The following is a 72089-nucleotide window of genomic DNA, read 5'->3' as shown; positions in this document are numbered from 1 at the left end:
GGCTAACTCAGTTTTTTATCCAGAAAAATATTATGCAAGCCTGAAAATTTTGCTCATAGAAGGAGCAAAGGTCTAGACATATAGTATCGAAATTTCGAGGCTTACTCAATATTAGTCAATATTTTTCTGGCGAAAATATTGAGTTAGCCGTTTTTAAAAATCGGCTCAAAACGAGCCGTTTAACAACATTAGCTAATATACTTGCTTATTAAATGATAATACTCGCCGAAAAATATGATATAATACGAAATAATACGAAATAATGAATTTTTTGTATATACCAGGTCAATATAATTTAAAAAAATTCTGAGCCGGGCCTAAAAAATTTTTTTTTTTTAATCCAGGCTGGGCCGGGCCCCCCCCAAATTTTTTTTTAAATATTCGGGCCGGGCCGGGCCTAAAATTTTTAAACCCGGGCCGGGCCGTAAAAAATTTTTGAATAAAAAATCCAGACTGGGCTGAAAATTTTTTAATCTGGGCCGGGCCATACAAATGGTACCTCCAGGTCTCTGATTTATATACAAAGATATGCTTTTATTTATCTCCACTCACACCTCGAAATTTTATTAATGTGGTAACCATTCTTGCTTTAATTTCTTTACTTAGATCATAACCTGATTAAAGAATGATTATAAGTTATTGTTAAAATCATTCATTCATATGTGACCCTCAATGCCTCTAACAATTCATAATTAAGATTACCATTAAATTGTCCTCATATAATATATTCTATTTTTATCATACTTACTTACTCACTCATAAGTCATAACTCTTTAGGCATTTCATCCATCCATTCCCAATTACTCCACTTTTCCTTATTAAAATGGTGTTATGCCAACCGCAAAGATCATTTATCGTTTATGCCAAATAATTGCATAGGCGTAACCAGAATAAGAGAAAAATTTTTTTTTAACAAAAAAAGGGTTCGAGTTAGAGTCCAGGTATAGAAATGAAAAATTTAAGAAAGGTTTCGGGTACAGGGTTTGGAGAGTATAAAATCTATAAAATGAAGGCAAAACACTGAAAATTTTGAAAAATACGAAGAAAATAGAAGAACGATTCGGCGAAAAATAATCTCTTTTGATATATTTCTTATAAACATCTCTCAACTTTTTAAAAAAGGGGTTAGGTCCGGGTTCAGCAAAACGAGGGGTTGGGTTCACGCCCCTACTATAAATAATGTTATTAGAGTTGTTAAACGTTCCGATTTGGGCCGATTTTTATAAACGACCCGATTAATTAGCCAAAATAATATTATGAAAACCTCGAGATTTGGCAAATAGATGCCCAAATCTTTTAGCCATCTATAAGAAAAATCTCCAGGCTTCCATGATATTATTTTTTTTTAAATTTCAATCGGGTCATTTTTTAAAATAATGAATAACTATAATTCAATTTTTTTTTTTTAGAAAAAAGGATTTTTATTAAAAAAATTGAAACGCTAAGATTAAAAAAATATTACATATCTTGGGCCTGCAATAAATAGATTTAAAAACTTGCAATAAAATGTACCAAAAAAACCCAACCTAATAGTCCCCCTCCCCCGGCATCTTAGCTATATCTATGCACGATTGTGCTAAACAGAAGTATAATCACAGAGCCTTTTAAGATCCACCTTTATGAGAAAACTATGCTACGTTTCGGAAGTCTTCAGTCAAAAATGTGACTATCATAAATATCTTTCGCGTTTAAAAGTGAATTGCATTTTATGAAAATATTATATATAAATTATGCATAATTTGACTTAATTCAGTCATTTCTCTAGATCATATTCTATGCTTCTTATTCGTGAATATTGTAAAAATGACTAATCTAGTTTGTTATTTTTTTAAATCTTAGCAAATTGGGGGTTTCCGCTTTTGATTTGGCCCTAGGTTGCCAAAGATTTTATCATGGCATTGCTTCGATAAGTAGGATGTAGGATGCTGTATTGTTATACTGCATGTACCAAATTTTTTCTTTAATCTTCTTACCGTATTCATATCATTAATAACTTTTATTTAAAATGAACAACCCTCTTTTTATTTGCTACTTTTAATTTAATTAATACCTCTTCATAGGACTAATGCCATTTTGGAACATTATAAATATTTGATATCAAATTCTCAAATATATCCTTTATCAATCCTGCTTCAACAATATCTCTCTTATATTTCCCGCTTCCGACATATCTAGCCCTATATGCCATATTATCACTTTTCAATCTCCATATTTAGGCTTGCTTGTTATCTCCAGGAAGGTTTTTTTTCAAAAATCGATTCTCTCATCATATTTGCAATCAAATATTAACTTTTTAAAGATTACTCATTAAAATCGACTCTCCTAACTAATGGTATCATGCCCCCTTTTTTAAAACAATTTTACCATTTATTTCGATTCTAGCCTAAAACAGAGGGACCTCCTTTTTCTACCCATAAAATATTTCTACAAATAATATATGACGGGCAGCGATATCTTCACCAGTTAATATTTTATAAATCTATATCATTTTTTTTTATTTCCTACCTAAAAACCATTATATTATTACCTACGTGTCTATTTTCAGCACGTATGAAAGATTTAATAAATCCTAATGGCGATTTCTATGACAATTATTCTGTCAATAACCTTTATGACTTATTCTCACTTATCACAATACCATCCCATGGATTTCTATTATAGTAAATTTATCAATCTTGCTTTTGAACCTTTACACTTCTTTTTTCTTCACACGCAGAGATGAAATAAGGAATATTTGTTTAAAGGATTGACACTAATTAAGAGGACTTTAAATTTTTTTTGCATATAATATTAATTTAATTATCATATCAATAATTGATATATATTCCGCAAATTATATATGGATAAATTGTTGTAAATAACTAATTTATTCGATATTCGCTCATTTTTTAATTATAATTTACTAATTTCATATATAATTCGATTTAGGCCAGCTGGAATTAATTTGAGACTGGTTTCCAAACTTCCCACTCCATAGATAAGGCTATGTACACTAGAAATATCAACCATGTTTATCAGATAATTCACTAATATTTCCTATTAAAATAACTGATATTTATTTTAAAGACCCAAATCTAAAATTGTGGACGATCAACTCATACATATCAAACACAATAATGATCCAATACTATACACATCCATTGATAAGAAGGCCCTCCTTCGTTTCTATCCCATGTTTTTATGGGCAGCGTTCATTTAGTGGTCATTGTTTTTTTAAAGTCCGATGCCATCTAACGACAACCTATTTGATTTCCTTTTAAAACTAGAAGAGTAAACGATGAGCCTATTTCATCCCAAAACAAAATGAACTGTAACTTTCCATTTTTTAACCGAAAGTCGCTATCATTAGAAATTAAAATTTCCAAAAATAGTTTCTCTACATCATGCACTCTTTATTTATTTTATTTTTCTTAAGATACCTTCTCAAGTCATGGAACCAAATTTAAAAAAAATCCTTTTTTTTGGCTTTATAATAAGAGATCTTTCAATACTATTATGAGTTTAAAACTCTCTAAAATGTAGTAAATTTATTAAGTCTAGGCGGAAATTTCTTAAAAATTAAAAAATTTATTTTTTTTAAATAAAAAATTTATAAAAGAAAAACAATTAAAGGAAAAATATTAAAAATGACAATAATAATAATATTAAGTTTAATAAATATTTAAAAAAATGGCAAATTAATCATTTTTAAATTAAGAAAAAAAAATCAGGTGATATGCTCGAAGATGAACACGTGGCGGAACCTTTCCTTCACGAATTTCCGGTAAGAAGCGTTGAAAGAATAATTGATTAAAGAAAGGCTACTGATATAAATGAATTCCAAAATGCTCAATATCGTTTGAATTTAAATGTTGTACTAAAGAATCCATAATCATATCAGATAGTGAAATGGGTATGAGTAAAATTAAGAATCCGACAGTCAACATTATTAGTATTCGATAGCTTTTCTAGTGAATCTAGGCGAATGATGAGGTGAGGATACATGAAAATTTCTCTCATTTTTGTTTTTCTATGTAGAAGGAGCCATATCTTGATCTTGAATTTAAGATCTTCTAAGTTTTACCGCGCGACCATAATTATTCGAAAAGCTTAGGAGATTATTTTTTTGAATCTTTTATTCCTTATGATGCGCAAAAGGGAAATATTTTTGTCCAGAGCTCTCTAAGGATTTGGTAAGTTATCCTCTTCCTCTTTTCGGCCCAACTTAAAGGAGAATATATATTATATGTATACACGGCAAACGATTTCGAAATATTTTGCGAGGTGTTTAATTTTGAAGGGTCATAAATAGCTGATCGATGCCTACATTCATCATAGTAAACGTTTGTTTTTCAACAATTAGCCATTTATATGTAGGAATATACCAGATAATCGAATATATGGCGCAGATTATTATCAAGGCTCTGATTCTAAATAAGTTCAATAGAAGCCTAAAATTTCACTGCTATAATCTGATTTATGAAATAGAAGAAGAGAGCCCAAAGTTATAAATGGTTTATACGTAGGATAATGGTTCCTCGCCAAATAATTAGTCAATTTAAAATTATTAAACCAGCTGCCTACTTTAGCAAGTGTCAATTTGCCTTTTATGCTTTTAGAAATACTTATTAGGTCATATACTATAAGTCTAATTCCCAACACGATACATTTAAGCTGAAAGATGTTGGAGTTAACAAATTTATCATTTTTCATTATAATCCCATACCTGTGTTTGTGTACATTAACGTGTGGATGCAAATATTATATTAAACAATTTTCCTTCGTGCTATTAAGATATTAATTGGGATTTATAGAGAATATTAATATAATTGTGAAGGATACGCAAAGAAAAAGCTTTTTTAAATGCAATTAATATTTTTTAAATTGTTTATATATCTTAATTGCAATTAATTAAGAAGTCTTTCCCTTTTTTTTTGAAGAGATAGATATATATTTTTTTAAATGAATTTAATTTCCCTATTTATCATTGTTTATATCTCAAACCCAAATAATATTTTGCGTATAATGGTAATTATTTATAATTTTTTCTAATCAAAAAAAATTATAATTTAATTTTACTTAATTAAAAGAGTTTAAAAAAAAATATAAGGAAAATTTTATCGATCATCAATATTTAAAATGCTCCTAGTTATGATAAAGGTATAATGAAATTGAGAATGTCGCGAACTCCAAATTTATGGAAAAAGACCATATCACTTGCTTAGGAAATTTTTTTACTTAGTGAAGATATGAAGTTAAACTGGAAAAATACTGCAGTTTTAAATTATTTTTATACTGTTATAAATTAAGTTTTGATTTCTTTTCTTATAACATTAAAATTAAATTTACTGGATATGTTAAATAATAAAAGCGATATAAGTTTTATAACTGTTATTTCTTATAAATCTAATTTAATAATGGATGGTTTTTGATCTTTAATATAATTAAATTATATTAAAAATAATTAGAATAAGAAAACTAAGAAATTAATAAATACTTTTTTCGCATAATAGATAAACAGACATTTTTTTTCCTCTAATAATTATGGTTTACTTGCTATAAATATTTTTATAAAGTAGCATAACTCTCAGTATTATTCTTTTTCGTAATCCCATACCATCTAGGATAAAAAAAGCTCAATTGCACACGAATTAAATATTTTTTAAAAAACGGCTTGCATCATTATAAGATTTTTAAAAAAAATATTTCTTTTTTGATATATATTTAAAAAAAAATTAATTATCAAATCTGGTGGCTGTATCATTTGGTAAATATTTACTGCCATCTATAATTTAAGTAAAATTTATTCAGGGACCCTGAACAAAGGCAATTTTATCTTCCTGCTCCGTTTTAGTCGTGCCCAACGTTCCGTGTTTGGGAACTTTCCGGAAAGCTTTCCCATAAATATCTAATTTTATTTCTACTTTATTGTATATATTTATTCTACACTATATACTTTAAGACATTTTCTAAAAGTTTGTCATTTATATTTTGTGCAATGATGACGTTAACATAAATTTGAGGGTCGAAAAATACTTTTCAATACTAGTTTTATAACATTTTTTTATTTTGCAAATATTAATTTTGAAATAAGATAGTTTATTTCAAATATGGATAAATATTATAGTCTTAGCTCTTAAAATTACATAATGATACTAAATAATGGATAATATTATTATTATGTGAAGCGAAAATTGGAATTAAAAAGAAAAAAAATCGAATATTTATGAATGAACCATTATATAAAATTATGTAATAAATTAAATTTTTAATATCGTTGTATGCTCATAATATTCCCCAAGTTATGTTCTCGGAAAGTAATGAGAACGTTCTGTTCCAAGCTCCTCCTTATAATTAATAAATAAACATGAAAGGTATTAGCTATATCTGTTAGACTATCCTAAAAAAGATATTTTTGCGGAAAATTATAACAAAAAAATATATATCACTTGGTAAATAAATAAAGACTTTAACTCGAAATTATATTACTGCCTCAAGATTCGCCAAAGTAGGCGGGAAATATCAATATCTAATTTTATATTGGTATTGTTGCCAGCCCTATATTCTCATAAATTATGAATTAAAAAGAAAAGGGAATTCCCTGACAAGGATTTGAACTCAAGGACCTTATTTTGGATAGCATTGAAAATAATATTTTAATTATATTTTAACCCTACCCCATATCTCACTAAACCTTTTTAACCTAAACTAACACATTTATTTAATCTTTCAATCTTATCTTTTTTTCCTTAGCCTTCAGGAAGCTAAAATTCACCATTTCGTTTTCGTTTTTTAAAGCCCCTCAGTCAATCTGAGCACGACACTTCATAGGAAATAGGAAATTTTTTCAATAAAAATCTTAACTATTTTTTTTAGGAAAATAAACAATAAATTCTTCTGATTCCTTTAAAATATAAATGCAATAATAAAAATGAAATTAAAAATCATTAGGCTTATATTTATATTATTTAAATAGATCCTCAATATGTTTTAATTATTTTTTTACCATAAAATACTATCAACTAACACTGATAAAAAATATTTAAAAAATCGACTTATTTTTCGCGATCAATCAAATCATGACTGTATTACTGCTAAACTGCACTGTCCTATTTGATTTATTCAATTTCGATCCTAGGTATATTGCCATTTACAAATATTGCGGTTCGATTCTCTTTATTTTGGGTGTCCTAGGAAACACTCTGGGGTTTATAGTCGCAACTCGCGTAAACAAGTATCATGTCAAGATGCTATTTAAAAAGCTTATTCCAAATTCCGTTATGACTTTTAATGGAGTTTCTGCCCAAGGACAAGTGCCAGTCATTGCATTGTCCGAAAGCTCGCTTTATCACTCCCCGAATTCTAAGGATGAAATTGGGATCAGAAAACGTTTACAGGCTCAAAATTTATCCATTCAAGGATATAAAATAAGGCGGCTTACTAATATAAATCAGTACTTGTTAAAATGGTTTTTTGTGGTGAATCTATTCAATGTATTTAGGGCGTTAGGAGTGAGGCTATTGGAAATCTTTGAGATCGGTCGAGTAATAAAAATTTATATAGACCCTAGAAAAAATCGATCTATATCTTCCTCGTGGATAGATGATTTCGGGTGGACATTTTATACTTCAAAAATTCATTTCCCTTCCACGAATCCTTTTATAATTCTTGGCTTTATGATATACGTGTTATTTTTCCTGAGTCAAATGATAGCTATTAATTTTCCATTTTCTTATAAAAGAATTTTCACCCTAAGGAACGTAAGAATAATGATTGTGATTTGTTTTGTTTACGGTTTTATATGGTACATTCCAACTTTTAATTGGTCAGAAATGATAACCATCCCTATTTGCCCCTACAAATCGAACGATTACTTATTTCATAGTTTAGATGGTAACCACACATATTTTCACAAGTCACAATTTTCGGCAAACTTGTCGAATCCCATCATCTTTCACACTCAAGTCATTAAACGTGTACGTAAACCCATTTTAAAAGAACTCTGGGTTGCGTACCAAGTTTGTAGAGAATTATTCACAAAAATATTTCCGTTCATCGCCATAATTATACTCAAGACTATGATACTTAGGAAGGCCCATACGGTAAGGCCTAGGAATGTAAATAGGACTTCTCGCAGCGAAGGAAGCGGGTTTCGCGATTCATCACGTTACCAGCGAAGGATTTTGAAAGAGAGAAAACAACATTTAAAAACAATATTTATACTTAGCATAGAATTTGTGGTACTCCTGCTGCCCATCTCGATATCTCAAGCCATGATGGATTTGTTGATCAGGAGATTAACATCGAGGGATATTTTAATATGGCACACTATTTTGAATATGCTGGAATTCTTTTATATAAGTTGTACCTTCTTTATTAATTTCGCGTTCAACGATATTTATCGCCATTATGCAATTCAGAGATGTCGTTCTATATTTCTCTAGTTAGGCATGTGGGTGTAATTCACTAATTTTTCCTGGCCTTCCCACTCTTATCATGGTGGTATTATATAATCATTGATTTATGCTACCCATTACCAACTAATTTTTTAAATAATATGATGAACACGCTATATTAATATACAAATGAGTTTTAGATAAAAATAATTTAAATATTTTCTTAGCCTTCTTTTAGAATGTTTTATAGTTTAATCGAAGTAAATTATATTATATAAATTAATAGAATTATTAAAATAAATCATATAGAATTTCCTTTAGAACTATTTTAAAAAAAATATTTATCATAATTTTATGTAAGGAATATTCTGTACATAATATAAGGTTGTTAAAATAGCATATAAAGATTTAATCTTTACTTGTATGTATATGAAAGTATCGTAATTTTTTTCTATTTATATCTTGCATCGCTGATAAAAATTTTCAAGAGTATCTTGTATTTACTGGTATCTAAAAAATTATAAAAAAGTATTCATAGCCAAAAATTTCAAATAATCAACAAATTAAAATTTTTTTTTTGTAATCACAAGAATTAAATTAAGAATTTATTGGAAAATAAACGAAACACATCAGATGGAAGTAATAATAATATCAAAAACAATATAAAGGGAAACATTGAGGAATCAACACTACAGCTAAAAATGATACGTTGGCATTATTGAGAAATTGCTCTTATTATATTTATTAATATACTGGAAAATTCTCGAAATTAATCATTTAAAAATCAAAAATTATTAATTACAAACGCTTGAATTTTTTTAAAATAATTAAACTTATTCATTGAATGATTTAAGCGCATGTTAAACGAACCACACTAGGAAATCGAAAAGTCAATCTGTTATATGCATCTCCAAGCCATCACCACTCTACATCATGGATGGACTCTTGAGGAATGCAAAATTGTGAAGGCACTATTGCTTTTCATGTAATTAGCCGGTATCTTTTCAACCCTTGACCCCATTGAACTATACAGTTCAGATGTCGCGCCTAGATGAATAACAAGCCCCTTGGAGGGAAGGACTATCTTAATACATTATCAGTATCCCTTTAAAATTAAATCATTTTCTATTTTTACCAGAGGGTACAGTGTTAAGGCATAGAAAGCATGGTATCTGTAAAAAACTGGGCTAGCCTCCCTGCGGGGATGTTAGGCACTCCTATATTAAACATTTTTAGATCCCCATCAATCCACAAAGTAAATAGATAAAAGTAATTACACCGGCTAAAGTGTTAGTAAGACCGGCGAAATATTTACCGAGTAAAAAAAACAAGGAAAGACTTAACCCATTAACCCAAGAACAACGATATAAGGGTCGATTTCAAAAGTAGGTTATTACACAAAAATAATATAACCGTTTATAGATTTTCACCAAAATTAATACATGTAAACGTTTAAACATTATATAGTGTATTAATTTTTATAATTAATATATACATACTATTTGTATATTATATTATATATCGTTAGTTTATATCCCTCGAATGTGAAATTGTAAGCATACAATTATAAGTTTTTAGAAATTTTTTTCTTAAAAGTGAGTCACGAGATTCTTAATAGTATAAAAAGGAAATAAATAGAACCAAATTAATTTTATTACAGGTTAAAGGTAGAAACGGAATTAAAAGCAGGGAAACCCTGTCCATTTAATAATTATTTATCAAAATATTAATTATTGCTTAAAAGCAACCGTTTAAATTATATTCATAGTTATGGTGAATTAATACATTGTTGCAGCACATAATTTGAATCTTGTCATAAATGAGTTTACTAGGAACATTATCCAAAAATCCTTTATTTTTATGTCATTGTTAAAAAGAAAATCACATCTTCATACTTAATGGAATAAATTAAAGATTTTGAACCTTCTAAAATCTTAAAACACTAAAAAATTTATGCCAACCAGGTTGGTAACCCATATATTATTCACTACCGTCCATATGTTTTACATTATTCATGAAGAATATAATGAAAAAGTTTTAATTTTATATTAATCTGTGAGCGATTAGAAAATAGCGTTCTTTCAAAATATTTGCAAACTATTAATCTAAACTTAGAAATGCTACTATAAAGTGCACACAAATTGAACGTTGCGTTTTGTCGTACTTTTTTTTAAATAAAAAAAAACATAACGTATCCTTTGTTTAAATTGAGGTCGCATTTTTTATTAGTATCGTCGATTCCAGGTTCGGGTTCGTGGTCCAGAAAAATAAAAACTTATAAAATGAAATAATAACAGAAACAGACGTTTTAAAAGTTTTTTCTTAGGAATATAAACGGAGCTCCGAAAGTAATCAAAAATAAAGATCGGAAATTGATAATAAAGGAAAAAGAAATAATGAATAGATGGAAAGAATATTTTCAGGAGCTTCTCAACTTTAATCCACACATACTACATCTAGACGAACACTCCCCATGTCAAAACCTTGCACAACCTATAACAGAACAAGAAAAAATCACATGCCTCAAGCATATGAAAAACAACAAAGCTAGGGGTCCAGACGATATTCCAAAAGAAAGCCTTAAAGCACTAGGAGATGATAGAATACATCTCCTCAGAAATCTGAGCAATAAAATACTTGGAAATCAAGAGGTTCCCCAAAAATGGAGGCAGTATCTAGTTCCTATCTTCAAAAATAAAGGGCATCAACACAATTGTCAAAATTACAGGGGCATAAAACTAATGTCACACTGTCTAAAACTATACGAAAAAATAATAGAAAAAAGATTAAGACATAATCGAAATAGGAGAGACTCAGTTTGGTTTTATGCCTGGAAGATCAACAACTGATGCTATCCACGCAATTAGGCAAATGAGTGAAAAATACAGGGAAAAGAACAAAAAGCTACACATGGTCTTTCTCGATCTAGAAAAGGCCTTCGATAGAATCCCAAGAAAACTTATCTGGTGGGCGCTACGCCACAAAAAGGTTTCCGAAAAATATATAAGAATAATACAGGATATGTATATGGGCCATACAACAATGGTCCGTAGCACAACAGGTACTTCAGCAAGCTTCACAATAGCCGAAGGAGTTCATCAAGGGTCGGCTCTCAACCCACTTCTCTTCATTGCAGTAATAGATGTATAAGCAACCTCAAACAGTCCCGTGGAATATTATATTTGCAGATGATATTGTGATACTTGCCGAATCCAAAGATGAAATGAAAGAAAGATTAGTGAGTTGGATAAATATCCTAGAAAAGCGCGGACTAAAAGTAAATAGAGAAAAGACGGAGTATATGGTGATAGAAGATGGAGTATTGATATAAATGAATTGCAGATATCGGCAATTGAAAGCTGCAAATATTTGGGCTCCACTATACAAACAAACGGCACAAAAGAAAAAGAGATAAAGAGTAAAATTAATCAAGGATGGTTAAAAATTAGATCTTTATCTGGAGTGCTATTTGAAAAAGAATCCCATACAAATTAAAGAGAAAAATTTACAGTTCCATAGTACAACCAACTATTCTATATAGTTCGGAAACATGGCCAACCAAAGAATCAGACGAGAGAAGTCTACAAATTATGGAGATGAGAATGTTGAGGATGATTGCTGGGGTTACAAAAAAGGATAAAGTGCCCAGTGCAAGAATACTAAGTAGTTTAAAGGTAGTGCCCATTAAGACTAAGTTAATGATAAACAGACTTAGGTGGTATGGGCACACAATGAGAAGGCCTATGAACTACATAGGAAATAAGGTTGAGTTTGGAAGTGATGGACAAACGTAAAAAAGGAGGGCCATAACTTCAATGGAGCCATAAAGTTAGAGCCAATATAAAGAAATATAAATTAGATAAAAGAGATTGTATGAATAACATAAGGTGGAGAGAGATGTTGAAGGAACTTATCACCAGAAAAGGTGAAAGCTAAAGAGAAAAAAAATAAAATAAGATTAATTTATTAGTATAATCATAAGGGAATATATCTTCCAAAAATCGAGATTTTAAAATTTAAATATCGATTTTTTATACCTAATTTTGACAGTACATTGCAACTTGCATTTAATAAAACTATATTACCTTATGATTTTATTCTTTTCTTTGGTCTTACATTTAATTTATTTATCCAACATATAATAATAAATATTCCTAAAATATATATTATACATTTCTATTATAAAAAAAATTACAAAATATGCTTGGTAAAGTTTTAAAATTTTTACAAACAATCTAAATATAATGAAAAGGATTCCAAGAAAAATAATTTTCACAAAAAAATATTTTAAAAAATCATGCTTTATGCTAAATAATTTATACGTTTTTAAAAATTTAGTTTAATATTTTTAAAAAAAGTTATTGATGAACCTTACATTTTAATAAAGGGTTCGGGTTTAATAGGGTCACAGCCCTGATCCCCAATCTCATAAAAATATTTTTCCAAAAAGGATTCTGGATCTCAAATCTTTATTTTGGGAATTGGGATTCAAAATTTCAATATGCTCTATATTATATATTACTATTTTCTTATAACATTATAATAATCATACATAATCTTAAAACTCCATTATTCAATAAACCATATTTTAGGTAATTTTAATAAGTTAGAATTTTGAGAGATCTGCAAATCATGGCCCAGTCTATACCAGGCATAAATGGTGGCCAAGTCAGGTCTATTTTAAAAAATAATAACCCCCCCCCCCTTCTCTCCATTTTTTCAAAATTATAATTTTAAGTTAAAGATAAGAATTTAGAACAATTAAACTGCTATGACGGAAAAAAATTATTTTTTTTGAACAATATAATATAATTTGCATTTATATTGTTTTTATTCATAAAGTGTCCTTTTTATATCAAGTTAGAATTATAAAAAAAGTGGGTTATGTTTTCTAAGAAAAAGCCAAATGACTGAAGAAAGAACACTATATGACCAAAAAAGCTAAATATAAATATTATTTTAACTACTATTAAATCCAAAGACAAAGACCTATCAAAATTTTATGCCTGGCAGGATTACAATTTTTTTTAGTTTCTTTTTTAAATAATTTTGACCAAATTTAGTAAATCTTCTTAAAGGGAAATTTAAAAATTTTCTTTTCTCTTTAGCTTTCACCTTTTCTGGTGGTAAGCTCCTTCAACATCTCTCTCCACTTTATGTTATTCATACAATATCTTTTATCTAATTTATACTTCTTTATATTGGCTCTAACTTTATGGCCCCATTGAAATTTTGGCCTTCCTCTTTTACGTTTGCCCATCACTTCCAAACTCTCAACCTTATTTCCTATGTAGTTCATAGGCCTTCTCATTGGGTGCCCATACCACCTAAGTCTGTTTACCATTAACTTAGTCTTAATGGGCACTACCATTAAACTACTTAAAATATATGCAGTCAAAATTGAGAACAATTTTAAATAAAGTTAACAATTGTGCTCTTTACAAAATGAAATTAAAATACTTTTTTGTTTAAACAGTTTTGTTCAATTATATGAATACTTTTGATTACTTGACAAATAAAATTAAATTTTGAAGTTATTTAAAAATCAATAAAAACCTTTGATCTTTCCTTGATAGCTTTTAACATATCTTTATTATTTTTTAAATATTTGCATCAAATATAATTCTATTTAATAAATATTTCATTTTTAACATTAGCAGATTTTGTGTAAATAATAATAAAATAAAATGATGAGCAATTTTTTGTTATATTGTATGCCAATTAGTAATTGGAAAATTATGTCAAAGATTTAATAAATAATTGTTATAGATTTGAGAACATTTAAATGTGTTGAAATGAGAAAGGATATATCTAAATTGATATAAATATATATATATACTTAAATTAGATAAACTTTCATAATAACTCTGCTACAGAGCAAGCCATAAGGCAATTGGCCATAAACTCGTGAATCCAATGAGTTAGTTTTGTTATCTCCTTCAAGCCAAACATAACCTTTTGAAATCTAGTATATTGTGAAAAAATAATTAAATTAAAAAGATAAATTGATTACATGATTATTATTGTAAAGTAAATCGCCTTCAAGGCCTATAACCCTCTTACACACATAATTGTTAGGATTTTGAGGTGATTTTGATATAACTATATCATTTCTTTTAAAAATTATAAAAACAAAAAATCATCATTACTTTTCTATATTATTTAACAATATAGATATATGTTCGACTAGTACAATATCTCCAGTGTTTATAGTAGGCTGCATTGAAGACCCACTACACTATAAATAAATTTAATAAGGTGCATTATAAATATATAATTTATATATAAAAACGTATTTTCAAATAATAAAATTTTTAACTTGAACAATATTCCCTACATATTTTACTAAAATATGAATAAGTGAAGTTATTTGGACAGTAGTTATTACAGCTTTAAATAGATTCTTCATATATGAAAGATTATCTCTTTAAAAAAAATTCTGCATTCAAATGAAAATTGCAAATTGCACAATATACATAAACTATTCGAATCAGCAATATCAATCAAATTTAAATTCGTTTTTATTGGTCAGAAAAAGGCAAGAAAATAATTGGTGTTTTAATGTTATAAACAGTACCAATTATAGGAGGAGGGAGGTGCAGAGGCTCGACCTTCGTAGGAAGGTAATCTTAAAAATTAAAATTTTCTTGACGCCCCTGAGATTGTAAAGAGTGACGCCCCTGTCTAACCGCCATTGATATATTTCTATGGGGGGGGGGGGTGCCCTTCATAAAAAAATTAATAAATTATATATCTTATTCAAAAATAAAATAAAATAAAGAGAAAAATCATATAAATTATTATTATTTTATGCTATCTTCTAGAGTCTGCAACGAGCGGGGTTTTAACCAGTTCGCCCAAGCCCGTAAGTATATGGGCAGATTATGGTCAAATATTTTTAAAGAGTATGCAGGCGGGCATAATATAAAATAAATTTAAGCTATGGGTAGGCCAACGAATTAAAAAATTTTTACAATTGGCAAGCGGGGTAAAAATTGTTCAACTTTTATTTGTTATTTAAAATCATTTAAATAAACATTAAAAAAAATATGCTCTGCATTTTTAATAACAAAATACCGATAACTGAGTATATTGTCGTTGGAAGACATTAATGATGTAAAAAAAATACAAAGGAAAGATGATGGATTTAATTTGCATAGAATAAAACAAATGAATTACCCATTTTCCTAAAAGCAAAGAGAATTCAATTAAAGGGTATTAAATTATAGTGTAGTTTGAAAAACATAGCAACCCCGTCAATTGTAAGCCACATAGATGGGAGGATGAAGTTAGTACAGAGAAGAGCACCGCACCTAAAGACATAACTATTGTGTGTCCTTTCTAAGAATAAAAATAATTAAGAATAATTTTTTATTAAAATAAAATGGAAGAGAAAAATAATAATGAATTCCGTAGTTATAATATCTACTCTTTTATTTATATATTAAGATAAATAATAAATAATTCTTCAAAATAAAATAATATAGGACTCATCCTGAATCTTACTAATTTCAAAGTCAAATACTTACTCTGTTGTTACACAATCATATAGTGTTGTTAAACGGCTCGTTTTGAGCCAATTTTTAAAAACGGCTACTCAATATTTTATCTAGAATAATATTACGCAAGCCTGAAGATTTTTATAGAAGGAACAAAGGTTTGGACATATATTAGGGAAATCTCGAGGCTTGGGCAATATTTTTCTGGTTAAAATATTGAGTTAACCGTTTTTAAAAATCGGTTCAAAACGAGCCGTTTAACAACTGCAGCCATATTATTACGCGTAAAAAATATAATAAAGATTAAAACAATATATAGCAAAATAAAGAAAAATGTCACCGATCATAATAATAATCAAATATTTAAATCTTAAAGTAACGAATTTTATTTGTTAGTAAGATTTCAGGGTACTTAGTTTAGTTTACAATTTACAAACAATTAATTAAAATTTTAAATTACTTTTTTCATTTATTATTAATAGTTTCATTTTTTATTTAAAGATTTCACTTAAGAAAGAGGGTATACTTCAAACGAATATCCTATTTTGGTGAAAACGACAAGAGAAAGATTTATTTACCAAAGCTACTAAGATTAGCTATGAAAATATTGACCATTCCAATAAGAATTTTACATTGCTGTAAGGTTTTTGGAACAAAAAAACGTATTTGAATCCAAAAAATGTGGATTCATTATTATATTTGTATTATTACAAATAATATCAAAAATATTATTTCTTTAGTTTTCATAAATATTTTATTTTTCCTTGTAATTTTAATTGAATGTTTTATTTAATGTTTAATATAGTAATTATTGTAAACTTTTTTGCAAGGGTATAACTCTAAAAGTGAATCATGTTTTTTATTAGATACTTAAAAAAATTGAAAGAATTACTTATTTTTTATAGGCGGTAATAGTTTAATTTTTTTTTATAAATATTAAGCGGGCAGGTGGGTGGATCGGCGGTTTAAATTTATTTAAGAACATTAGCAGGGAGGGTTTGTAAACTAAAAACCTGTCCACTGGTAAACATATACTATGCTATTTTCTCTCACTGGGCTTCCATGAAAAAATAGATATGAATCATCTATAAATGAAGCAAAGAGAAAAAAAACATATATTATTCTCAGGGGTAGATTGACAATAAGAGACCAGGCAGATTTAGACCGATAAAAAAATGAAGAAAAGAGGACTATCAGAAATTTTTTTAAAAATATTTATTTATAGTTGTGGCTTTTCTATTATATTCATATATTTTATATTATTGAAGTTGTTTTATAATTATATTTCCTTTTTTTTATCATTTACAACGTCATATGAATACATTGAGGATTATCATTGATCTATTGTAATGATTTGCATCTAATTATATATATTGGACCACTGTTATAACTATTATGTAGGTTTTTTAAAAATATTTTTTTAAAAAAGCATTTCCATTTAAATGAAACTCAAGTTTTTATTAATTTTCGTTTTTGAGAATCTGTGCAAAATTAAAATTAAATCCTCTTTGATTTTGAAATAATGGGCCGGCTCTCAAACTAAAAATTAAGAAGATTTATGTGCTTGAAAAATGATTGAAGATGCCAAGTTCTGTATATTTTATAATCTTCACTTCCATTCAAAATAAAATTATAAAAATGTCTACAAATTTAGATAAAAATATTCCTGATTAAAAAGCTTCCAGATAACATCTGGATACAGAATAAAATGCTAAAAACTGAATTAAGAGGACATATAGTGATGAATACAAAGATGAACGACCAAAGATCCGATTAATCTATATTTTTAAAGCATTTCATCCTATAGTTACCCAAATTATTAATAGTTTAGCCAAACATGGGTGAATAAAGATCTTATCAATTGGAAATATTGTATCCGAAGCCTTTGGATGAAATAAATATATAAAATATTTCTGAAAAACCTTGAAGATAGTCCAAATGAGAAATGTATTTAGTGAAAATTACATGAATTGTGTTCATTTGCCCTTATTTACAAAAGTTATTAGGCGGATTAGTGATAGTGCAGACAATGATAGTGAGATTTAATGAGCAATAATATACAATCAGGATTGGGTATGATACTTAATAGAATTTATTACCTTTATAAAATATAACGGCTAAGTTACCATCGACATTTAAAAAAAGAGCTAATGGTTACGTTACCTTTATTTAAAACATGTAATAATTACAAAAAAGCTCTTCGTCACACATTATAAATTAGAGTAAATGAAAATAGAAAAATGCGATGAATAATTTAATTGTTAATTTTTTTTGTAAAGTCCAAAATAAAAAAACGAAAAATAATTTATTAATATTTTATTGTCTAAATAAAAATCAAATATTTTCATTTTAATACATTCGAGTTCGACAATGGAACAATTTTTCAAATAAAACATCTTTTTCTGTCCCTGTTTGATTTTGGGATAGGTAAATATGGATTGTAATGAATAAATATTTATATTATTGAATATTTATGCTGTATATTGATTTCAAATGATGTATCGATATATAGGATTATTTCAGTTTATCCTTGTAAACTGTAACCGTGAAATTATAAAAAAATCATTTTTATAATAAAAAAAAAAGTGATAATGTTTTTAAATGAAACTAGAAATAATCTGTTTTTCACAATATATATATAATAAAATTCATTTTTAACAAATTACTATCTACATCTTCATACCCCGTTTAAATTACTTTTTCAATGGCTGTCATTGTTTAAGAAAATAATAAAAAAAATATATAACTAAATGAAAAAGATTGAAAATGAAGAAATTTTATTCGCAGTTATATTGGATTCCCTTGTTTTCTAATAACCAATAGAGCCTAACATTTTAACGTTTAATATATTTTTATATATAAATATTTATCTTTGTTTAAAAAAAATCGTAAAAAAATGTTTAAAAAGTAACGAAAAACAAACGTTATTTTAAGTTACACAAACAAATTTAATGGTTACAGAAGCTCTTCGTTATATATAATGGGAGATATTTTATGTAACGTAACGGTAGTTGTAACTTTTTTGCATACACAAATGCATAAACTAATCTATTTTTTTTTGCCAGCATATTAGCAAATTATGAAAGAACATCTAGTAAATTTGAAATGATAAAAATATATCTGAGGACAAATATGGGACATGATTAATTGGAGGCATTTTTATTGATACCCTTTGCAAAAGAAGTGTTGATGCAAATATAATTATAATATTTGATTATTTGCGCCAATATTCGGGTTAATGTAAAATACTGCAAGGGCAGTGTTGAACCAGTCGGCATTTTATTAATTTTTTATTTGGATCAAGACTGCCACATTTGGTTGCAATATTTATTTACAAAAATCGTAATTTCCAGAAAGCTTATATTCTGCACTAAATATATTTTAAAAAATGGATTTTATTGCATTTAAAAAAAATAATTGGTTGTTGTTTAGCAAATTAAGTTGTTTAGAAAATCGCTATATGTAGACTTGTTTTTAAAATTAAACCAATATTGGTTTAATTTATTTGTTTTAATTCTATACGAGAAACTTTATTTGCAATATGCCTGATTTTATATGATATATGATTTAAATTTTATAGTGCAATATGTAAAAATTTTGCATAGGCAATTCAGAATATTTTATTATTTGCGTTTTTATATCTGTAATTAGTAGTGTAGTAAAATTAAATATGTTGTTATCATATGTGCCTTTTACTTAAATAATGTGATAACTATATATTGTGATTAATCCATTGTTTTCATGTATTTGTCCAAAAATATAACGAAATAATAAAAACACGTATAATATGAATAAACCATTAAAGAGATCCCAACAGAATTCTGGGTAAATGCCGAACGAAGGCCTCCAAATGGAGGGGGGTGGTGAATATAGGGGCAAAGCCCCCATAAAAATGAAGCCACTGGAAAACATTACCCAAGAGACGGTAGCACAGTCCGCTCCTGTTATTATTATGTTGCAATGCTCTCTCCTCCCTAGCTGGGCCCCCATAAATAGAGATGAATTAGATTTCAACTCAAAATGAGAATAACACGTTAATGTCAATAGAAGGTAATCATGAATTATCATAAAACTTTTATTAGTAATTATTAATGCATTTTTCAGTGAGGCTGCTCTAAGCGCAAATATTACACCAAATAAAGCTTTTTGAAAACTTTTTATTTTTTAAAATGATCATATCAATATTTTAGAATAGACGTTTTAAATGATGAAATACAAAGTTCTTCATTGCATTTTCAATATGTTTAATATAAAATAAAAATTCTGGTCAAAATTCTTGGATGTGAATACGACAAGATGATATCGATAAGTTTTGGAGAGAAGTTAATTTAAAGGTAGGAGTAAAATTTAGAAGATCTTATTTTAAATCTTAGAAATATACCCTTTTAAGATTTGCAGGCTTGAAATAATCGTAACCATCATTTTGGTTGAGTCAATGAATATTATAGACCAATTTATTATGAATTTTTAGATCATACAATTGCAAATATAAAAAAATGGTTTCAACAAACCAGTAATGAATCATGCAATTAATATGGAGGAGCAATTTGTTTTTCAAAAACTTGATGGAAATCATGCTTCAGTTTCTTATGGAGATGATTTTGAAATGCTTCATCTAATTCTTCATTATTTTTGTATACTATTTAAAATTGGAAAATTATGCATCAAACTCTTTAGAGGATATTAAAAGAACAAAGTAAGAAAAAACAAATTATTTCCATTTTTTTCAGTGTATATGTAAAATTTATTTAAATGCTATTAACAAATCCCATATGTGCTTGTTCTGCAGAACGATCGTTTTCAGGACTAAAACATCTTAAATCTTATTTATGTTCTACGACGAAACAGCAGCGATAAATCATATTCAAATTTTAAATGTTAATATAAAAATACTCGATTTAAAATTTAAATAATCAATTTTACATTTTTGGTTTCATTAATGCTTTATTTCTTTTTAAATGTAATAAAAAAAATTACCCAAAAAATATATTGTATGAAGCATGATTTTTTATCATTTATTAAATTTAAAAAATTAACAAATTTAAATTTGCTTTCCCACCTATATATATATTTTTTAACGCGGTAATACTAATATTTTTTTAAGTCTGGGATCAATTACGAAACCATTTTAAAAAAAAAAATTGGAAAATTTCAAGGCATTTGCAAATGTTAATATTTTAATGAAGTAGTTGTTTATTAAATTTCTTGAATTTTCTAGAAATATGTTTTGGACATGATTTTATTTATATATTTAAAATAGGTTATAATTAATTATTTTCAATAAAGCTTTGAAAGTTTGTGAATTTAATTTTTTGATGATTTGAACACAGCCTAACGTTGTAAAAATAATATTAATTTTCGCAAGGGCTAAGGAAATTTTGATGAGCCCGAAAGTCCATATCGAAATTAAAAATAATTAGACTGTTTATTATAAATAACAGCTGCTTTTGTGATCGGTCAATTTGTACATTTTAGAAAGAAATTATTTCTAATTCGCGCATATTTTAAATTTAAGAATAAATAATGATAACGAATATGAATGTTGTCTAAAACCATCGACGTTAATCAAAAAGTGTAAAAGAGTTGAGAGAAGAATTACAAAAAAAGTAACGCGTTACTTTAAATCTCTTAATTATCTATGTAATCTCCTAAGTATGAATTTACGAGTAGTGGATGGTGATATAACTGTATTACATTTCTCAATCCAATAATTGAGACTTTGGCTTCCTTAACAATTAAGAATTCTTAAGATTTTGTTTGAATTATATTTTTCATGAAATCTTATGGATGATTTTCAACTTGCATCGTATCAATCCCAATGTGCTTGAAAATGGAATGGTAGAATCCCGCATGATTCTGTCTTACTTATGGGTTAATTTGAAGGTTGTATACAATCAATCCATTTTTCATTGAAATCCCAATGTTACATTTCGCGTTGATCTGTCTTACTTTTCTTATCAGAACTTATATTTATACTTTAGCAATGTATCCTATTTTATTGTAGCTGTAACATGTAGCTGATTTGAATGGGCAGCGATTATGAAAATGAAGCCCTCCAGATTTTATACAAGCTCCTTCCTACTAAATTGACAGATTTCTTTAATGTTCTATGTTAACTGCAGTCTCGCTACTTCTATTATCGAGTTTCCCATACCCGTAGCCATTTCTAAAGCTTTACTAAAAGTGATATCTTTAGTGGCTAATAAACGTAACGTAATCAATGTTTGCCAGATCTACAAGGAATCATTCTCATAAAGAATGGTCTAGCATATCCCAAAACGAGCAGTTAAGGATTAAATTTTTTAGTCTTTGGGAGAATTGGATTATGGATTCGAGTTCTTCTTGTTTGGACGTAGCTAATTTCCAGCGTTGTATTATAGTGTTTGGTTTTAGAACTCAGGTATTTTTTGAGAATTTCTATCAACTTAAGTAAATATTTCTCCTCGGGTTTAGTAGGAACAAATATCATGCATTATTGCATAGGTTTTGTGTCTTAAGTTAGTTAGAAATAAAGCTTTTGGATCTCATCTGTAATTTCTACGGCAATACAGAAATTTTTAAACCGATTTAGATACGTTTCTAATTCTTCATTCTTTTGTGGTGCAATTGTATTCGTATTTATCTCCATTTACTCGCAGCTCTTGTTATATTAAAACTTGAACTCAATTAGTAATTAATTTGTACTGAAATTGAATTTTTAAAAATAATAGTATAATTGAGTTAGTTCCTTTTATTGTAAATTTTAGATCCTTTTTTAAAAATCTACAAAATTTATAAAACAAAAAATGATAAAACACTTTTTTTCAAATGATAACGCTCATTTACAATTCAGACATAATAAAACTTAAATAAGATAAAATAATATTTAAATAATATATATTTTTAATAGAAAGATTGACCTAAAATAATATTCAAATAATGTATATTTTATAATAAAAATTGACCTTTCAAATATAATTTAAATATAACGATCCTTCCCTTGAAGATAATCTTTAGTGCAATATAACTGTAACTTCACCACCTTTTGGGAAAAAATAATAATGAATATTTTAATATTAGTAGTTATACAAATAATTAATATTTCAAATATACATTATGTATTTAAGATTGGTTCGAGAAAGCCATAATCCTTAAAAAAGTTTTCAAATCTGGTTTAGCTTGATCGATAAGAGGGAATTCTCTTCAAACTTATAAACCCGAATATAAATAATAACTTTTTTTAATATTTGATATATTAGTCTAATATTTGTTTTTTAAATTTATAATCATACGTCTATCTAGTTTAGATTAGAATAATATACATTAATATTATAAAAAATTAATATTGTACCTGTTTATTTTTCCAATTATATCAAATGATAATTTTTCTTATATTTATTTAAAAAATTATCGACATCTTTTAATAAAATATTTGGTACAATATATTAAAACTATATCTTCCTCTTCCTCTTCCTTTACATATATATATAATATATTTTTCAAGCAAATTAAAATGAATAACTTAAATAAAAATATCAATTAAAGTTTCATCGGCGTCGAGTGGATTAAACAAATTCTATGCACAACCATGTTTTAAATGACCACTAGCCAAAGTAATAAGTTAAATTTTTTTTAGGGTTAGCAATTTACATTATTATCCATGAATAAATGCTATGGAAATCCATAATCTTTTGCATTTTCATTAGTTCTCATAACACATTTTACTATTAATCCGAATTTTAAACCCCCAATTCTCCTTCTCCGTATCTAAGGCTATAGTGTTAACTTTGCCCACCTCCCCAATATCATATTGTGTAATTTCTTTAAAGGTGTCTATAAAGTTTGCCTTCTTTCCATCATAAACGATCTACATTTTCCTCGATAAACCCAGAACTGCTTTTTTAAAAAAAAATTCTGAACTCTTCAATCACATCTTTATAATTTTATTTAGATATGTTTCATCTCTAAGCTTACCTGCATATTGTTATTTCATGATACTTATTTGGTTTGCATATAATCTATTTGACTATTCTCTTTTCCGCTAATCCCGATACCTTTATTATATTTTTTTTAATCTGTCATTACTCTAAGCCGTATAAAAAATGTCTGTCCTCATTCGCAACCATGTTATAACATTGGATTCAATTTTAACAGCTTTATTTTATCCAGTAGTAATCAGCTAAACCTTTCTATCCGGTTAAATAAAATTTTTCCAAAAAAATGGAGTCATTTAGATTCTACAAAGTAAAAATAAATCTCTGGTCACAGATTGGGGAAAATTATTAGAATTTAAATTTATATAATTGTTCTAGGTCAGAAATCTATAAATGAATATTAATTATAAATCAAATTTTTTTTAAAGGGGCTTGCGTTTTAGCTTTGTAAATATCCGTAATACTTTTTGTATAAAAAACAATTGTAATAGTAGCTTAAAAACGATTAAACCAATCCTGCTATCGCTTCAGATTGGAAAGAGGGGGGGGGGTGGGTTAAAAATATATATCAATTTGAAGAAAAGCTGAAATAAATTATGTGCGTTAATGCTTGGCGAATTTTCAACAGCGGGCGCCTGTAAATTTAGCCATTTTTTTTAAAGTTATTACTTAACTATATTAGGAGTAAGAATATTAATTTGAATAAAATACCCGATGTATTGAATTTCGTACAAATTAAATAAGAAGCATTATTTATTGTAGGAAAATAAATATATAAATCACTTTTCTCCGAAATTTTAAAATGCATTTGACATTGGTTTCATCATACGATACACAGAAGCCACCTAAAAAACCTTTAATTACCTAAGGGTTGAACATATTATCCTAGAAATATATTAATCATCTATATATGTTCATTAAATATAAATTGTGATAATGAAAGAGCCTAAAACAGTATGACGAGATCAGTTAAATACAAAGTTCGTCTCATGGTCTTTTCTTTTAGGAAGCTGCACCTGGGATCACTTAAACCCTATTTATCGGGGCGGTTACGCCTCATGGCCGTTTATTTCTCTCCTAATTTTCTTCCTAATTTTATAATAAAATATAATTTCATTTATTGGTAACCCTGAATTTTATTAAAGTTGGCGAATTTCGCTCAGACTTGAGGTGCCTGTCTATGAAAATTATAGCTAAGATGTGCACTTAACCTCGAGGCTGACATCATTGATCAGCAACCCGTCTTAGCTTCTGAATAGGTTTAAAGGGAACCCAGAAAATCTAGCATGAAGGTTAACTTGGGAAAAATTTATTTCAGGCTGAGACGAACACCTTGTACAAAATATTTTTACTGTCAAATTTATGTCTTATTATATCATAAAATTTTTTTACTGATCCAACTAGGTAATTTGTGCAAAGATTTTTCACCGACCGGGCCTGAAGAAGCAAATTTACGAGACAGACTGAAAAACATTTTCAAAAATCTTCCCTTGCTGGGTTAGGTCAAACAGTGCTGAATATCAATATTTTTATACATTATAATTTATAATTTTCTTTTTAAGTTATATTAGTTTTCATTAGTTGAAGAGTCTGTTCATTAAAGATAATTTTTTTTATCTGTCAATCAAAATCTAGCATATATTGTGTTAAAGATTAGGAATGATTATTTAGAGCCCATTTCTTTATATAGGATAAAAATAAACAGTATTAATTTATACATGTAAATTTATTATAAAGAAACAACTATAAAAGATATTTTTCATCAAAAACTAAGAAACCCTAATTAGTGTTGCTAATAAACCCGATTTGAGGAGCCAATTTTCAGAAATTGGATCCAAGATTTCATTATTAGATGTCCAAACTTTTGTGTCATCTATAGGTAAAATCTGCAGGCTAATATTTTCCTGAATAAAATATTGAGTCAGCTGCTTTTAAAAACGGCTCAAATTGAACCTTTAATAACACTACCACTAACAAATAAATTTGTAATTAATAGTAGCCTTGATATCATTAATAATAATCACATTCAATTATATAATTCCTTAACATTATGAATGAGACTTTAGTATATCATCAAATTATATTATAGCATTTTTTTCTTTTTTAGGACCCAGTAACTTGTTATAAAAATAATAACTATGACCATTTCCTGGTTCCTTACTTTTTATTCTGTTTTAGCGGAAGCTATATAGACGGCTAATCAAATTAATAAGGCGAGTCAGAACCAATGATGTATTTATACTACTAGGTTGGTGATTCATTAATTACTAGTGTACATGCATAGGCTTCAGTTGTAACGATACTTTGTGGTTTGAACGTTGACTGATTGCCTTATTTATCATTAATGCACATAATGTCATTTAAGCGACGTACCACAAAATAGTGCCATAGCTGATTCCTATGCATGGAAACTTTTAAATTTATTTAATGAATGAATTGTCAATCTATTAGTTTATATATATCATTGGTCAGGACACGGCCTATATTACTAAAAAATGAGACTATGTGACTTAAGAAAGTTAAATATCATAATTAATTAATACTTTATTTATTAAACATGAATTTTAATTATCATATATAATACAAAGGCCATTTTTTAGAATGAATTTCTATACCGATAATAAACGAATAAATTTCAAGCTTAAAGCTAAAAGAAAGAGAAGAAACAAGCCGTTTTAAAGGCTGTGCCCAAAACATCAAAATATTAAATTTACAAACTTAGGTGACTTTAATAAAAATAAATAAATAAGTTATTTTAAATATTAAAATAAAAATATGTCCAAAACATACTTCTGAAATTTTTTTAAAATACTGAAAATGATTTTACATACGATTTTCATTAAAAATTTTAAAATTTGCGATAGTTTTGAAACTTTTCGATTTTTTTAAAAATGGTTTTGGATACAAACTAATGAAAATTTTTCATGATAAATTATTTAATAACAAATATAATTATATTGATTTGTACATTATATAAATTTATATATCATCATAATATATTTAGAGAGAATTAAGAGTAGAAAGGTCCTGAACAAAAAAACCTGAAAAAAGGGGAACATTTTTTTTAAATTACCTCCCTTTTAAGAGCATTTAAACAAATTTCTAAAATTGGGGTATTAGATCCGGTGTTTTTGCTGACTCTGGGTATTATTTGCACAATGTTTTTTTGATTGGGGCAAATCTTGCCTGGGTTTTCCAGGAAATTTCTATCTGCTATTCATTTAGTATGAGATGTGAAAATCATGATGGATCAAGGATATATGACGGCTTACCACAAAACCTAGCTAAAGCAATAGTGGTCGAAATCTTTTAATTACATGGTGTCGATACATATCGTTGAACGTAAAGTTAATAAAGAAGGTGCAACATATGTAAATGAATTCCATTATAATGAAAATCGTTTGCCATATCATAAGATTTTTGTATCTTCGCCTGAGCAACAAAGTATCGATCAGGATTTGATAAATCGAGGTGGGCAAAAGGAGCACAACGAATTCTATGCTAAGAATTAACATAGTCTTTAAATTTTGATTTTTCTCTTTCAACTTTCGTTTGTAACGTGGTGAATCGCTACACATTCTTCCTTCACCCTTTGATCCTAATTCTTCGTTGTAGTTTTTGCCATCAGTAATAACCCCTGCTTGAGTAATAGAGTAATCTTTACGCGAGTCGATGGTTATTGTGTTTTCATAATCAATTTTAAGCATTATCTTATTAGTCCTCCTTAAAATCATCATCTTAAATACGATTATAGCGATGAAAGGGAATATTTTTGTAAACAACTCTCTGCTAATTTGATATGTAAACCAGAGTTCCTTTATAATGGGTTTATCTACCTGATTGTTAATGTAGGTGTAAAAAACGACTTTCTTCGACAGATTTACTGAGAATTGCGAATCGTAAAACGTTGTTATATGGCTGCGGTTCTCGATATTTGATTTGTAGGGGCAAATGGTGACGGCTATTATTTTTAACCAATTAAAGGTTGGAATGCACCACACAACCGCATATGCAAAACAAATCACAATTATTATTCGTAAGCGTTTAATGGTGAAAAATTTTTTATAAGAAAATGGATAATTCATAGCTATCATTTGATTCAGGAATAATAATACGTATATCATAAATCCGAGAATTTTGAAAGGGTTAGTAGTCGGAAAATGAATTTTTGTCATATAAAAATTCCACCCATAATCATCTATCCAACTAGAACTGAAAGATAAATGTTGGTTAAGGTCGGTGTAAATTCTGATTGCCCGACCGAGCTCAAAGACTTCCAATAACCTGATTCCCAAAGCCCTAAAAACGTTGAAGAGATTTACTGCAAAAAACCATTTTAACAAATATTGATTTATATTGGAAGAACGACGTTTTCTTTTTACTAGTTTAGAAACTGTATAGTTTAACGAGTGACAAGGCGAATTATCGCATGCTTCAATATGGGATAACGGTCCCTGGTTAGAGGCCTTAGTTATTACCTGGTTAAAGTTTTTAAATGAATTTCTTGAATGATACTTATTTGTGGGAGATGCGGCTATCAAACCCAGTGTGTTTCCTATGACACCCATTATAAAGAGAATCGAACCACCGTATTTGTAAAGGTTAATATACAACGTGTTAAAATCGAATATATCGAAAAGGTTAGTGCAGTTTAGCTTTGATGAGTTCATGATTCGATTGATTAGACAAAATAATTTAGATTTAAAATGTCTATTATCGTCTTTGATGAATAAAATATATCAAGTTTTATAGTTCAAAACAAAATCGAGTTAGCTTATAAATTGATTAATATTATTATTTAGGATCTTAAAGAAATTGAAGAATTATATTGAATCATTGATTTTCTTTAAATTTCTGAACTAATTATAATAAATACTTTATCTATCATGCATAGCAGTTAAAGTTAACTTGTATTAAAATAATGATTAATATTTTTTTGAAAACCATTTCATTGAAAAGTTTCTTTATAATAAAATTTATGGATTTTCTAATACCGTTTTTGGAAGGCTGAGAATTTTTTTTGCTTGTTTTTCTAATTATATATTTTTTAATTTATAATTAGATTAATCTTTTTTCGAATAGGAAAAAAAATGAATATACTTTTTGATTTTTTGGCAGTAACTTTAGCATACCCAACCACCACCCCCCCCTTCTCATGGGGGCACAAATTTTTTTTTCTTTTAAATACTGAATATTTTTTCTGCTGATAATTTTAAAATGACCTTTGAGACTTTGTGCGTCAACTACTCTCCAGTAAAGTTACAGCCAATCAGTATACAAAGTGTTATTTAAAAATTTTATTTGAGAAAAAAATAATCTTTCTTTCAGAATCTGTGTAAAATTTTGCTTGGAACTTCTCCCCAAGGGGATCAAAAAAAAAATTTTTTTTCCCATAATTTTCAGAAAACTCTTCAAATTTTTAGGGGGTTTGAGCCCCTGTGCGCCCCTCCTCTACTGACCCTGTTTTCATTGTTAGCGCGAATTCGCGGCGAAGTATACAAAATATGATATAATTATAATATTTATACATTCATTTTTTTATACTCTGCCAAGAATTCGCACTAACTGCGAACGCGGGGTGAAGCTACTGCATAAATGATTTGATTCCTCTTGGGTGGTAAGTTTGGGGTTGTGTGAATTAGTTCCGATTGACTTGAGGGGGCGATTTCGAATTATCAGGGTTTACAAAGAATCTAATAGCGGCCCCTAACCTTCAAGATCAATTTTACAGATTTTTTCCCCACTTACTCATATCTCTTTGTAAACTGCACAAATATAAAAAATATAATTTCAATAAAAAAAATAGTAAATAATTTTTAAAAAAGAATTTAAAAGTTTCTTATTTTATCCCGCTTTTCATATCATACTTATAATTTGAATTTATATAATCAATTTTAACCGGAGTTTGGAAAAGAATCAAACTGGGTAAAATCCAGGAACCAAACCTAGATCCTCATTTTAACTTTTCCGGAATGAAGCCAGGATTTCTTTTAAGATATTTGAAATCCGGAATCCTTTTTTAGCTCAGGTTCCAAACTCTAATTTTAAAACTATTGTGATCTTTTCAAAATTCTATCAATTTTTGAATATAATTGTATATATATTATGCGTGTGCTACTAATAAATATGGCAATGTAATTGTTAGATTAATGTTATTAAACCTCGATTTGAGCCGTTTTTTATAAACGGTTTACTCTATATTTTAGCCAGAAAAATATTGTTTGAGCCTCGAGATTTCGCTAATAGATGTTTAAACCTTTGTGCCACTTAAAGCCAAAATCTTCAGACTTGCGTAATATTTTTATGGCTAAGATATTGAGCTAGCTAAAAATCGGCTCAAATCGAGCCCGTTTAACAAAACTAGTTTAGATACGCGAATTCAGTCGGCAGCGACTCATAAAAATGTCTACTGGGGAAGGGAAGGTACACAAATATTTGGAAAAAAATGATAAAATTTTGTTAATCATAAAAAAATTGGAATAGTGGTTTTTACGTGATAAGTGATATTAAGCGCCTAGCCCTAAACGCCATATATATAATAGAGTCTATACAACAGAGCAACTCTTGGTTCTCTCATGAAAAGCCCATCAGACTGGAATAATTGAATAATTAAGAGGACCATCCACGTATTTTAGGCAGGCCGCAGTTACCTATGCGCGCAAGAGGCAAAGCTACTTATTTAAATGCCCATGGGAAATAAAAGAGGAGGTAAAAGCCCATGCCAGATTAAGTAAAAATTTGATTATTGGAAGGTATGTTGGCTATGTTAATTTTACTTTTATTTAGCATTGTGAGAAACCTAGAAATAAACATATAATTAAATAAAATAAGAAATACCAGTACAAATACAATCACTTATCAATAAAACTAGTCTTTAAATCCAACTTAGAACAAAATCAACCATCCCATATTCAATATTCATGATTGCAATTCTCATTTTTTAAAAATAAGTTTTGCACATGTTTTTACTTGCACAAATTATCATATGAAACTTTTGATGCATTACATGAATCAATGTTGTTAAATAATCAACATATGCTTTTAATAGATATACTCAAGCGGTATAAATAAAAATGAAAATTCGAAAGAAGTTATTAATTTTAATTTTGTATTTTTTAAAAAATGGGACGGCGATTTTTAATATTCTGATTGGCTTAATAATCAGGACGGGCCTAAATTTATTAAAAATTGACTTTTCTTATTTTATGATATTGTATATTTTATAAGTTTAAATTAATTAAAAAACATATTATAATAAATAAGGAGACAAACGAACAAATCAAATTAAATGGGTGAGTAAATATTTTAAAATAATTGGCAGGCGAAACCTGACAGTTTTTTTTATTAAAAAATCTATTCTAATTTTTACTAAAATTGAATAGAAAAGCTTTAACATTATAGAAAAATTGGAAATTTAATATTCGCATGTATTTTAATTTAATATCTGACTAGACAAATATTAAATAAATATGGCTGCCCAGCACCAAATTTGAAAAAGCTAGGGCTTCGCCCTATAAAGGACTCCAGCCGTGAGTGTGGGGCCTGAGAATAACAAATGGCGATGAATCAGAAATGAGAGACGAATTACAAATAGGGGTGGATAACAAATGGTGATGGATCTAGATCAAGAGTTCAAAAATAAGGTAATTTTGCCCTGAGGGTTGGCAAATTTAAAAAAATATTTATACTATTCATGATATTATATCTCAATATATAAGTGTAATATAAGTATCTATTTTTAGGAAGTTAACTGAAATCTATTCTATTTTTTTTAACTACTATTATTAGTGTTGTTAAAAAGCCCGATTTGGGCCGATTTTTAAAAATGGCGAAATTAAGATTTTAGCCGTAATATTATTATGTTAGTCAGGAGATTTTTCTCATAAATGATAGAAAACTTTAGACCTCTATTTGTCAAATCTTGAGGCTTACATAATATTATAATTGGCTAAATTCTTAATAGGGCCGTAAAATTGACCCAATTTGGGGTTTTTCACAAGCACTAAACATGCGAAATAATTATGAATAATGCTTGGAATACCGATTCACAAAAAAGGTAGGAATCAGAATTAATAGCCCATGAAATTTTCTTTAAACAATGATAATATTATTAAAATCTTTTGTATAGATTATAATTTTCTCAATTTATCAAATACTTAAACATTTTCAATTTTTATAAGTCGATTATACATAATTGCAAAATTATTAAATCATTTTTATTAAAAATGCTTTCGACAACTTCCATAACAAAAGGACGTGAAATTTCTAAGCCCACAAAACAAAACTATAACTTTTTCTAAAATATGTATATTGACACAATATCCACAATTATAATTGACAGATACAAACCGCTCCCTCCCCCCCATTTTTTAGAAACCATTCTAGGGCAAAGTTATAATTCACGCATAAGTATAATTAATCTAAGTAAATGTCTGCATAAATTCAAATATATAATCCAAAAAAATACCAAAATTATTTATTTTTTGAAATTCCTTTTTCTGTTCCAAGAGGCTTCATTCTCGTCTTTTAATTTCCATGGTAGCTGTTTTATTGTAGTTGGTAATCCTTTTATCATACTGGGTTTTCGTCATTACATATTTGATAGTTAGTCATAATTATCATTTTATATTAGGCTTGTTGTCATTAATACAGCATTGTTTTTGTTGATTGGACAGAAAATTTAAGTAACTCAGTCTGTAAAATGTGTTTTTCCGTCAAATTATTTCCCAATCTATTTTTCTTTATTACATTTTATCATGAAACAATTCTCCCTTATCAATCATAATCCTAAATTTCAGATATTAAACGCTGACTTTCTAATCCCAATTTTGTTAGACTTTTTATTCCAATAATGGGTGCCTTTCTCCCAATAAACAATATTCCATTATTATCTAATGGCTTCCTCCCTGCCTCCATTATTATATTTATATATATATCAATATATAAATCCACATTTAAACATATAATCAAAAATTTTTTTTATTAATTACCTTACATATTATACAATATTATTCATGAAACATTTAATAATTTTAAAAATTGTTTGAACTATACCCATTCTTAACTTTCAATCGATCTTTAACTTGTGTTAAACATCTACCTTTAATTATTTTTGATGTTAACTTTCAATGGGATATGCCATACCTTTTATATGATCATAATATCTTTTTATTTCATTTATTTAATCCTTCTTTTTTATATATATCGATGTAGAGATATTACGTGTAGAGAAAACGAAAACAAAAATATATTTTATTTATATCAATTTTAAAAATGTTCATACTATATATATATTATCTAAAAATATAAATTAGAATACATATAATCAAAACGAAAAACAAAAGTAATAATAGGTAAAAATTAAATTATATAAAATTGAATTGTAAAAAGTTGAATTATAAAAGGTTAAATCGTAAAAGGTTGAATTGTAAGTCAAAAAGCAAAAATGAAATAACAGTACAAATTTGAATATATAACAATCGATATTATCAATATATTCCACATCCATAAAATGTATTTCATTATTTTTTGTAACATAAATATTATGAATATGTTTCTTATATCCACATTTCATCTCTTTTAACATCAACATTATCAAAATTTTCAAATTTTTCTTCTCATATTTGTCATAATTGGCGTTTTTTTAAATTATTGAATTGGTATATATTTTGTTTTTTTGTAAATTCATTATATGTAATTTTATCACGCGCAATAATCCGGGTTGTTAACCTATGATTTGTTTTTGGATTGTAAGACTCACAATGAATTATGTTATTAGGATTTGTAAAAATTATTTTTTATTTATCGTATTTTCATCTATAAAATATCAGTTTTAGGCAGATTTTAAGGGAGTTAGTTTTTATTTGAATTAATAAAGTTAAATTATTCATGACGGTCTCGGATTTATTCTCAACGGCACAACTGCAATAATATTATACTCCAAAAAAAAATTTTTCCCAGTGGTATATATAATCTTAAAATTTAAATATTAAGCAACATTTCTATCCCAATATTCGTGCGGTCTTTCTTCCCTATGACTTAACTTTATCCATTTACTGTGTATGTTTTTTAAATATGTGATTATTTTCCAGAAAATATATTCAAATATATATTTAATTATTTAATAAACAACTTGTATAATGCTCTCGATAATATAAAATGGTTCCTTCTTTATATACCAAATAACTTCTATTAATAATAAATAACAACAATATATAATGCTTCTTTCATTTATACACCACCTAATTTTATAAGTAAAAATAAATAAACCATAAAGGATTTTTAAGATAGTAGTCAGCGTCTACATGAGCGGGAGGGGTAGGAACAGTTTGCATCCTATTCTTTTAAGAGGGTAGGCTGCTTTAATGGGGGTATGATAAATTTTTTGGGGGGTTATCTATTAAATTTTGAGATCAAATAGGACAAAATTTATTGCTGTAAAAATTAATACTTTTATTATAGAATTATTATAATACAGTTCATCGACCAAATCTATATATTGCAAACAATCATACACATTGTTTTCCAAATAAAACTTTCTGCTATCCTTTGTAATGTAATTTAAAAGGTTTAGATATTTTAGCAAGCTCATAATGCCATAATAATTAATTCATTGTAAATAATGAAGGTTTTAATTGAATTTATTATCTAAAAAATAAATTCTTTATATTCATAAAATATTGATAGTTGGTAGTAGAGATAGATTAATTTAAGTTATCCTTTACTAATTCTCTGAAAAGTGTATCAATAAATTAAAAAGGTGAAAATAATAATAGAGAGACACCGCCGCCGAAGACGGCGAGAATTTTTAGGGAAGTAGGCACAGGTTTTTGAAGGGACTTTGCATCCAGTGAAAATCCTGTCATGTAGACGCTGATAGTAGTAGACAAGAATTCAATATATTTATTTAAGTTAAAAAAATAATTATCACAATTTGTCAGTATATATATTTCGGTAAAAGATAATTGTATAAAAAAAACATGTGAATATTATTCCAACAATTATATTAAATCAATTTAGTATATATTATTATTTAGCCAAAAGAAAGTTAATATATAAATTTTCCATTATGTTAACTTATGGCCAAAAAACAATATAAAAATAGATAATATAAAATTATAAATAAAAATCCTTAAAACATAAAGTATTACTACACCCTGTTATATACAATGACTCTTCTATTTATATACCACTAATATTCTAAAAATTAACATTTAAAAAAATGAACTCCTTTAAACCCAATCTTTACTTTCTGGCCCTTTGGGTGGTGGACTAGAAAAGATGACTACCTAATCTGCTGAGATGACCATCTAATCTATGACGATTGTTTAATCCATTGAGATGACTCTATTTATATGACTACCTATTGTGATGATTGTTTAATCCATTGAGATGACTCTATTTATATGACTACCTATTGTGACGATTGCTTAATCCTATGGAGATGACTCTATTTATTATGACTACCTATTGTGTTGATTGCTTAACCTATGGAGATGACTACCTATTATGACTCTACCTTGTGCTTAACCTATGGAGATGACTACCTATTATGACTACCTTATCTATTGTGATGTTATGACTACCTTATCTATTGTGACTACCTAAACTACTGAGATGACCAAGAATCAAACCTTAGTACGTTCTTTCATGCAAAAAGCTTCTTTCTTTATGGTGTCCCGGCTCTGGATGTTGGACTGGAATATAATAGCCAGCACCTAACCTAATGTGACAACCTAGGAAGAACTGATATGGAAGTTGAACGATAGGTTATGAATTCTATTTTGTGAGACCAATGATGGTTACTTATTATTCTAATCCACGTAAGAAGTATTATAAATTAAAATTTTATGCCAGGATAAAGGCATGTTATAAATTTTTAAAATTACTAAAATGTAAAATCATAATGGATAATATTGATATTTTTTGATTTCTTGAATGATGACCAATTGTTGTAAATTAACATAAACCTAAAGATGAATTCTTAAATATAATTAAAAATATTAAAAATCCTAAACAAGAAGATAAAACTTAATTTTAAATATGTTAAAATGTAATTTTTAAATCACATGATTGATTCAAATAACCCTTATAAGTAATACTTAATATGATAAAAAGTTTTTGAAATTAAAAGCTTTGAAGACAAAAAGTTATGTAAAAAAACATTCATTTTAGAAAAATATATTTAAATTATGTGGTGAATTTTCAAAACATGAAGAATTTTTTTTTTGAATTAAAATTAGGGTGTGAAATTTAAAATTTTATTTAAAGAGAGGGAAATGTGAATAATATATTATTTGCATATTTTAACCTGGGAGATAGAAAATAAACAAAAATTAATTAAACACTAAAACACGAAAAATTAAACGCTTATAAAATATGAAATGCTAAAAAATGTAAAACGCAAAAAATATAAAACGCTAAAAGTATAAAACGCTATGATTAACTTAAAAATAATATAATAATTATTATAATTTATCATTCCTTATTCTGGATTAAAATTTTATTCCTTATTCCATAAATTATCATTCCTTATTATATATTTTATTGTTCCAAAATTCAAAATTTTATTCGTGCATATTATTCATATATTTGATTTGATCAACTATTCCAAATTATATATTCCGATTTATTCCAAATTCCAATATTCGACTGGATTAATTATGAAATTTGAGAAATGTGATACAACTTGATTACCAAAATTATAAACCACTTGAACAACAAACTCTCTATGACTTCTCCGATGAAATTATCAGAAGAGGGAGAATGTTGCGTTATTACAACTATATATTTCTGTAATCTAATTTATGTTTATATTGCATTTTATGAATTCAAATTTATCTTTTCAACTTAACTTTTTGTTTTTATAATCTCAATTTATATTACTTATTAAACGGCGTAACCTTACTTTATATAACTATCGATTTAATTTTACTTTTTTTATGTTATTTCGTTTTTATATTCTAATTTATATGTCAGAAAATGTATAAATACCTTAACAAAAGAAAAAGAAATTAGTCAATAAAGTTAATAAAATATATTTTTACTGACTCGAACCTCGCGCCATATCGAATACCAATTTTTCCTTTATTTTAATGTAAATTCTATTTAAAACAATATATTACGGGGACGTCACCTTTTTTTTAAATACTATGAAAAAAATTTTCTTTTATATTTTCGAAAATTATCTCTAATTCATCTTCATTTAATTATATTATCAAAAATTTTTTCACTTTTTATAAATATATATTAATTCCTTTTATTCACCTTTCAGATCCTTATAATTTATTTATTATAAACTTTATACATTCTTCCACACCCCTTTCTTTATCCATCTATTCTCTTTCCTGTTTTATTCTTTTATAACATTCAATAAAATATGATTCTTTTATCTTTTCATTTTGATTGCGTGATTATATATTGGTAATCGTTGCTATTGTTATACATTTAACTTAATTTTATCACTATAATCATGGGCACCACTATCAAATATTTACATTTCCCACTCTATTATAAATTTAAATGGCAAAATTTTTAAATCAATTTATTAAATCTAACCGTAAATTTTAATAGTGAATTTATTGTTAAGGTGTTTTTACAAAATCAAGACAATAAATAGATATAATTTATAAATATGAGGATTATGATCAGCGTCTACATGACAGAATTTTTAAAACCTCCCTCAAAAACCCATGCATACCCTAACTTAAATTATCTTAGCTCTAATATCAACTATTAAGATATAGTGAATATAAAAGAATTATTTTTTAGAACATGAATTTAATTAAAAACCTCTTCATTTACAATGAATGCATTGTTATAGCAGACATGGACATGAGTTTGCTTAAAATATCTAACCCTTTTAAATTTTAAAAGAATAGCAAAAAGTTTTATTTGGAAAATAATGTCTATGATTGTTTGCAATATATAGGGTAGATGATCCTATCATTGTATTATAATATAGGTTTATAATAAAACTATTAATTTTTACAGCAATATATTTTGTCCTATTTCATCTAAAAATGTAGTAGATAAACACCCAGTAAATTTATCCTACCCCTCTTAAGGGTGTCTACCCCCCCCCCCCTCCTCCTCTCAATAAAAATTGGATGCAAACTGTATCTGCCCTCCCACATCTATTCATGTAGACGCTGCTTATGATGATAACGCTCTAATAAAATTTAATAAATATGTTTTGTGAAGCGATGATAAAAAATATGCGATACGATTTAAAAAAAATATAGCAAACAGGTAAAAAAAACGTATGAGATATTTCTAAAATATTATGTAAAATAATTATCCTTGTTTTAGCATTATTCATTAAATTCTCTAAGTAAAGGATCAACTGTGTTTCGATAGCGTTAAATAATATAAATCTTAAACATGACGCGTTTACAATAAATTTAGCGTAACAAAAAAAAATGATTTCCAGAATTCAATATAATCATATTATTGACGAGGGGGGGGGAGGTCTTGCCCTGAGAATTGTTATGGTATAACTATTAGTCGGTATTAGGGAGAATAACCTGTAGAATGTATATTAGTCTGTGTAGAATATTGACTTTATAATATTTCCTTTTACTAATATGTGTAACTTTTTTTATTTCAATCTTTACGCTATATTTATATATAAAAATATATTTAATTTTCAGCCTCAAGTAAAACATTTTGTAAAATAATAATATAAATTCGGTAAATACAACTAATAATAAAAAGAAAAAGTAAAATATTAATATAATATATAAATTGATTAAGTAATCACAATTTGTAACTAATCTGTAACACATACAATCTTTATATCTGTCAATTATAAACTGACAAATACAACATTATTAGGGACATATTTTTACAAATTACTCAAGATATTGTATATATAGGTAACTTTAAAAAAAAAAATTAATTATAAGACATAATAACTTTCAAAAAAATTGGGTCTTATCATATTCATGTCATCTAAATTTTATTAAATTATCCTTCTTAGGAACATTTTGAAATGTTTAAAATATTATCTTTGTAAACCTCACTCGTCATATTTTAGATAACAACGCCATCTATATAAATACGATAAAAAGCCGATTTATTTTGAGTCATATGGATCACAAAAAGAAAATTTTGAACACCTTATTTCAACATCTTTTAGAGAAGGATAAATTAAATTATATTATAGTAAAAATTATACATTTTACATTTAATTAATCATCTATAGACCAAAGAAAAAATTAGCCAAAAAATTGCTGATATAGACAAAAAAGATGCAAGAAAAATTACGAATTCTATTATAACATTTGATCTTATAATTACTCTTGCTAAATTGTGGAGAGGGTTGATCTTGACTACAACTTTTTTATCATCAGTTGAGATAAAATTTTTGGGACCAAGCCAAAAAAGCCATACAAATATATTAAGTGTAATTTATTAAATTTAATTACCATTAATTAGCATGTTGATTAGCCTTTACAAAAAGCCTATGAACAGTTAATTAAAGACGTTAGCAGCCTTAAGATGGATGCATATGTTACCTATTTAAATATGTTTTTTAAAATGCATAAAACTTATTCTTATAATATTGTTCCATCAAATAATTTAAACATTAATGTAAAAAATAATGAAAATAGCCCAATAATTATGACCACAACTAATTTATATAGTAGATTAAAGGGATCAAATCCAAAATTATTTACTAGATTAAATGCCCAGCATAGAGATAATCATTATCATGTTAAAAAACAATATGATGATATCCTATCTGAAATCAGCTTCTATTATTATTTTTGTGAAATATTATTATGGTACTTGACAAATAGGCTTAAAACATTATTAAAGTTGATTTTTTCTTGCTATTATGATTTTAATTGTGTTTTAGGATAGATAATTTGATGAATATAACCAAAAACTTACATGTATTAAACAATGAAATTTCACAAATAAATGACAATGTTTGTAATGAGACTATTAAAGACCCAAATAGCCACAAAAAAATTATTAGAACAAAAATAAACAATGATATTAAATATAATGTTAAAAGAGCATCACATTCTCAAATGATGTGTAAGTATAAATTCATTTAATAAACAGTGGCATGAATGGGGAAAGCCCATATTTTTTGGACACATTACTAATCCATCCTTAAAATCTCCCAAAATGGTCCATCCTTTATAATGCATCCCAAGGATGTATCTACCTTAATACCAAAAAAAATAAATATATTATATTATAATTTTAAAATTTATACTCTAATTAATAATGTAAATGAAATATTTCCTAAGCCTTTTTATCATTATCATCAATCAGTTAGTGTTATTGTAATTTTCTAAATAGTTTTAATGGGTATAGACGAGAAAAGTATTAATGATATTGATATTGTAGAATTAGAAGAAATCTAGGTAACCCTGGAAGTCTTCATTAAATGGAGAAGAAGAAGAAATGTGAAAAGACAATTAACAAAGGAAAAAAATAGTTTATTTGATTCTGAAAAATTTCAGATTGAAGAATGCTTATTTATGGAACCTTTTTATTAAATGATATGATTTATCTGGATCAACATATCCAAATATAGTTTATTACTAAGATTTATTAATATTGATGATAATTATATTTTTACAATATTGATGTTAATGGAAAATATACAAAGCAATATAGAAAAATATTAATTAAAATATTATTTCATCATCATCCTAGCGCAACAGCAATTAGTAATGCCTTGCTTCTTAAATTAAATGATTAGTAACAGTCTTCCAAATATAGAAACCTATATATGGAAAAAATCAATAAAGTAAATAAGTAGAATGATTAGCTGGAGCCTTGAAGAAAATATTGAGCTATAAGCTTATTTGGCCGATAATTTTTATCCAATCAACGATATCTTACTCTGAAGAAAACCCAATGAAGGTTGCTTTCCCCTTTAGCCAGAATGGCTAAGCACATAGATGCCATATGAGAGTTTTCCCGAAAGAAGGAGACCTGCCAAAAATTGTGTAATGTTTGAGATTAAGCTAGATTCTTGGATGCTGAATAGTTTAAATTTGCAGATAAATCACTATTGATTAAGAACCAAAATTTTTTATATTATATATATCATATCTTTTATATTGTATTGTTTGTGACACTTAAATAGTATTGGAATTATAGCTCGCATGATTTATTATATATTGGTTAATTATTTGTAAAAGAAAAAAGAATACTTTTCGCACATGTCAATTTGCTCTAAGACTCGTCAAGTGTGTAAAATCTAAAATAAGAAGTGGCTAGTTTTTAAATCTCCATTAAGACGACGTGCGATCATACGCCCCGTTTTTCCGCTCACGTTCGTCCCAAAAATAAAAAGATCTTAATGGACCTGTCCCATTCACTTACAGTAGCTTATCTAGAATTTTACTTCGGAAAAGAGGGGAGGGAGATTAGAGGTCTGCATTAGGCGGGGTTTCGGTCCGCCCACACCCGCCCATCTAAGTGGTCGGATGGATGGGCGGGTAAAAAAATTTTCGAGAATGGGCAGGCGGGCGGGTTAAGAAATTTAAAATTTTTGTTCAAAAACAAACTAAAAAAAATAATTGTTTAAATGATCTATAACAATATTTCTTTTTTTATTGTACCAATCGTTTTTTTTAAGTGAAGAACATTTACCTAACTATTATGTAATAAACACAATAAAACTTTTTTCTTAAATAAATAAAATGTCGATTCATTATTATTTTTGCATTATAATGTATAATATTAATTTTACATTTATATTTTTTTCTTAAATATTCAATTTCATCATATAAATTGTCCATAATTTACATTGATTATTTTTATACATATATTAATTTCCTAAATTATAAACTTTTTATAGGGGTGTAATGCTGAAATATTTTTATTAGATGCTTAGAAAAATGAAAGAATAACCATAATTAAATTTTATAAGCGGGCTTGGGTTAAATTTTTTTTATAAATAATGGGCGGGCGGACGGGTATATATTTTTTTGAAAACTATAGGCGGGCTGGGCGGGCGGGTTAAATTTTTTTAAAACATTGGATGGACGGGCTTTTGGTCCAAAAACTTGCCCAATGCAGACCTCTAAGGGAGATCAAATTTTTACCATTTAAAAAAAATATATTAAAATCTAGCAGAGATGCACCAACACCTTTTTAGCCAAACTTATAACATCGATCGAACACGGTATCAGCTGATATCCCCTTTGCCCTAGTGTTGTGAAACTGCTCGATTTAGTCTATTTTGTTTCGAGATTTTATTGATAGATGTTTAAACATTTTTGCTATTTATGAGCAAAATCTTCAGACTTGCATATAATAACACTGCTAATGTTGTTGAACGGCTCGATGAGTCTATTTTAAAAATGGCTAACTCAATATTTTATCCAGAAAAATATTACGCAAGCCTAAAGATTTTCCCCACAAATGGCACTAAGGTCTCGACATCCACTAGCCAAATCTCCAGGCTTGGGCAATATCTTCCTGGCTAAAATATCGAGTTAGCCATTTTAAAAAATCGGCGAAAATGAGCCATTTAACATCAATAAACACTATCCATACCCAATACCGTTACTAAGATGGTATAAGCTGATACCACCTATATTCATTACCGATGCCCAAACCATAAGGCTAATTATTATTTTTGGGTATCCGCCATTGATTTCGATCAAAAATGAAAATGTCCATCGATATCATGAGTTATCGCTCGTTCAGAGCTCTATTATAATTATCATAATTATTCATTGTTTGAAATAATTTATTACCCTAGTGGAAACATTTGCAAAATGCCTCAACGAAATAGATATTTGTTTAGTTTGCGACCTATGTAAAGGGTTAGGAATATACAACGTGTGGCTTAACATCCTGTTAAACACATCTCTACAGTTTAAATCGATGCAGTTGGCTAACAATTTTGATATTTTCAAGCAGACATCTAATTTTATGAATTCTAAAAGTGAAGGTGATAAGATTATGGCAGAATTTGATGAAGGAATCAAGGGAAATAAGTCGGAATCACCTGTTGATGAGCTTAAAAGACATTTATACGCCAATCAAATACCCATGGCACAATATTTCGACTATTTATTCAAGCCTCTCATCGAAAGACATAAGTATAACTTCAAATTTAAATTAATATATTCTTGAACTTCAAAAAAACGGAATGCTCAAAACTAATAAATTTACTAAACGCGAAAAAAGAGAAGTAAAGTTAAAGTTAATATATAAAATAAAATGAGTATTAATACATCCTAATAAATATATCATTAGGCAATAATTTTAAGTTAAGGTTAAAATTTGAATTTTTAATATCTCGTCCAAAAAAAAAATAATTCTGTTATCGGGTCTAAATCTATTTAAAAAAATGAGGGCTGTAAGGATATTATCAATATCGGATCAGAGCTGATATAATTTTAAACGTTTAAAAAACTAACAAAAAAACATTGTAAATGCTAAGATTATTACAACTCAAAATCAAATCTTTAAAAAAGCAATTAAACTTTATATTTATTTATTGAAATTTCTATTCATTTTGGAAAAAACAAATTAACATCAAAAAATGGCGCTATAAAATATAGCGTTTTAAAAAAAATGTTCCATAAAAATTAGAAGATATTTAAAAAAATGAAATATTTTTTCTTCTTTTTCATAATTTTCCAGGTCAGGACATATTTTTCAAGAGTTTTCGAATAAAAATTATAAATCAGTTTAAATATTGATAGATTTATCGGTTTTTATAATGTAAATACTGGATGATGAGGAGAGTGGGATCAGCCTCTACTAAAATGAAATAATAAATAAAATGAGACATTTTTTTTCCCATATGATAGCAAAATGTGTCTCATTTTAGCCAATGTCTTAATGACCGAATATCACGTGACACGCTTAGACTATCTGCCCTCTATTTTGGCCTTTAGTGAGGCACAGCAGTCGCTTAGTCAATTACTACTACTCCTTGGCGAATCGAATGCGACGATCATTAATTCGCACAAGAATAACGCTTTGAGTGGCAACGGATTCTACGAAGAAAAAGGAGATAAAGCCCACTCCAAGGTATGCCAATCATTTTTTAAAATTATTATAAGCTGAGATTGACTCGAAATAAGGACAGGAAGTTGTGGGAGAATAAAAAAGAAAATGGCCTGATAGCGAAAAATTTATCCCCCCCCCCCCCCCCCATCTCCCTAAACGCGCATTATTCATTTGAAGTTATTAATATTGAAAAATAATATGTAGAAGTATCAATACGTACGACACGGGGAGAACCTTAAAACTTACGATGCCATGGATACCCTCAAACCGAAAGTCAATCAACCGGTGAATAGTAGTGGTTATGCCGGTAAAGGTTGGCTAGGTTACTTGGCCAATTTGTTGCCTCACTATTCCCACGCCACCACCGTGGATTCCTCTAAAAGTACAAGGATTCTTAGAGACGACGATAATATCGATAACCTTATTGGCCCCTTACCCCTAAAGATCAGGTTCGAACGTCATTTGCAAGATTTGAAAAATAAGGTATTTAATTATTCCTACGATATTTTTTAAGAAGCCGTCCTATTTAGCCTCTTTTTTTCCACCTGCAGATTTTTTTAGTTCCTTAGATACAATAGAATTTTTTAAGATTTAAATTCATTTATTATAAAGCTTTTATATTTAAAAAAAAACAGCTTTTTCCACAAAGTTATAAAATAAGCTACAATTGGCATTATTACGTTCGATAAAGTTGCGATTAAAAAAAAATGATATAGGACGGCTTCTAGAACTCTCATTAAACAAAAAAAATGTATAACAGATTTTCCTATATTTCTATCCATGTCATCCAATCCTGGAAGATGTCGATCAAGGTCGTTTAATCCAAAAGTATCATTAAAATATACTTACAATCAGAGTTGGACAGTACCGTAAACACTTGTATCTAAGATACAAAACCCTTTTGTATCGTGTATTCATCTTTCGACATTTTAAAATGTATCTGTATCTAAGAGAATATTTTCAAAACGATTTTGTAGGAGAGAAAGTCTATGATGGTTTTGGGAAATAAAATGAATGTAATATAATAGATTGTGAAAAACAAATTATTTAAAATTTTACATTTTTATTTAAAAATTCACTTTTAACATTTTTGTTCCATGGATTCTTGCAATATTTTTATTTTTCATTCTTTTTGATATTTTAAAATTAAAATTCATTATTGTTTTATTTTATATTATTGACATGCCATCTTTTACTGTTGTATATATAAATTAGATAATTCAATTTTATTATTTCTTGTCCATATTTATACTAAATCGTTGTATTAAAATGATGATCATCTAATTTTATAGGATAGAATAAAATATATTAATTTATTACTGACTTCTAAAATAGTAATATTTGGAGTTTTTTTTAAAAAAAAATTTATTGATAATATTCGTTTAATTTTTTTATATTTATTTTATCTCTTTTGGTTTTTAGTTATATTTATAAAAAAGGACATAGAATATTTTATCATAGTTGTCGATCGAAATATCATGTGTTAGTGTTTTCGATAATTTTATGATAAATTTTTGAACGATTATTAAGTTGGGGTTTTCCTTTTTGAATAAATAAACTATTTAAATTTTCATTTACTTGGGATTTATCTTTCAGCTCGTTGGTGGCATTTCCCTTTGATCTGTATATAGATTATTTTTTTTAGGGACTTGTCCAACTCTGTTTACAAGCATTACATTTATTTAAATATATGGATTTCAAATATTCTAAGAATTAGGATAAATTTACGACAAAATTCAAATTGAATAAATTAAAAAAAAACTACCCTTTTTTAAGTTAATTAATAGAGGAATTTTTTTTTCCGTTGAGAAATATAATTTTCAAATATTTATTCCAATTATATATTTAAGGGCAAAAAAGGTGCAAAAGGATTGCGGCGCGTTATCGCTGGCCTTCATTTTGAACAAAGCGGGATTAGATCGACTTCTTACCCTTACGCCTTCAAAAATAATAACTAGTAATTATTGATAATTTAAATCAGCGATCATCGCTACCTTTTTTTAGCTAATACCGATACCCACAGATCCCGTAAATATCGTCCCGTTAAAAAAACATATTTGTATCGGTGAATTTTTTGAATGCTCCAATCGGAATATAAATAATTGTTGGTTGTTCAAATTATACAACTGCGTACGTTTAATATGGCTCTTCTATTATTAATAGGAAATGAATTGTTTTACTCGAGTGAATGATGTAATAATTTATTTTTTTTTTGAAACGTATTTTCAATAAAATTTTAGGTGATTAAATTCTCTCTCTATTTCCGATTATCTTCTTACATTTATAAAATTATGTGGGCAGGGTCTTAGCCAGGAATTTCCAACTGGGGGCTATTTACTTGGGGGGGGGGCAATATTTTTTGAAATAAAACAAATAATTAGGTGCTTAGAAATTTTTTGCTATTTTTATTAAAAAAATTTAAAAGACGATTTTATTTTTAAATTTTAACATAAATGAATAAAAGCTGAATTCGGTGTTATTTTTTTCCCAATAAGCCATTGATACTAAATTTTATTTACGTCCATCTTTCATCGATTCTCTAGTGCTCGATAGAACTCTTATTAGTGTAGAGAATGAGTCCTCACAAAAAGGCGTTGGTACATGATGATGGCTGCTGAGTTGCAATGCAAGATGATATTCTTTTTAATTTACGATATTTTCAAAATTATCCTTCAGCTTCTGCAGTTATTAATTTTTTTTATCATTTTAATATCATGTTGTAACGTTTCCATATTCGAGTTTGATAATGATTCGCATGGAGTCATTTTACCTGATATAAAATAATTAGGGTCAATGGCGGACGTACTAAAATATGATAGAAGATTTTAATCATCTTGTATAAATATATCTAAAAAATGATCTACAAAGTAATCAATATTTTCATATTAATTCATTTTTAAGAAACTCCAATTAAAGTCCTTTTCACAATCAAATTGAAATTTAATAAAAATTTGAAGAAATGCAAGCGCTTTACGTGCCCTGATAAGTATTGAGGGATGAGATTATATTTTGATATACTCAGCCTTAATTCTTATCGAATCAAAAGAATTATAACTTCTTTTATTTTTTAATATATTCATTGTGGAATCAATGCAATTTTTGACATCCACTATATTCGAACCTATTGACTGCAGATACTTATTTAGCGGATCTATTATTATTAATACCTCATAAATTAAAATGGACAATAAAATGTAATTTATATTAAGGCATTGAGCCAAAAGACCAGAAGCTTCGATTGAATCATGAGTGGAAACCTCGGAGTTAAGAGTTCTATTAGAAAAGTAAAATAATACTTCACTAATAGCCTCAAGATTCTCATTAATGGTACGAGATGTTTTTAAATAACCTGTCCACATCTGGTCTATCTCAAGAGTCCTGTGTATTTACCGGATACGTTAAAAAGCCTTTATACAATGCATTGGATAAATTAAAAAAATTGGAAGAGATAACAATATTATTATTCCAATTTTGAACCACAAGATGCAACTTGTGGTTGTAGCTAGTGATTCTAAATTGCTCCATTTTGAGCCGATTAATACGTGAATGTTTTATATTTTTTTTTAACGCGAAATGCTAATCAACCAATTAAAATAAGGTTGATTGGATAGAAAGATTAGATGTAATATATTATATGTAAAATTTTTTATTATTTTTTTTTTATGAAATTAATTTCTTTTTATATGAAAATGACGGATTTATTTTATTTTATTTTGATTTAATTTAATTATTAATAAAGAGATCATTTGTGAGTTATATTTTTGTCTGCTTTGTGATTTTTGTAGTTTCGAGAGTTTGTTTGAGTTGTTTCTGTTTTTCTCTTAGTTTGTGTTTTTTAGTGTGTAAGTTTAGATATCGAATAAAGTTTTAATTATTTTAGTGGTGTCTTGTGACGCTGATAGTTTCCTAGGAGTTATTCGGTTTAGAAGGTAAAACAAAAAATTTTTAATTATATAATTTTTTTAAGAATTTTTGACTGCGCATTTGTACTAACCATTATACGATTCTAATAGAGAAGTTTTTACTTAAGGTGCTGTATTAATATTTTCTACAAATATTTAAATTTTTGTAATTGATTATTAGTATTAATTAAAAGAATTTATGAGCAAATGGTTTATTTTTTTAGGCCTAGTGGGGAGCATAGTTTTGGAAGGATTTAGGTTATAAAGTTATGTATAAGAACTTTAATGAATTGGATTTATGTAAACAGTTGATTACTGTGGGAATATTATTAATGATGTATTTATTGATTATTATATTGAAATTGTTGGTAAAAAGGGGTACTGCGGTACTGGCAGGCATGTATTGCAATTGGAAGAAGGACACTGCGGTGTCAGATGTTTATAAAAAGAAAATGGCAGAAATGTATTTTAATTTAATATCGGATATTTATGGGAAGAAAATAGCAGACTTGGAAAGTAATCTAAAAGATGTTTTAGAGGAAATCAAGGCTGGAAATGTTGGGGAGAGGTCAGATAGGATCCTCCTGGAAATGAAAGAAATGAAAGAGGCCATCAATGCGTTGATGAAGGAGAGCAAAGGTCCGGTTAAGAGCCAGGTGAGTGATAGAAATATGAATAAGAAATTTAATGATTACGAGGAAAATAAAAGATTTGTGGAAATGATCATTTGCCATCGTTGCGGATGGCGAGGACATAAAAGGGATACCTGCATAGTCCCAGAGCAAAGGTTTAAAGATGGATTTCCGTTAAAGAGACCTGATATAGGAAATGCCAATGTAAAAATGGTTAGTTTAAATGGGGTCCGATTATGTTTTAAGTGTAAAAGGCCGGGACATGTAGCTGTGGACTGCATGGAAGCATCTCAAAATTCGTGTTGACTATATGATTGCAGAGTGAATCATATAGGAGTCGGGGCTCCGAGAGTTCGGAAAAATTTGTATAATAAAACATTTAATATTATTAGTCGAAATGAGGGAAATGATAGAATTAAAATAAGAAATCATTCTCGTAATTTCCCTGAAAGGGAAGTTAGTCGATTTAGGTGGGAACAATATCCGAGGAATATTGTCCGTTATTCTTTTAGAAGGGATGTTAAGAATTTTATTTGGGAAAGATGTCCCACAAATCTTGTTAAAAGAAATGTAAGTGTCAGTAATAAAAATTTAAATTCCGACTTGAATTTAAGGGGCAATGAGAATGCCAATGAAATTATTATTTTAGATAAAATAAACGCTGATTCTCCGATTAAAACATATGATATTTTAATGACGGAAAAATTAGATGGACCATGTTTGTGTCCGAGGGTTAGTTTGAGGATTGATCATAGGAATATAGAAATGCTATTTGACACCGGGGCTAGTATTTCTCTAATGTCGCAGGAGAATTTTTATAAGTATTGGCCTGGGGGCAAACTAAAGAGGCTATGTGTGTCAGGCAGTTTGATGGGTCGGAAGTCGCGGTGTTGGGAAAGGCCAAATTGGGGGTTAATCTTAATGATACTATATTTTTCCTTGATTTATGGGTAGTAAAGGAAAATGTTGAGACTGTTATGGGGTGGGATTGGATTACCAAGCTTGGTCCTCCCAATAATTATTGGAATATTTTTGATACTAGTGATAATGTAATAATGGATGTGGGAGAGAGTGAAAATTTGGATAATACTGATAATAAAATTTGTGAAATTTCGGAGGAGATGATGGAGAAATCGAGTAAGTTGGATTTTAATGATGAGGGAAATGAGAAGCAAATTGTGGCCGGGGGAAAAGAGGATTGGAATAAGGTTAATCAAGCTATTCCTATTCTAGTGAGGCAGTATGGCATTATTTTTGATGAAAAATTAGGTTGTTTAAATGATTATCAAGTTGATGTTCAACTGAGGGAGGGTTTTTCACCGATCTTTTTGGCTTGTCGGCGAGTTCCTTTCGAATGGAGGAAAGAGATCGATGAGGAATTAGATAGATGGGTGAAGGACGGCATTATTATTCCTGTGGGATATAGCGATTGGGCAACTCCGTTAGTACCTGTTAAAAAGGCAAATGGTAAATTGAGACTTTGTGCGGATTTCAGGGTCACGGTAAATCGATGGGTGGTGGAGGTTTAATATCCATTGCCTAGGATTGAAGAGATTTTGGCTCAGTTGAAGGGTGCGAAATATTTTTCCAAGGTGGATTTTTCGTCGGCGTATTTGCAGTTACCTTTGAGAAAGAAGATCCGTAAATTATTGACGATAACGACTCCAAAGGGGTTGTTTGCGTTTTGTAGATTACCATTTGGGTTGAGTGTATCTGCTCCCATTTTTCAACGGACCATGGCGTCAGTTTTCCAAGGATTGGAAGGAGTATTTTATTATATGGATGATGTGTTAATTACTGGAGTGACGCCGGAGCAGCATAATCAACGTTTGAAGGAAGTGTTTAGGAGAATTCGTGATAAAGGCTTGAGAGCTAGTAAGGAGAAAAGTGTTCTGGGGGTAATGGAGGTTGAATATTTGGGTCATCGAATTAATGGAATTGAAGTGAAACCTTTGGATAAAAATTTGAAGAATATATCGAACATGAAACGGCCTGACACTAAGGCTGAGTTGCAGTCTTTTTTGGGTATGGTCAATTATTACCATAGGTTCGTGGAAGATTTTGCAAAGGTGGCGGCGCCGTTTTATGATTTATTGAAAAAAGGAATTCATTATGAGTGAAAGGATGTACAGCAGATTGCTTTTGAAATTTTAAAGGAAAAAATTGGAAAAGAGCCAATTTTGGTGTGTTTTGATAAGGACTTGGAAATTGTTTTGGCGGTAGATGCCTCAAATAAAGGAGTTGGTGGTGCGTTATTACAGGTAATAAAGGGCTTGGAGAGACCTGTATTGTTTTTCTCGCGTGTTTTTCGTGAGGTGGAAACCAGATATTCTGTGATTGAACAAGAGGCCCTGGCTGTGATTTTCGGGTTGACAAAATGTCGTGAATATTTGTTTGGTAAAAAATTTGTAATTTTTACTGATCACAAACCGTTAATTCACTTATTTCGGAAAAACAATCGGGAGTTAATGATGTCTCCCCGGTTACAACGTTGGTTGTTGTTGGTGGGCAGCTTTAATGTGGAGATCCGATATCGTTGCGGTAAAGAGAATTGTTTGCCTGATAGTTTGTCCCGATTAGGATTAAGTGAAGAAAATGATGAAGGGAACAAGGATAAGGTTCGAAACAGTGAAAAAGCCCTGGTTTGTTCGCTTTCGCATATGCTCAAAGGGGGTCCTACCAATTGGGAGGATCTTAAGTTGAGTACATTGAGAGATAGAGAAATGACTAGGATAAAGTTATGTGTAATGGGGAAAAAGACTTGGGAGGAGGATTGTAAAGTTTTTAAAAAGGTGAAGGAGGAATTGTCTGTGATAGATGATTGTTTAATGAGGGGTAATCGTGCTGTAATTCCGTTCAAATTAAGGGGTAAAATTTTAAATTTGTTGCATGCTGGACATCAAGGTCAAGGGAAGATGAAATCGTGGGCCCGTGAATATGTTTGGTGGCCGGGTATGGGAAAAGATATTGAAAATATCACAAGGACATGTGAACCGTGTAATTCGTGTGCGGCGATGCCCCGAAGGAGGTGGGTCAGATATGGCCTAGGTCAAGAAAACCGTGGGAACGCTTACATGTTGATTTTTTCGATTTAGACAAAAGGTCGTATTTTTTAGTAGTGGATTCGTATTCGAAATGGATAGAGTACGAGGAGGTACATGGATATACCACGAAAATTGTTGTAAGGAAATTGAGGGCATTAATGGCCAGGTTTGGATTGCCGGATACCATTGTATCTGATGGAGGACCTGCCTTTGTTAGCGAAAATTTCAAGCGGTTTTGTAAAGAGTCTAGGATTCGACACATTTTGACCCCGCCATATCATCCCAGCTCAAATGGTCAAGCTGAGAGGATGGTAGCAATTGTTAAGAATTGGATAAGAGAGGCCGGCAATCAGGGGAATGGGGTGTATTTGGCCCAGTTGTATTACCATTCTAGGAATAAGGAGGGAGTGACACCTGCTGAATTGTTTTTGGGTCGGAGGACTAGGGTTCCCCTAGATTTTCTAGGGGCCGAGAGTCACGAGAAGGGAGTTTTGGAGGACTGAAAGATTAGGTTTGAAGTTGGAGAAAAAGTATGGATTCGTTTGTTTGACGGGAAGGGCAAGAAATGGGCCAGGGGCATTGTTGGGGTAAACAGAGGTTCAAAGTTGAATTTAATTCAATTAGAAATGGGCGGCACAGTGATGCGCCACAATGATCATATAAGATCGCGGAAGTAAATCTGAGGTACCTCATATGATAATATAAATATGAAAATATATGTATAAATAAAATGAAGGTGCATCCCGAAGGATTAGACTCGTTTCCGAGCAAATATATAATGTGTAAATGAAGGTTTGGGTAACATATTGTATGTGGGAATGGGAAGTTAAAGGATCAAATAGGAGAGGGCTCATCTTAAAGTGGTAAATATATATATTTATGCAAAGTTAAAGCATGAAGGAGTAAAATGTACGTGAACGGTCGGTAACCTTTTTTGTTTAAGTGTATGTATTATTATATGATGGTATTAGAATTTATTGATAGATGTTATGTAAAAAAGTGAAATTGAATAAGGAGGTTATCTCGGTAATATTACGGGAAATTGAAGTATATGTATGTATATGTAATGTTAAGTTAAACTGGTTTAATGTTCCGGCTGTCGGTAATAAACAAGGAAAAAGATTGAAATTGTGGTAATATATGTATTGTAAATGAATAAAAGTGTAAAAAAATAAAAGGAATAGAAAAGTTGTAATTCATTTTGTGAATACATTTTTGTTCATAGCCTTATAGGATAAATCATGGTTGTTGAACATTGGTATTGGTACTGGGAAAATATTTTTTTTAAAGTTGTAATTCATTTTGTGAATACATTTTTGTTCATAACCTTATAGGATAAATCATGGTTGTTGAACATTGGTATTGGTACTGGGAAAATATTTTTTTTAAGTAAAAAAAAATATAATTAATTAAAAGTTCTTGTTTGAGTTTTTTTTTTCCTTTCCCCCCCCCCCCCTTTTCTCTTGTTTATAATTTAATGGTCTGTGTATGTGTGGAATACCGTAAAAGGAAATAGGAAAAGTTTAAAACGTGTTTGTGTTTTGGAACGCAATCATGGATTGATTTTGTTTTTGTGTATGAAGTGATTTTTTTTAAAAGGAAAATTAAATAACAAAAGTGTTTAGTTAATTTAAATTTTTTTTTGTAAAAGATTTTTTTTTAATTATAAAATTTTTTTTTTTTTCAATTAAATTTCCCGAAATATTAAATTATACTTCTTTTATTAAATTGAAATTTTTGTTGTTATAAAGTCAATTTTTTTTTTAACAAGAAATCATTACTACCATTTTCTGTAAACTAAAATAAAGAAAAGGTCAACGCATATTCTTGAACCGGTAAATTATATATTTTTTTTTATTAAATTGAAGTTTTGTTGTTATAAAGTTTTTTTTTAAGTCATTACTACTAATTTCTGAAAATCAAAATAAAGAAAAGGTCCACGTATAGCCTTGAACCAGTTATACACAAATATTTTATCACCTTCGAGAAATGGAAACAATCTCACGTCTAGTAGACCTTGGAGATTTTTATCTCCAGGTCACATTAATCAAAAAGCACGATAATATGACCCTGGGAGAAGGACGCCGGAAGGAGAATCAACCACCGACGTATGGGAGTAGACGGAAAAAGTGTTTCAATTGTCAGGAGGTGGGACACTTGCGGCATCAGTGTTCCCGGCCATCTCGGGAGACTCGCGTACCCTTGGAAGTAATATCTGAAAACCCAAGAGTGGGAATCTATGAAGGACGAAAGCGCGTGCATCACGATTTAGAAGGGGGACAACCAACAGACTCAGTTCCCTCAGGGTCGGATAGGGATAGGGAGAGACATTCTATCAATATTCGTCATTTTGATGCTCGTGGTCAACTCTGGAATGGATCCCGAGGTATAAGTGGAGAGGATATTTTGCAAAGAGTGGTGACCAATACGCTAACAGCTGGTGTTCCGCAGACGGCAGGCGCTGAAGATTTCTGGGTTAACCTAATGTCGATTTAAGAAAATCATGTGTAAAAATATTCTTGAAATGATGTTGTAAGTTTTTTTTTAGATATTTTTTTTTTGTTTTATATCGGACGATATGCCACGATCCCATAAAGGGGTGGCATGTCGTATTTGTAAATACGTGAATGTTTTATATTTTTTTTTTAACGCGAAATGCCAATCAACCAATTAAAATAAGGTTGATTGGATAGAAAGATTAGATGTAATATATTATATGTAAAATTTTTTATTATTTTTTTTTTATGAAATTAATTTCTTTTTATATGAAAATGACGGATTTATTTTATTTTGATTTAATTTAATTATTAATAAAGAGATCATTTGTGAGTTATATTTTTGTCTGCTTTGTGATTTTTGTAGTTTCGAGAGTTTGTTTGAGTTGTTTCTGTTTTTCTCTTAGTTTGTGTTTAGGATTTTTTTTAGTGTGTAAGTTTAGATATCGAATAAAGTTTTAATTTTTTTTAGTCTTTTCTCCTTACTAGCTCTCAAGCCTTTATCACGAATTCTCCTAAACACTTCCTCCAAACGTTGATTATGCTGCTCCGGCGTCACTCCAGTAATTAACACATCATCCATATAATAAAATACTCCTTCCAATCCTTGGAAAACTGACGCCATGGTCCGTTGAAAATGGGAGCATCTCTTTATTAATAATTAAATTAAATCAAAATCCAATAAATCCGTCATTTTCATATAAAAAGAAATTAATTTCATAAAAAAAAAATAATAAAAAATTTTACATATAATATATTACATCTAATCTTTCTATCCAATCAACCTTATTTTAATTGGTTGATTGGCATTTCGCGTTAAAAAAAAATATAAAACATTCACGTATTTACAAATACGACATGCCACCCCTTTATGGGATCGTGGCATATCGTCCGATATAAAACAAAAAAAAAATATCTAAAAAAAAACTTACAACATCATTTCAAGAATATTTTTACACATGATTTTCTTAAATCGACATTAGGTTAACCCAGAAATCTTCAGCGCCTGCCGTCTGCGGAACACCAGCTGTTAGCGTATTGGTCACCACTCTTTGCAAAATATCCTCTCCACTTATACCTCGGGATCCATTCCAGAGTTGACCACGAGCATCAAAATGACGAATATTGATAGAATGTCTCTCCCTATCCCTATCCGACCCTGAGGGAACTGAGTCTGTTGGTTGTCCCCCTTCTAAATCGTGATGCACGCGCTTTCGTCCTTCATAGATTCCCACTCTTGGGTTTTCAGATATTACTTCCAAGGGTACGCGAGTCTCCCGAGATGGCCGGGAACACAGTATTTTATCCAGAAAAATATTACGCAAGCCTAAAGATTTTGCTCATAGATGGCACATCGAAATCTCGAGGTTTAGACAATAATTTTCTGGCTAAAATATTAGCCGTTTTTAAAGGTCAGCTCAAATGGTTGCATCTCTACTTGTAGCAATGTATACAAGGCACTTTTTTATTAATATCTTTTTGAAACAAGGTTTCTACTCCTCAATTTTGGCCAGACATTACGTTTACAGCATCATATGCCTAGCTTATTTTATGAGAATTAATATTTAATTCATTAAAGTACAAATAGTTATGCTTTCAGCAGAAAGACATTGTATAATTATTTCTTTAAATTTTCTTGGATTTCCCAACAAAAAATATAATGAATTATTATGCCCATGTTGTTTTAACTAGTTTTTTTTAATTTATATAAGATAAAATAAATAATATTTTTCTAAAAATTTTGTTGTATTTTCATTTAGATTTAATTTAGGAATTATAATTTAATAACTAAATATTTTTTTTAAATTAGGGGGTCTAAAAAAATTTTTTTTTTGGAAGGGGAGGAGGGCTGGTAAAAAATTTCCCTCTTATCCGACATTTGTAAAATGCAAACAGTCACTATATAAGGGTTATGTTCAAATTAGAAAGGTATAAAAGTTTGATAAGTATGTATTTAAATGCGCTCGCATTTATTATTTTCTATATTTCCCACCAATATTGATTCACCATTTTAATTTTCTGAAAGTCGCGATCTAGGCATACCTCAATATCATCTAACTAAACATTACGTTAAATGTATATTGTTTCATGAACTAGATCCCTGATGAAAATCGGGGGTAAGTTTGGGCTTGAAAATAAATATTATATTATTTTGTTTAAATACCAAAACGAAACGCTTAACACCCCCCCCCCCCCCCCATCCAACATAATTGGTCAGAACTGAGGTTGTTTAAATAGGATTTTTTTTACCGAATTTCACAGATATTTTACTTAAAATTGAAGATGATTTTTTAAAAATAAAAGAATCATATAATAATTCAAAAAATGCTTTTCGAGGAGTTACATTATTTCAAATGTTTTATTTTATCCAAATTTCATAAAACCATTTTTTTTTAAAAAAATTGGCCCCTGTTGCCTGTAATTTTTGTTTGAGGATGACCGGAAAGGGCAAATATTTATCATATATACTTTAAATCAATATAACTAAGAAAAAAACATATTTCATATCAATTAAGTGACTAATTTTGAGCGATTCATTCTTTAATTTGAGCGTTTCAGTTTTGTATATGAGCAATTCTTTTATTGGCAATTGTAAGGAATAACTCTAAACATTCAGTACTATTTTCTTAGAGTAACGAATTTTTCTGATCAATGAAGAAGGGATATTTTAAACGTTAGTTGAGATATTTATATAAAAAATAATATTTATTTATTTTTGTTAGAAAAGTATGATAAATTTATACTATAAAATCATTTGTTTTTAAATTAATAAAATTAACATTTAAGCCATCTCAACAATTTTAAACAAATTTATACTTATTGTTTGTTTAATATTTTAGGTCAAATGGCCTATTCAAACGTTGACAAAACTGAACTACGACTTAATCAAGCTAAAATTTACGAAAAGGTGCGTTCATTTTTAACAAATCCTTATTCCTCCAGCCTCGAAGATTTTGGGTCGAATGGTATAGAAAGTTCTTACAAAATTTTAGCCTCGTTTCCACAGGTTAGAACATAGTAACTAGTAGAACTGAGAAAATAAAATAAGATTAGTTTCAGTAGCGTTCCTAAGGGGGGGGGGTGCAAGAGCTCGAGCCCCTTCAAAATTTTGAATTTTTTTTATATTCCAAATGTAATTTTAGATAATGTTAGCTAAAAAAAAGTAAGTAATTTTAGATAATATTTGCTAAACCTCCTGAGATTGTTTTTTTTTGGTTTTGAATTTAATTGTTCAAAAAAAAATTGTTTTTATTGTGTTTTAGAATTTAATTTTTTCTTTAAAAAATGGTTAATATTGTAGTCTATTTTTTTGTTCCTTTTCACTTCTATTAATTAAAAAATTTATTAAAAAGAAAGTTTTATGATGTATTTTTCTAGATAAATTTTTGGTTAATTTAAGAAAAATAAATTTATTTTAGACTATGCCCGAGATCAACGATCATCAATCCTTGAAAAAATATATGCCAGGTTTCGTGATGCTAGTAGACAACTTATACTCCGCGGATAAGCTTTTCGACGACTATTGTTCAAAAGGTAAATTCTAATAACATGGACACCGTCAAAACATTTTAACTAAATAGTGTGGTTTTTGAATTTATTACTAACTCTTATCATCTCCCCATCGTAGGCAGAGACTTATTCCAAAAAACTAGGTTTTCAAATCTACAAAATTGCCGATTACCGATGAACCCAGCTAATTTTGAATCTAAAGTGACCCCCTAAGTCAGTCTTGTAATTTAGAGAAACTAGGTTTAGTATATACTCTATGAGATGCTCAATCAGGGCTGCCAGATATCCCGCTTTTGCGTAATCTCTCACTTTTTACTTTAGTTTACGCCAAAACACACCATCTATTGATTTACACTCTCTCACGATTTTTTTTCTCCCTATTTTTATAAATTATTTAAAATATAAAATAATTAAAAATAGCTTAACCAGAAACTTACGCTATCATTTTTTATTTTATTTCAATCATACATTTAAAAAGATCTTAATTTGTAAGTTTTTATCCATATTTTGAGAAAAAAAAACAATTGTAAAAAAAAAAATTTTAAGTAAATATTTGTGATATTTCTAAAATTTTTATAAGTTTATCCTTTATGTGTTCAAACAGAATTTATGATCAAATATCACCCATGTTTCACCTATAAAGCCATAATCTTTTTGTTATCTTTAAAAGAAAATTTTTTATGATATTTTTAAATCATTTTTATAAGTTACTAATTCCAAATCATTTGTGTAAAAAATAAGTCAATCTTATATTTAGTCAAACAGGATTTATGATCAATATCACCCATGTTTCACCTGTAAAACCAAATCTTTTTGTAAAAAATCTTTTAGAAGTAAACTTTTGTGATATTTTCAAATTATTTTTATGAGTTACCTATATTCAAAACATTTGTGTAAAAAATTTTATAAAAGCAAATTTTTGTGATATTTCTAAATCAAAATGTTATAAGTTATTAATTCCAAATCATTTGTGTTAAAAATGAGTACCATAGTGGTCAAACCAAATATTACCTATGATATTTCACCTATAAAACCAAAAATCTTAATAAATTATATTTTTAAAGTAAATTTTTATGATATTTCTAAATCAAAAAAGGTATATTTCATGATGCAAAATATTAATTATTATTCAACTTTTAAAATATTTATAGAATGGAAAATAAATAGATAAAAAAATACATAATTAATAAGAAACCGTAATGGCATAGTGGTTAAGCAGATACCACAAATGATTAAATATGATATTTCGTTGCGGGTTCGATTCCACCTCATGGCTTGTTGTACCTTTTCACTTGACAATTTTTCTGTGACACGGTTTTTAATAAAGGATAAAGGATGTTTTTTTCTAAAAAAATGAATTACAGTCATTAGTTTTATTTTAAATAATTATTAACTTACATTCTTTTTTTAAAATGATTGTTTAAGATATAGGCATACATTTTTTTTTGGGGGGGGGGGGGGGGTAGGGGCTAAGGAGGATATTTTTATTAGCTTAAAATAATATTCACAATATATGACATATTTCTGAAGGGAGGAGGTTCTCCTTATCCCCCCCCCCTCTTTTCACGTCTAGGCCTATGATTCATAGTCATCATTGTTTTCATTTAACATATTTTACAAAGAAAGAAAGAAACATAAATTTTTATATGTGGATTAATTAATAAAATATAAGCATATTACAAAAAAATTAAACAAATTTTTATCAATTTTATGCTAATTTAGTTGACTATATATGTGCAAACAAGCATAATAAAAGATCCGATACTATTTCGACCTGTAATAGTCTCTCGTTAAATATTCCAACTGAGCATGAACATATCAAGCCGTACTCCTATTCACAGTATTTAAAATTTAACCTTTTTTGAACTTCTAAGAGTTTAATACCAGAATGCCCTTTTTGATTTTATGTATATAATCAATTTTTTTTTATAAATATTTTTCCTTTAAAGTCATTCCTTAACCCGACCTGAAACCATTCACTTCACTCATCATTTCAAGGGCCCTTATAACCTCAGCGTTCGCAGCAAAAATACCAAAATCGATTCTTTTCACAACTTAAGCGGTAACCTATCAGCTACGACAGACAATAAAAGACCTAATCTTTTCAATCTTTTCACTTACTTTACTCCTACCACATCTTCTAGTTTGATTCCTAAAATAACGGAAAGAGATGTCTTGGACGATAGATTAATACCGGAAGGAAGCACAAATTTCGCTGATTCAAATGATCTCGATGAAAAGGAAGCAATATATCTAACCTCCGCAAATCCCCAATTTGACCAGACGCCTTATTTTGAAGAAAATATCAAGCCATGCCAAGTTAATGAAGCTAACGAGGAATTACTGAAAAATGATTACTCTTTTATAACAACCGATGATAAAGCGTTCGAAGTAGGAAATAATTTAAAATTATGTTCGGACTTACTTGAGACATCTAGGAACGACATAATTGGAGAATTGTCGCGATCAAAACCGTTCAAGACCCATTACTTCTACGACAAAGTTTTTAACATTATCATTTTGATTTATCTTAAATTTATTAATTATACTTACATTTTAGTATTCACTTCATTTCGTCTAAAAATTTTTTAATTTGTTCTATTTAAAAAAAACGATTTTAAAGGGTCTAGATGTCACCTACATAGTAACAAATATCGAAAGCGATTTAGTATTCTTGCTTATCCTGATGCCCGGTAATTTTCAGAACTTGGAAGATTCTCAGACAATCGAAAATTCTTACAATGATATCTTGGATTCTTCAAACTCTACCAAGACAAATACTACTTTTAATCATCAAGACTTGAATTTAGAAGCCTCATCTTCACTCTGCGAAAAATTTAATAAAATAAATCTCATCGAAGACTTCATTAATCGTTTAAATGTACGAATGAACCCTTTATCGACGATTGAAAAATTGTTCCCCTCCTAAAAGCGAGCATGAAGTAACTTATACAAATCTTTGTCGATAATACGGGTTTCTCCACCGCCAATGCAATTTTAATTATTGATAATAATTATTTTATAAATTATATTTTAAAATCAAATTATTTCTTATATTATCATGAGTACATGTCAAATTATTAAAAAAAATAAAAGAATAAATTAAATTAAATTACCGTTTTTAAGTTTTAAAATTTATATATCAGTATTATATTTTTTATCTTGTTGCCACAGGCGAGAAATGGAAAATAATGGCATCTATTTAATCGTTCTCTAGAATTAAAACTGGAATGCTCAAAAAAATTTCTTAATACTCAGAATTAATAATTAACGCTCAGGAAAAATATTGAATGCTCAGAGTTATTTTTTATACTTAAATAAAAACTTAATTATCCAGATAAAATAATCAATTTTATTAAAATCATCTTCAATCTTCGATTTTATAATATCTGAAATTCAGTAAAAATTCTGAGCTATAAGTATTTTTTTTAATTTTGGGCAATTAAAAATTCTGGGCATTTTAGTTTTTTTATTCTGCGTGGAATAATATATCGAAGTAATGAGGATGAATTATACTTATCGTAATATAAAATCAATTAGGAATAAATAAGAATGATGACAGGAATCAGACATTGAATATAAAAATATGCCCTCTCCCTACAATAAATTGGAAGAAAAGCCGCACCTATTTTGATGTGCGGAGTAATCCTTTCTATATTTTAAATAACAGATAGAAAACTGCTCTAACATAGTATGGATGCCACCGTCTCGGGTTTGAAATATTTGATATAGCTGCATATTAAGTGTATTATGAATAAATTAAGAATTATTCTTGTTATACACAATTTAAATAAATAAGATAAAACAAAATAAAGTTAAGTTAACCTAGAAAAACAAAACCTTCATTTAAATAAAATGTTTTGGACGAAGTATGTACCTTTATCACCGGGTGCATAAATTTATTGATTTGGTAGATTTTAGAACCCAAAGCGATGAATAAAATTCCTGCGAAACCGTGTCCTCTCACCCACACCGAATTGACTGGACTATCGACCTTAGTTAATCCTCCCCACTATTTATGAAGTCAGTATACTCGCCTTCGACTATAACAAAAATAACAAAATATATCAGCTTCAATAAATTCATAAAACTTCCTACCTTATAATAATATTAATTGTGTAAACTGTAAAATCTTTGTCAGAAAATGTTTAGTTTTGTATTTTCCCCAGAAACCTAAATCCTTTCGAAAATCTCATTTTCTCTCTTTTATTTTGTTGCCTAGACAATTTCTTTGACAATTAACACACTCATTCGTTAAAAAATGAATGAAACATATGCAAAGGATCAAAATATGAGATTATTACAAAATGAAAATAGAGAGGTAAATAATATTTACATTAATTTTATTACTTTTTTATTAGTTAAAGGTACAAATTGATAGTTTAGAGCAAAGTATAATAGATTTTAATAGGATAATTCAGGAATTTCAGGTAATCTTTTATAATCATAAATGAAATAAATTTTTAAAGGAAAAAATTGCATTACAAGACAAGGATATAAAACATCATCAATATGAATATGAAGCACTTAAGTTTCATAATAAACAATTATGTAAAAGAGTAGAGTTATTGCAAAATGATCTAAATGGCCACACACCCTTTAAAAATCATAGATCACACAGTATGAATCATGAAACTAAAAAAGAGAATGATAAATTTTCGAGTTTTATCAATATTTCCAAAAAACAATTAGAAAATGAAGATTTTTTAAATTTACTTAATAGAGAATTACAAGAAAAAATTCAAATTAACCAAAAACTGAACAGTGATGTAAAATTCAGTTAAAAATGATTAGTTTTTATTTTCTTTAAAGATACAAGTTATAGAAGAAATTTATATTGATAAAATTTGTAAATTAGATGATGAATTAACTAAGCTCAAAAGTAAGATTATATTTTCAATATATTAATTTATGCTTTTTTAAGGGGAAAATATTGATTCAAAAACAACAGCAGGAAAATCTGTAGCAAATAATATGACCAATCATTTTCTAAATCACAAATCAATTATTGATAACAAATATGTACTTACCTATTTTTTCAAGCTGATGCAATCTATATCATTAAATTTAATCTACAATTTTATTCAAAATTATAAACTTTTGCAAATATCAAATGATATAAATAACAAATACTCTCCTACCATCATAGATTTTACCTCAAATTTATTATTGCCAAAAGAACTTGAATTAAGTGTTAAATCTCTGGAAAAGTTGACTCAGGTAAAAAAAACCTTAATTATAATATGTATAATTGATAGATAGATAATTTTATTCCCTGGTAAAATTAATGAGCTCCTCATTGAAACATTATCACAGCATAGTTTAAATCCAATTGATAAAGTAATCAATCTCTTTTTTCAAATATAAAATTCTAATTTATCTAGCCTCAGCACATTCAAAATAATTCCCAAAATCTTCAAAATCTCTCTTCTTCCTTTTCGGTTATTTCTTCCCTTGTCAGGTTTCTTAATTTATTTAAATTTTTTAAAATTATTTTATAATATTATATACCTTAAAAAAATAGTGAAGCAGATACAAACAAATTCGATGAAAACAATAATCTTAAATCTCTAATAAACAACACTGTCATTAGCCCCACCACCAATAATGATATACTGATTATGAATATAGCCCTATTCTTTGTCAAGTTATCAGAAGATATGTTGCTGTCATCTAAGTTTGATAATAAACTAATCAAAAATGTTTCAAATGGTCCTGAAAGATGTTTCGACATTTTGTTGAATGCGCTCAACATCTTTATTCAGAAATTTTTTGGGGAATCGCCTATAAACGACAATTTTATCACAAGTTTGTTAGTACATTCTTTGAGAAGGGGGGGGGGATTAAGTGGATCTGATTATTGAAAATAAATTATAAAGGATTTGTCTCCAAAATTAAAAAAAATATAATTATTATCCCACATTTCATTGGTTACATATTTAAACTTAAAAATTAACCTCTAAATGATATCAGGGAGTTGGATTTGATTTTGAGGATACCATTATAAAGGGTAGTATTCGCTACTTGCTTTTCTTATAAAGATAGCAAAACAAATCTCATTATCGGAAACCCTTCTCAAACAAAAATAAAATAATATAAAGATCCCATCGAAACCTATGCCAGTCAAATTAAGTTCCTAGAATTAAACCGGGACATAGCTAAGTGGCTTTCTAAAGAAGACGTCAACTGCGATCGGACCAAAGAGGAATCTAAATTTAACGCTAAACGTGCCACATACGTTGCGTATTTCCTAATTTTCGCCCGAAAAGTATTTAATTATATAAGTATTTTAAAAATTTGTATAAAATGAGGTGCGAAAATTTTTGCGCACATGGTAATTTTTAGAATTTTTTTTATAGAATATGTTACAATAATCACGTTTATTATCGAACGCAAAAAAAAATCGTAATAAAACTCATAAAAATGGTAAATAAAAATTGAAGAAAATACTATTAATTTGAAACCAATCAAATTTTACATGAATAATAGTGATTATTACTCGGGTATATCTAAGATCTTAATTTTTCGTTTTTTGACAGTGGGTAAAATTAAATTGACATTGATTGGGTTGTATTTTAGAGAAACTAATTCAGGGCAAGATAGGAAGGTTATAATTTATTTGAAACATTTTTTTCTTTTTTTTAAAAAAAGTTTATAGATCACGTTATAATTTTTTTTTCCTACCATTTATTTTTATTTGTCTCTTACTTGTTATTGTTTATTGCATTTTTTTTATGATTAAATTTAAGGTTTTTGAATTTTTCCAAATTGATAAGATAACTAACCTAATAGAAAGATAGAAAATAAAGAGGCAGCATGATTTATCTAATAAAATATATATCCCCATTTTTATTTCCTCTCTTTATTTTAACAGCTGCATGATTCCATAGATTATTTAGCCACAAAATCAAAAAGTTTGACTGGGCCAGAACCAAACGTAAGCCTTTTCATTTTTATGAGCGATATTTTTTTTGCATTACATCTCTTGATTGTCAGTGTGTAATCGGTTTTCATCTGCTGAGAACCTTTTATTTGGTTCATGGAACGGTTTAACTGACCAATGATCGTCACTATTTCATTTCATATCGAAATTGAGCTAGGATCAATAAAAAAATTATCCTTTATTAATCTCCCTTCTTTCTCACTTGTATAAATACTTTTTTTTAAACATAGATATTCTAGTCACATGATGCTGCAATGAATTTTGGAAGATAAGCCATTCGGCCTTGCTTTACATTTATTTTAAATAAATATTTTTTCCCCCAAATTTTTAAAGAAATAATAATAGAATATTATAAGGGTTTAACCAAAATTTAATGGGTTTTTTAAAAAAAAATGGCTCCTCAATATATTTCATAGAAGGAGATGGAACCATATAATAATTTAACATAAATTTCAAGTGGTGCATAATGATATTTATAAATTTTTGACTAGCATAAATATTTATAGATTAATTTGAGTTGTTTAACAAATATGGCGTCCGAATTGGACTTTTTTTCGAAGACCCATAACCCCAGACTTATTCATAAAAATTTAGATTTAGACAATTTTTGCATTTTGGCATGATCTATACTTTTCGAGTGTGTAGAAGATACTGCAACAAATCAAATCACCATTTGCATGTTACATAATGAATTATTATTTTTAGTCTTTTTTAAGTTTTCCTCACATTTGTTTATAGCTATAAGAAACCCTTAATTAACCCCCCCCCCCTCCTCAAAGGATGGGCGTTTAAGGTCCGCTGTGGATTTATATGCGGCACTGGTTTCATACAAGTCTTTGATAATGATTGAAATATTTATATTATTTACTATATATACATACCTTTTTTTTGATTGAAATCGATAAAGGCGGATTACTGGTTATCACTGGGAACGGCTCTGACCAAGGAATTTGATTCGGTGAAGGAAGACATTTTTAATACTATTTTCCGAGAGGTATTAAAATACATCAACATGGGATACATTATATAATCATATTTTTTTCCATCCCATTCTCAATAAGTTGTTAAATTATTCTTTTTTTTAAAAAATAAATAAATAATTTACAAAATCGAGTTTGGACGCGTATTGTATAAATGCGAGAATCGTTATTTTACTTTTGACGCATCCTATTAGAACGTTATTACGATAATACTTATTTTTTTTAGATCGAAAGCCTCCTATTATTAAAGTTATTGCATTTGGGTAGTGTAGTTAAACGGCTTGATTTAGGATTTTAGCCAAAATAATACTATGCAAGCCTCGAGATTTCGTTAATAAATGTCCAAACCTTTCTGCCAATCTATGATCGAAATCTTCAGGCTTGCATTATATTTTTTGGCTAAAATATTGAACAACACCACATTTTGGAATGAAGGCTCTCGCCATTTAATTGTCTCTGTTAATATTAATTAAATTAAATTGTATCTATATCTTAATTTTTTTTTATCGTATTATCGCCAAGGCTTAGGCTATACGTGATATTTTATTTTAAATAAAACTTTGTTTACACTCGTTGTAGATTAATAACGTAGATTTGTCTTAATAATTGAATAATCAAATATTCATTTCCAAAAAATTAGAATATTCTATTGTTTAAAAATTAAAAATTAATCTTCTGTGCTTTGTTGAATTAATTTTGAAAGAATTCCTATGTTTTAATGTAATAGGATTCAGTATAATTTATTACTATATTTGTAGTTTTAAGTTTTTATATAATGACAACCAAAACGCTCAATTTCTCAATCGTGGTGAGAACACTTTGATATGGCCTAAGCTTAACTCAATTTTTTTTTAAAAAATGCTTACGGAACACTCCATCCAACTATCTTTCTTATTTTTGTTTCTATCTTAATTTTTCTAAATTTCTGCCTATATATATATTTTTCCGCTGTTATTTTATTTCCCACAATTTAGGAATATCTTTATGATATAACACCCCCCCCCCCTTCCCCGCCTCTTAAGTCTGCATTCATATTCGTGGCGATATATCAAAAATTAATGTAAAATTGTTATATTTATATCATTTTTGATACTTCACCGCGAATTCGCACTAATTATGAATGAGGGATAAGTCTTACGCCATATTTATAGTAAACGCGATTTGTTCAAGCGGTGATTTAACGTTATCGAAATAACATCTGATTCTTCACAGCGATAATAATTTTTGAAAATAAAAATAGAAATAATTATTTTTTATAATATTTCAGAAATATCATATATCTTTTAAACTTTTCACAATTATTTTTATATCATCGCATCACAAAATTTTTTTTTCTTCAAATTTTCTCATGGAGTTTTCATCGTTGCTAAATATTTTATTAATTATACCTATTTATTGTCTTGATTTTGTAAATAACACAACTCTAAATACCGCACCGCTTAAATAAATTCCATTTAACTACAAAATGAGGCCTTAAACTAAATGATATTTCAACCTCAAAAAAAATCATATTTTAGCATTTCTCTATTAACATCGTATTGAATAGAACTATGGTGATCCATCTAGTCTCATATTTTTAGATATTTGCCAAAAATTGATCTGGTAATTATCCGATCGATTTTGGGTGAATATCGGAAAATATTGAGTCGGTGAAAAATTTTAATGATAATTTATGGATTGACACAATATTTATATAGTTATATCGAAAGGAAGAAACGACACTCGCACATTTCAAGGGTAAAATATTGGCGAGGGACAAAAGACTTATGCAATTTTATGATCAAGAAAGAAAAATTATCGAAGAAGATTTGGCTTACCATAAAAGCCGATTCGTTTACGTGATGGATGAGGTTTTTTATAAAGGAAAATTTTTTTTCTTATCCAGGAATATCGGGGGGGGGGGTAGATGGACTGGGTCCCTTGCTCTATCCATTTAACTTTTTTTTATCGAACTTCTAACTTTGCATAACTGTACGGATAAGTCGCAGTTTTTATTTTGTTTTAGAAAAAAGTGGGAGTATAAGCAGAATAAAGTGGTACATTATAGGATTTTCCTACTAGTTTTGATATTATTAAATTTTTTTTAAAATGAAATTCGGCCCAGCGTAATTTGTAACCCGGACTAAAATTTTTAAAATCAGACCCGGTTTTGGGCTGAACTTGCATGACTGTTATGAAGGAGAGGTGGCCGCCCAAATATTTTATTTAACTGATTTGAACGATAATATTATTACGATAACTAATAATTTTAAAATAAATTGAATTAATAATTAATGTTCTTATTGCTTGCACGATTTTTTGAAATTCATAAAGCATCCGTTTAAGGTGTTTTTTCTTTAAATACAAAATAATATTAAATCAAATTTTTAGAAAATAAATTGCAAAAAAAATTATATATTTTAGAAACATAAGTTATAAAAAATAAATGAACAATCACGATAAATTTTCTCAATAATGAAATTATCTATATCCGTCACCATAATTTTTCTATAAGATGTCGGCCATGGATCACAGAATGATTTGTGTGTTGAATCAAAAAGATATCGCGGATATAGAGCTTGCCAAATCCCTTCAAGAAATCGCCAAATTAAACGTAAAAATGATTATTATTGAGTATAGGGTAAAATTCAATCTATGGTTTGAAGATGATTGAAGCCCGGCTTAACTGATATCTTAAAATCGTTTAAACCCAAGGCTTCGCTTGTAAGCGCAAAATACCGCCATATCCAGGAAGCGACGCGTAATTAATCTCTAAATGATAGCCCTAGCTTTATAATTTAACATTATATATTTTGTAAATTACGCATCGCGGGATTTCGCGCTTACTGTGAACGAGGCCTAAGGAGGTGGAGACATTTTATAAACTATGCAGGCCGACTCTTTTTAACTTTTTAAATTAGAGTAATACAAATTTTCTAATTTTTTTAACTAGAATATCTTCTAGCTTTTTTTTCACAATGTATTTAACGGGAAGATTCATTATTATTATAACAAGATGCATGATTTTAAATTTTTTTTAAAAAATGTTTGAATCAGAATTTGGCACTAATAGTTACTATTTATGAAATTTATCTATAATAAATGTTTTTTTAGAATTATTCGAATATTATTAATAATTATGCATCTTACATCTTTACAATGTCTCTTTTAATAAAATAAGGAGGATATCAACACCATAAAAAAGAATTATGAAGATCAATTATCTGCCATGTCGGACCACGTGTGCGCTTTGAACGACAAACTAGAAGCATTTACTTCTTAAGATTTCCTATAATTATTTATACATTTTTATTATAGTAGTATAATCTCAATTATGATCATGATCACTATTACATTATACGATAAGAAATTATTATATATTTTTTATTGCGTTTATATTTGCTCATTGTTATTTATAAAAAATATTGAAATTACAACTACCTGCTATTTGATCCTAAGGAACAAAAATTTTGTAAGATTATAAATATGAAAGTCTTTGATTCTCATGCAATGAAACGCGATTTGGGAATATTGGATGAATGGTTGCTCTGGCGCTCACTATTACAAAAACAGCATTTTTTGTAAGATTAATAGTCTTCTAAGATTATAAACATCTGCCTGAATTTATTTATAAAATGAAAACGAATAATTTTTTTTTAAAATTATCTATGACGATTCTGAAAGAGGCAATTTTTTGTCCATAAAACAATGCTAGTAGTTTGAGAGCGGATTTTTATCAACCTGACAGAGTTTTTGAAAAATTTAGAATTGCTAAGAATCAGATTTGAATTCGTAATTTTTTAGTGAACGGGAAAGAAATTTAACTGTTTCATGAATTACTTATCATTTTCATACTTAGAATTTGAAGTATATAGTACGTATCAGTACTCAATCATTGTATTATTAATATATAAATTAAAAATGACTCAAAAGTTTATGATCAAAATGTCTTAAATTTATAGGATTGATAATTTAAATACATACATTGGAATAATGTATATATTTTACCTTTCCCATTTTATTCCGCTTCATAATTAATGTAAATACTATACTTTGTTTAGTCTAAATTAGCTTATTTTTAGAATGATGATGGTGATTAATTATTTGAAAGATATAATTTTTGGGCTGAGAAAGTATTTAATTGGATTTATCACATTTTAAATTACAATTATTTTCCTTTTAGCTTGCAATATTAATTTAAAAAATATTATATTCGAATATTTTAATAATTTTGATTGCTCTGATTATATTATCCATTTTTAAATAGCTTTTTTCTTTCTAATAAATTACAAGCAGTAGGACAACAGTCAAACTCTTTATATAACTCAATAATGTTATTAATTTGTGAGATTCGCAAAATACATTCATATAAATATATTAAATAATTACTGTAACTAGTTACATTTTTGAAATGTAACGACAAAAGTAACTTACTCTTCAAGTTACTTTAAAAAATATGTTAAATTTATATTTATATCTTAATTATTATAATTAATTTAAATTTTAATTATGTCATTCTGCATAAACTTTATCCGATGCTTTATAGCTTAACTAGAATTCACACAAAGATTTGTGTATCATAAAACCGGTTAAAAATGTTCCTTCTGATTAATGCCGCAAAAAGGGAAAGGTATTTTTGAGCAAAAAGGAATAATAATAAATAGCCGCAAAGGCAGATCAATTGAAATGTGTAATATGATAAGAAGATAGGGCATATATAACAAAAATTACAAAAGAAAGCCCAAAATTGACTGCTACGTGACCAAAAATTAATATTTTTACTAGTTTTAAATTTATATATATAATGGAAATAAATCAATTAATGCACTCCTAAACTCAAAAATCTTAAATTTATAAAGTGGGGCACTCTTATTATTAGAAAACTATGAAATTCAATAACAAAAAGATAATAAATATGAGAGAAAGGAAGAGATTTGGTGGTTGATCTGAATTAAAAACTCGGCTTAAATTATTTATAAAATTTAATTTAAAAAAATTCATATTTTTTAAGATAAAATATAAAGTCACGAGTAATTAATCAAAAAAAAGAAACACATTACCCTTTGAAGGTAACGTTCTTTTTATTGAAGTTACTTTATAGCACTAAATTTTACAGATATTTTTCTTAAAATCTAAAACAATTTTCTGACCGTTTTATATATTTTTCTGCAATTCATTTTTTTTAATCTAAGCGTTTTCAGTTTTATACCTGAAGAAATAGTATTTTTTTTCTGGGCAATTAAGTATTTAACCAATTATTAAGAAATAATTATGAGCATTAAGTAAAGGTGAGAATTAAGGGAAGGGGCAAAATAAAACGATATTAGAGTTTAATAGCTACATAAATTTTACGAAACGACCCTGACTTATGTTTTTATGTATAAATTTTCTAGCCCGACGCGAAAATTCTAAATTTGTTGACCAGTTTCATTATAGGTTTTTTAAAAAAATCCCTGTCAGGTCCGGCCCTTAAATATTTTATTGCTGGCCGGGCCGGGATTTGAATCTCTATTATAATAAGCAAACCCAATTAATATTAGATGTAGTAATTTTTTATATCGATTTATGAATTTGTAAATTATTAGAAAATTACTTAATATAACCAACTTTATCATTTTAATTTGTCCTTATGGGTTCTACTGTAAGACTAGATAATTAGAGGCCTATTATTATAATTTATATTTTTAGTCAATCAAACATTTAATATTACAAAATAAATTATATTTCGTCTAAAATGAACATCGAATAAAGAAGATATTTGTGATGATAAACGGCTCGTTTTGAGCCGATTTTTAAAAACGGCTATCATCTAGAATAATATTGCGCAAGCCTGAAGATTTTGTTTATAGAAGGAAAAAAGGTTTGGACATCTATTAGCTAAATCTCGAGACTTAGGCAATATTTGTCTGGCTAAAATATCCAATTTGCCGTTTTTAAAAATCCGCTCAAAACGAGCCGCCTAACAACACTAAATATAAGAATATTAAACGTCCTATTAGCTAAAAAAACGAACCATAAAATGTCGAATTGCTATAATTTTTTTTAAACCGCCGGGCCGAATTCTTTTCATAATTGCCCGGCCCCGCTTGAAGATATAGATCAGGGCAGGGCCAAAAAATGAAAAATTTAAAGGGCCCAAAAAATTTTTTTCTACTAACCCAACCCGAGCCATTCAATTGGTACAATAGTAAAATTTGTTGATTTTTTTTAGAACATTCGCATTTATTTTTTTTATTTAAGGACCCCTTTTCATCCCCAAAACTGGTCGTCTCTTTTCGAATTGTGTTCATATACGATATGCGAAAAGTTTATTTAGAAAATATATTGTATATTGCAGTGGGACTTGTCTAATTTGAGTGCCATTGGGGCCAAATATTTTGCTAAACTAATTGCGCAATCCGTCAAATGAATTGTCTAATACATATAGGTAGTTAATATAAATTTGATTGGGGTTTCTAAATCTTGATCAAATTAAAATGTTGCCCAAAATATAAAGAGCCCAAATTAGACAAGAAAATTGTTTTTTTTTTAAATTATAAATTTAAAAAAATATATTAGTTATTAAATATCCGCGCAGTTAACCCCCGGAAGGCTCGCCTCAAAAAAATATATTGACAATCTAACTATTGCTGACTGGCCCACTTTGAAAAAAAAGGATAGGGTAATTTAAAATGACAAATCCTAAAAGAAAAAAATAAATTGCTTTATTTAAATGAAACCTTACAGAGATACCATTTGCACGATCCGGACGGGTTTTTTTTTAAAAAAAATTCGACCTCCCGGGTTTTATATTTTTAAACCCGAGCCCGGATTTTT

The 72089-nt window shown here is 28.2% G+C and overlaps 3 protein-coding genes and 1 long non-coding RNA gene across 10 annotated transcripts; 3 read left to right on the top strand and 1 right to left on the bottom strand.

Moving 5' to 3' along the window:
- Nucleotides 1-6217: 6217 nt before the first annotated feature.
- On the bottom strand, nt 6218-14971 carry LOC135931648 (mitochondrial inner membrane protease subunit 1-like). 7 transcript variants are annotated; one of them, XM_065468892.1, is made up of 7 exons: nt 14695-14881; nt 14525-14613; nt 14389-14488; nt 14215-14340; nt 13932-13963; nt 8795-8885; nt 6218-6326 (listed from the first exon to the last, which is right to left on the bottom strand). In XM_065468892.1, exons 1-4 carry the CDS (start codon nt 14782-14784, stop codon nt 14215-14217), a joined length of 405 nt encoding a protein of 134 aa, XP_065324964.1. In that variant the 5' UTR covers nt 14785-14881; the 3' UTR covers nt 6218-6326; nt 8795-8885; nt 13932-13963. The 7 variants fall into 7 exon arrangements, with proteins under 7 accessions (XP_065324964.1, XP_065324960.1, XP_065324961.1 ...); XM_065468888.1 differs by lacking the exon at nt 13932-13963 and having other exon boundaries at nt 6223-6842; nt 14230-14340; nt 14695-14882; XM_065468889.1 differs by lacking the exon at nt 13932-13963 and having other exon boundaries at nt 6223-6326; nt 14230-14340; nt 14695-14882.
- Nucleotides 14972-38879: 23908 nt separating this feature from the next.
- LOC135922818 (uncharacterized) lies at nt 38880-39438 on the top strand. The gene is made up of 3 exons (XR_010571038.1): nt 38880-38952; nt 38993-39193; nt 39238-39438. It is a non-coding gene; the product is annotated as an uncharacterized LOC135922818 (long non-coding RNA).
- Nucleotides 39439-39549: 111 nt separating this feature from the next.
- On the top strand, nt 39550-60432 carry LOC135931362 (uncharacterized). Its single transcript, XM_065468420.1, has 12 exons — nt 39550-39608; nt 39650-39834; nt 42527-42869; nt 43587-43809; nt 43993-44271; nt 44549-44616; nt 45639-45745; nt 56702-56868; nt 57281-57395; nt 59094-59211; nt 59321-59873; nt 59995-60432. Exons 2-12 carry the CDS (start codon nt 39663-39665, stop codon nt 60298-60300), a joined length of 2451 nt encoding a protein of 816 aa, XP_065324492.1. The 5' UTR covers nt 39550-39608; nt 39650-39662; the 3' UTR covers nt 60301-60432.
- A 1182-nt stretch (nt 60433-61614) lies between these two features.
- Nucleotides 61615-68691, top strand: LOC135931903 (uncharacterized). The gene is made up of 14 exons (XM_065469218.1): nt 61615-61692; nt 61733-61801; nt 61841-62140; nt 62184-62253; nt 62296-62591; nt 62634-62711; nt 62756-62832; nt 62896-63179; nt 63473-63639; nt 64246-64308; nt 65222-65308; nt 66992-67144; nt 67789-67887; nt 68455-68691. The coding sequence occupies exons 1-14, from the start codon at nt 61633-61635 to the stop codon at nt 68554-68556; spliced, it is 1905 nt and encodes a 634-aa protein (XP_065325290.1). The 5' UTR covers nt 61615-61632; the 3' UTR covers nt 68557-68691.
- Nucleotides 68692-72089: the final 3398 nt, after the last annotated feature.

This window comes from Gordionus sp. m RMFG-2023, chromosome 1 (genome assembly GCF_954871325.1).
Source record: "Gordionus sp. m RMFG-2023 chromosome 1, tfGorSpeb1-WG-v2, whole genome shotgun sequence".
In the NCBI taxonomy this organism is placed as follows: domain Eukaryota; kingdom Metazoa; phylum Nematomorpha; class Gordioida; order Chordodea; family Parachordodidae; genus Gordionus; species Gordionus sp. m RMFG-2023.
The sequence above is the reverse complement of the archived record's forward strand: the minus strand, read 5'-3'. Positions and strand labels throughout refer to the sequence as shown.

Coding starts and splice junctions, on each gene's coding strand:
- LOC135931648 (XM_065468887.1), bottom strand. CDS start 14,784: ATGAAGAATCTATTTAAAGCTGTAATAACTACTGTCCAAATAACTTCA. Junction 14,489..14,524: donor TTGTTAAATAATATAGAAAA/GTAATGATGATT, acceptor AATTTTTAAAAG/AAATGATATAGTTATATCAA. Junction 14,187..14,229: donor GTAGCAGAGTTATTATGAAA/GTTTATCTAATT, acceptor ATATCAATTTAG/ATATATCCTTTCTCATTTCA.
- LOC135931362 (XM_065468420.1), top strand. CDS start 39,663: ATGAATATAACCAAAAACTTACATGTATTAAACAATGAAATTTCACAA. Junction 39,835..42,526: donor ATCACATTCTCAAATGATGT/GTAAGTATAAAT, acceptor TTATTACCCTAG/TGGAAACATTTGCAAAATGC. Junction 59,212..59,320: donor AAGCCGTACTCCTATTCACA/GTATTTAAAATT, acceptor TTTCCTTTAAAG/TCATTCCTTAACCCGACCTG.
- LOC135931903 (XM_065469218.1), top strand. CDS start 61,633: ATGAATGAAACATATGCAAAGGATCAAAATATGAGATTATTACAAAAT. Junction 62,592..62,633: donor CTCTGGAAAAGTTGACTCAG/GTAAAAAAAACC, acceptor ATTGATAGATAG/ATAATTTTATTCCCTGGTAA. Junction 64,309..65,221: donor TGACTGGGCCAGAACCAAAC/GTAAGCCTTTTC, acceptor AAATCGATAAAG/GCGGATTACTGGTTATCACT.